Raw genomic sequence first — 72,089 nt, forward strand, 5'->3', positions numbered from 1 at the left:
GAAGTGTCCAGTAGCCAACCCTTATGTCTACTCCTGTCTGTGAGCAAATGGAATCTTTTGTGCCCCCCTTTCCCCCCAAGACTTACCAATTTGACCAAACTGGAGCAATTAGCTTGACCTGCAACTTCACCAGATTAAGTGTGAGCCCGGCTCTGATCTTGAACTTTTCGGCTCACAAATCTTTTTTTTAACTTTCTTAATATTTTGCTTATTTTTTGAGAGAGAGAGAGAGAAAGAGAGAGCGAGAGCACAGAAGGGGCAGAGAGAGAGAGGGAGACACAGAATCCAAAGCAGGCTCCAGGCTCTGAACTGTCAGCACAGAGCCCAAAACGCAGGGCTCAAACTCACGAGCTGCGAAACCAAGACCTGAACTGAAGTCAGACGCTTAACCTACTGAGCCACCCAGGTGCCCTCAGCTCACAAATCTTTTTTTTTTAAATTTTTTAATGCTTAATTTATTTTTGATACAGAGAGAGCCAGAGCATGAGAGGGGGAGGGGCAGAGAGAGGAGGAGACACAGAACTGGAAGCAGGCTCCAGGCTCTGAGCTAGCTGTCAGCACAGAGCCTGACGTGGGGCTTGAACCCACGAATGTGAGATCTGACCTGAGCCGAAGCCGGAGGCTTAACCGACTGAGCCACCCAGGCGCCCCTGGTCACAAACCTTTAATGGCATCTCCTTCTACCCTCCCTATCCACGATGGGCAGAGGTCTGACCTTCCACACCAATCTCTCCCTGTTATCGACCTTCTTCCTATCTCCAGCTTGCGTGCCCACACTTTCCTGCCTTTTGTTCTCGCTGTTTCCTGTGAATAATGATCTTCCTTTTAACAAAATCTAGTTAGGAAACATGTGCAATATCATTGAAGATATATTCATGTATTTAAGTAATTTCTAAGGGAATAAAGAACTTCATCCAGCATGGGTTTTATCCTAATGTCTTGGACAAATTCGATACTCGGTGAATATTTGTTGAAAACAATAGATTGAAGGTCCTTCACCTATCAGCTATTTGTCAAATAGACACATTCTAATTTAGAAGACATTTTCAATGATTAGCTGGTTTGTTAATTGTCCCCTGTAGTTTGTGACACTGCCACCTGCTACACTGTGTACCTGTGTTTGCCCTGCAGTGCAGTTTCTAACGGTTGCACTGACATAAACTATCTACTGACCACATGAGCCATTCCTGTGTGTTAGTTTCCTAGCCACACATGCATCTACATATTACATAGGTTACATCTCTAACACCTCCTGCAGTACTGTGGTCTGAACACCACAACCAAAGTTAAGTGTGAGGGCGAGTTCGAAAGGTAGTATACAGATGAGCACCGTTCTGCCTCCTGCATGCAGGGACCTAATCATTGGGCTCTTCTGAGTTCTCGTCTTGGCCCTGATCTATTCAATGACTGAAATAGACTCACTAACCAGTTACTAAGGTGAATGAACCCACAGAACTAATTCAGCTTATTTCCGTCTGGTTTTCCATGTGGCAAAGTGGATGCTTAGGCTGATTTGTGGTTATGAGGTACAGTAAATGCCAACATTCATTCTTTTCTGCCTTTTTTCTGCCTTATATCAGCAGCTAGCAGACGACTCCAGTCTCTCCCTATTTCAAAGCATGAACTTCCACTTGAATATCTTTCAAAATCCTTAAAGAATCCTCTATTTCTACATTTACTTGCAAACCCATGAGGTCTCCAAGCTCCATCCTTTTTCAGGTCTGTGTTAACATTGCCTCCCATCACAATTCTGCACCGCCTCCCATCTTCATCCCTGTACGATCCTGTCTCATTTCCCCTTGGCCCACGGGAGTTAATTTGGGGCCACAAAGCTGTAAGCTTACAGTGTTAAAATGACGTAGGTACAGCTAATAATAAGGGAACATCCCTTGTGTTCTACAAAGATGGCAATCTTCCCTCGAAATGTGGATACAGAGCATGTAAAAGCAGAAGACAGCACAAACATTTCTGAAAACAATATCTGAGGGTAGCCTCTTAGTTAACTTTCTTCTGCCTCTGTTCCTTTTCTGTAGGTAGAGAATTCTGTAGCTGCTGCCCTGAGAGGCACAGCGGAAGATGACAAAGGTGATTTTAGTTGAACCATCGAATCTTTCCCGTGTAGGGTGTACTCCATATTATTGGTATTAATCAGTTGTAGAACATGGTCTCTGAAGACTTCCAGGTCCTTCATGAACGTATTTCCTGTTATCCTTTCCCCAAATCCCACCTTCTTCCTATGGCTCAGCTTAATGTAATTACTTTAACTCAGAAATTAAATGACATAATGTCAGAACTACCACTAGCAGAAAAATCAAATAATGTTAGAGATTTCCCAATTAAGAGTTAACATAGGTATCTTTTATAATTAGAAGACACCTAAGAATTTTATGTTGCTGTTTTAATCCTGTTGTGTTAATGTCTTTCATTCCTAAGTCTTTGACTTTGACACGTAAGACTCTCCAGCACTTCTTTCTCTTAACAGCATTGAGTTCAATGCTACATAGAGGCCTAGTGCCCAGGAAAAACTGAGTCCCAATTAGCTGAATGAAGGAAAGAACAAACGAATAAAAGCAAAACCAAAAACGTCTGTGTATAATTTTTGTCATATGAATTCGAACATCAGGTCCCACAAAGGGTCATTTTTAAGTTCTATTTGATAATAATTTGAGGCCATGAAGCTTAGCGGGCAAAGCTTCCATAGTCAATATAGGAGTTAGGTCCAGTGCCCAGAAATGCTTTAAGCTCAAAATCAGAAAGCATAAGCACACTCTTAAAATTAGAATGCCCTTTTAATGCTCTTTGCATTTTCCATTTGAAGAAACTGAGAGCTGGTGAAATGACAAGTTTGCTCAGTGGCACACAGTCGGGCAAGGTCATGGACCCTGGGTTCTTGACTCCCCTGGCAGTCTTTAACCTGTAAAATTTCTCTCCACCTCCAGCCCATCTGCCGATTCTGGGCAAGGCATCTGTATTGGATCCAGCTTCTCAGAGCATATCAACTGTGAGCCAATTGGATGTAAGTACAAAGGGAACAGAAAACTCTCTTTTCCCAGGCAGCTGGAAAGTTTCACTTGGAACTTATTTTTAGCACCTTGTGTGTGCTCTGGAGGAACCGTAGCGACAAAGGCGTGTCAGTGAACCCGCTGGAGACGCTCACAGGACCAGGCGAACAGTCCCAGAGGGACACAGCTCCATCTCCATGGGGAATTGAGGACGAGCTGGACATGTCCCTGTCACTAGGAAAGCCATCACCAGAGACAAATGAACTCAGAATCAGCAGGACTTGCCTCCACGTAAGCTTTAAATGACTAATGAGATCATCTGTGTCAAACTGTCATCTCTTCTCTTTCCTCCCTTCCTGTCCAGCACATATAGTGTGTAAAAAAGAGCTGAGCAAGTGGCCTCCAACTTTGAGGTCTGATCGTGTGCCATGTTTTGTTAAGGACTCTAGTCCTTTGTGAAACTTCTAAACCACAGAGCCCTAGGAGAGGAAGTGAGCCCTTCAAGACCTGAGGCTGCCACGTGGTGACTGGCTTCCGACATAGCCATCCATCTTTACTTTGCCGTCTCAGCAAAGACAACCTGGAAAGCTCCTTCCTTGCTCGCAAGAAGCAGGTGTAAGGACACGTGAGGACATGAGGCCCAGGAGAAGTCACATTCGTAGGAGAATCGGCAGCACCTGATGAGAACTAGCACTCAAATTAACTTCACACAAGTCTCTTTTCCATGCCAAATTCTTGCATCTACTCATGGGAAAGAACCCGGAGCCAATTCAGGAAACGCTGCTGTTCCGAAATTTCTCTGTCTAGTTCTCGAACACTGACAGACCCAGGCTAGTGATTTATGCAAGGTCACAGCTGCATGTTTGGACAAGACTCTAGGGCTTTAACCTTCATAATGAAGATGTGCTCCCCCCTCCCCCATGCTATGCCTTCTCCAATATTTGGTGAAAATGCCATTCTCTACCGTACGTTTCCTGGAGAAATGAATCCAGTGTACTCAGTCTGTGAGATGGTTGACCCAGAGAAGTGAGAACTACTTCAGCTCAGTCTTGCTCATTTAGCATTTCTCTGCCTGCTGCCCTTTCATGATGACTTTAGTATAGCTTTAATGTTTCTAATTACATTCGGCACCTTTCCAAAGGATAGAAAGATATGTATTACATCGCATTTGTGTTTCAGTGTTATCTTGAAACATGATAGTAACTGATAAAATGTTGTTCACTGGCATATCTTCTACAATTTTAAATGCATTTCAATAAAATCCAAAGTTTCATGGTGATATCACCATGCTGAACTCCATACGTAATCCTCCGATTCAAACACATTCAAGACTGAGGACAGTATTGTTCACGAAGAGGTACTCAGTAAATAACAAACAGAGCAGGAAAAGAAAACCATCATTCCAGTCACATGACTGGAAAGACCTGCATCGATCGTGACTTCCCCACAAAACCACATAAATATATGATGGTGTTATTGAACCAGCTTCCTCCCAGCAAATGAATTCTGGCATTGCTCAAGTGGTGTACATGTTATTAAAAAACAAAATCCTAAAAATAAAATAGGAAGGCAGCTAACAGCAAAGTCTAAGCATTCAAAAGGGGTTCTATATCTGTAGGAATGATGCAAGATATGGTTTTATGAGAGAGATCTATTTTTAATTTAAAACAGTTGCAATATGTGTATTAGGAAGGAAAGCTGTGAATGGAAATAAAGTCCCTTATGTATTGCAGATTGGGAAATGACCACTACATTATCTCTCCAAAAGTGTGGTGAGACCGTATTTTCAGTTGTTCTGTGCTCTCCGCCAAAAATGAAACCCTCCTTTTTAACTGACTTTTCACCAAAGTAGATAATGGAAAGCTTAGAATTTCTACACAAAATAATTGTGGAGACCATTTAAAAACTGTTAGAGTATCTTCAAGTCAACTCTAAGTGAACAATTGGGACATGGTGACTTCTTCTCAACCATATGACATGCAGGCCACACTTTGCATCTCTATGTCACGTAGTAAGGCAAAATCTGGCTAAATTTTAGATGTGAAGAAAAACAAAGAAAAACAGCAGCACAAATTGAGATGGTAAAGACAGACTTCAGGAAGATATAGGCATGATGCATCTTGCTCTGGATCTTCTCCATAAGTAGAGACTACCATTTGTCCAGGAAAAGATTGTGCAGAAGAACAAACAGAAACAAAATAGAATATTCTCCAAAGCCCACATTCCATCAGCCACTTCCACTAAACCAGAGGCCTATCTACTTTCTTCTGCTGTCTAAATCCTTTCCTTGAATAGAGAAGCCCACGGTCTGTCCTGAAATATATCACAATTTATTTATGTTTTACAGGCACTTATAAATTTTTTTAATGTTTTATTTATTTTTGATACAGAGAGAGAGACAGAGCGTGAGAGGGGGAGGGGCAGAGAAAGAAGGAGATACAGAACCAGAAGCAGGCTCCAGGCTCTGAGCTGTTAACACAGAGCCTGACGCTGGGCTCGAACCCACGAACATGAGATCTGACCTGAGCTGAAGCCGGACGCTTAACCGACTGAGCCACCCAGGCCCCCCTTTACAGGCACTTATAGAAAGGGGAGGAGACATATATGTTTTTTCACATATTGCGGGCAACATGACACAGCTGAAAATACATGAGAACTGTAATCAGTAAACTTGGGCTCGAGACTGGATAACAAAGTTCATCTCTCTGAGGTTTCGTATTCACATCTGTAACCAGGGACTAATTATCCCTGCACAATGAAGACGCCTTGAGAGTGAAAAGTCCTAAAGTCTGTGCCAGAGAAAACCATCTTAGTCACCCCTATAAGGCTCAGCCAAATCACCCCTCAGTTCACATGGACTGAGTTCAGCAAGTTCAGGGAAGGATCGACAGTGGGAAGTCCTTGGTAATATTCCAAGTAGGTAATATCTGAGTCCCTCACACAGCCCGATTCTATTCCTTTCTCCTCATCTCAGTAGAGATGAAAAAGTTATCATATAATGAACGGCCTTTGTTCTCATGAAGTCTGTAGTGTCACTCCTTAACTATTTCTTTAAAAGGCAAAATCCTGCCAAAGTTTTAACTACTTTTTAAGAAGGTATTTATATATTTATTTTGAGAGAAAGAGAGCACATGTGTGCCAGTGGGGGAGGGGCAAAGAGAGAGGGAAAGAGAATACCAAGCAGGGGCTTGGGGCTCAGTCTCATGAACCATGAAATCACAACCTGAGTCAAAATGGAGAAGTCGGATGCTTAACTGCCTGAACCACCCAGGCACCCCAACTTTAACCATTATTTAAAATTATGCCTGTAGATATGTACTGTGCTGCTTCTGATCTCTACAGCTCATTTTCTCCTGGGCCTTGAGTTCTGTAACTATGAATTGTGGTCTCATCCTGACATAGTACTTCTTGGTTCCCACTTGCAATGCCCCTCAGTTTTCATACACTAACTGACAGAGCATCAGCTCTTTATCTGCTCTAACATCTCGATATTTTCCCACCTTTAATCTATGTCATTGTTTTGTCTTGTATTCATGTATTTTTCTCTCTGCTTGATGTAATTTTCTTAGTTTAAGTTGTCAGTTCACCAAACACATGCTACTTTCTTATATTTCTGTGGTCCAACGTTTCTGTCCTACCTTAGTGTTAACTGCCAAACTAATGAAGGCTGTCCTCATTCCATCAGCCAGGGGTTATGCAGTGTAGGGTCCAGAACCAATTCCCCGGAACAGCAGTCATTATGCAATTTTAAGTTGATATTGCTATTTAGAAAATATCCCTTTTATATATGAATTTTTCAAGGTGTGTATAGTCACATAATAGCTATGTAACTTAGCTCATGTAGTCTTAGTACTTTAGTATAGCATAGAGTCTAGAATAACAGTTTGAAAGAAACTAAGACACCTGTGACCTCCCCAGGTTCTCCCTGGCTGATTTCTGTCACAGAAGAGGACTTGATTGGCTTGACCAATTCTGTGCTTCATAAACCTGTGTAGGTAGCCAATCAGGACTTTGGTCTTCATCAAGGCCATTTAGAAATGAGTTTTTCTGGGATAGAAGTCAAATAGTTAATATTTACCAAACAGAGCAGATTCAATACCAGCTCTTAAGGACTTGGAACACTTTGCTTTGCGTTGATCCTTTGCTCCTTTTCAGAAAGAAAGGAGGATGACTTAGGCAGAAATAGGCATCTCCTGAGAACTGGCACCTTTGAGCAGTGGGCTGGTAACTGCAGTCCCCTGTGATGAGAGCAGGAGAAATGCTTCCTTTCTCCATTTTCTCTCCAAGCTCCAGCTACTACAATCTTGTTAACAGATGAAATAAACTTTGAGTTATTAATTTAGTGAAAGCCACATGCTCTGAATGAAATGGAGAAAAATGGCTCTAGTTAGCACAGGGGAAACATCTTGGATCAGCTGCTGGCTCAGTAAGTTGGTTTTCCACCGTGGTAGCTGATGCTTATTACAGACTTCCAAATGGACTTGACAATAACAGCAGAGGTAACAGTATAGCTCCTTTGGAAAGAACCACTTCGTAACATGAGATTTCCTACTCAGGCCTCAGTTCTCGGCCTCACACTTTGAAGAACACAAAAGGCATTAGAATCCCCACACTGAAGTCTATAGTCAACATCCAAGTCAAGATGTGGAAAAAATTGAGGCTGGGAAAGGGAGGTGTATAAAAGCCCCGCTTCCCCAAATTGTGGTGACTCTATGTCATTCATTTATCTTCTCCCCCAATAAAGCTTCTTGCAACCTACACTAGAGTCATCAATATATCCAGAGAGGCACTTTCCCCCATTATTACAAGTTATTTCCTCCAAGCTGACTCTTTTTCAAAAGGAACACACACACGAAAAAAATATCCCATTTTTCCTTCATATTCAACATTCATTCTAAGCACCAGAACATTCTATAGCTTTTAGACCAGAGCTTCTTACTGAAATGTACCAGGATTGTATTTCTCATACAATGCATTACATATACGAAGCGGTACTCAGTAAAGAAGCAATTTCTATAAAGTGATCTCTCACTGTGTCCCTCAGAGGTTCAGTGAGATAAATGTGATTCAGGGGACTGAAAAGAAGCATTCTCTTTTGTGAGTGAACACACTGAGACATGGAAAAGCGAAAAGTAACTTGTCTTAAATTCAACCTATTCAGTAACTAGTGAAGATTTAATATGTACTAAGTCATAGGGGGATTACAAAGAAACTATGTGATACATCTCCTGGGTTTGCGTTTATGTTGAAGGTGGCAAGTCTAGTGTACAGAGAATGAAAGTGATGTTAAACATAAGGAGAAGTTGGTTGTTACATCTGACGAAAGGATAGGGGAATTTAAGTGATGTCTCTGATTCTGTAATTCCAGAAAAGGAACAAGTCACGATAGGCCAGATCCTTTGGGTAGAGCCTGAGACAATGCTTAAGGATTCCTGGTCCTCGATTTAATGCCTTTCTGCCCATGCTATGGACCTCCGATTCTATGCAGCTAAGTCCATACTTAGTAACTGGACTTTAAAGAAAAAAAATTTTTTAATGTTAATGTATTTTTGAGAGAGACACAGACAGAATGCAAGCAGGGGAGGGGCAGAGAGAGAGGGAGACACAGAATCTGAAGCAGGCTCCACGCTCTGAGATGCCAGCACTGAGCCCGATGCGGGGCTTAAACTCACAAACTGTGAGATCATGACTTGAGCTGAAGTCGGATGCTTCACTGACTAGAGCCACCCAGGCGCCCCGTAACTGGACTTTAAGAAAGGAATTGTGGGGGGTCACCTGGGTAGCTCAGTCAGTGAAGTGTCTGACTTTAGCTAAGATTGTGATCTCATGGTTCGTGAGTTCGAACTGTGTGTCAAGCTCTGTGCTGATAGTTCAGAGCCTAGAACCTGCTTCGGATTCTGTGTCTCCCTTTCTCTCTGCCCTTCTCTCATTTATGCTCTCTCTCTCTCAATAATAAATAAACATTAAAATTATTTTTTTAAAAAAAAGGAATTATGGGAATCATCACCTCAGGTGTCAGAGAGGTCAGACTGTCTGGAGGAGGTAGTGTCTTCCTTCTTTCAGTTGAGGAAGACCAGGCTGCCTAATGCTACCAGAATTCTCCATTTTTCAAGAGAAGCTATAAGCAAAAACTTTGTGTGAAATCTTACGATTTTAAGTATTAACTACCATGTTGTGACTTTGTGACTTGAGCTCTGAGCCGCTCCATTATGTTATGGGGACATATATTAGAGGGGGATCCCGGGCAGTGAATATCTGTGGGGTAGCAAAGAAGGACACATCAGGCTGTAAGCGGTTATCCCCTGGACATTGTATCGATGTGAGCTTATGAGTAGGTGATTGTAAAGGGGTTCTTTATCTGACTCAGCCTGCCCTCGAGTATCCTGAGGGATTTCTGCAGTGCAGAAACTGTTGAGTCTAAGAATAGTCTAAATAATCAAACTGCTGCTTGGCCAACAACGATAATTCATTATAATGGATGGAGCCATCTACTATATAAATGACCTCAGGTGTAGAGATATTTACCTTCCTAAACGCAAGCATGACCCAATCACATTACATTCATAGTAATGGAGGTGTGGTTTCTATTCCCCTTCCAGAGTGTAAGATACTCAGACGAGAAATCTGAGCTTTGAAATAGTCTATGCAGAAGGAGCAAGGCACTTGGAGAACGTTATCCTCGGGCTGCAACACCACACACGCCTGATGGAGGTGTTTGATAAGGAATAGTCCTTTACCCTCACACCCACGTGTCTGCAGGTATCGTTGTACATGTGCTTGGAGAGATGATCCAGAACTGATACCAAAGGTGCTGAGCTACCTGTCCTGGGGAGCTACCTTCCCAGCACATGCACTAAATAAAAGCACATCTGACGTGAGGCTGGTGGACATAGCAAGCAGCGAGTTGACTGCAGAGGTCTGTTGTAAGTGGCAGTCTAGAAGTCTGCTCTCTTGCTGCTTGCTCTCATTTAGATCCAGAAGTTGACCTTCTATCGCTCATTGGAAATGCATATAGCATATGATTTATGTTATGGGGAGAGGGCTTGGGGGAAAGGTCCATTAAAGAAAAGAATAATGGAACCCAAGTGCTTTAAGATTGGGGGAGACGTCAATTATCTCATTTAGTTCCTTTCTTCTGGAAAGGCCTATTACTACCATGTAATTTATGGGCCTGGGGAGAGCCATAAAACCATGGAGAAGAGGAAACAGATGAATCCAGGCTATTAACAACATGAGGCAGGGTTTACAGATCTTTATCCTTCATTTTTGAAGGAGCTCACCAAAACCCAAGTACAGGGTACAAGAAAACAATGATGGTTAATTTCCAAGATTTTCTATCTCCTTTGTGTAATTTTTACTTATAAAAAATACACCTCCATCACCCAAACTTTTTTTAATTGAAATTTTTGTTCTTAATGTTTTTAGATCATTGATGATTAAATTATAACAGCTTAACGCATGTACTTTTTGATCGCAGGGTCCAGAAATAGGATATTAATTTCATAGGCCTGAAAAAAATAAGCAGACAATGAACTAATGTTAATTGTCCCATATCGAAGCTGGAGGGTTATTAAAAGGCTTTTGTTGACAATATCTCCACCTTCCAATCCATCTTTCCATGAAGCATGTGTGGATAGGAGGCAAAGCAGACATGGGCCACTAGCTGCAAACACAGGGCACGGAGACAGGAAACAAACACCAATCACATCCGAGAGAGGATGCCAACAGTCAGTGCTGGAGGAGTGCCCACAAATGAGGTTCAGAGAGGCGAGAGCCTCGATTGGTTGGCGGGGGCTAGGGCTAGAGTGCAGGGTCAACTGGTTGGACACAACACGGAGAACCAAGACGAAGACGAGTAGATTAAATCAGAGAATGGAGGAGATAGTTGAACAATGCTTGGGATGGCTCATTATTGCTCTTCGCAGCAAGTCATCCACGAGGTGAAGTCATGGAAAAGCAGTAAGATGGAAGAAGTACTGTGTTTGGAATGCTTTCCTTCTACTGGTCTTGGAGCACACTTGTCTTGGAGAAAGGCATTCTCTCCAGGAGCCCTCTCCTCACCAGCTCCCTTCCATGTAGCCCAACACAAAGCTTATCTGAGCAAATGTGAGTTAGTTACTGATATGCTTAGCACAAATGCTCTAGCTTTTTCCATGTCATCAGACCTTTATCCAATGATGAGCATTTGTAAAAAATTTACTCTTGGTATAAGCATAGTAAAATGACAATTAAATGGAAGCACAGTGGTTTTTTTCATTTGTTTGTTTCTAAAAAGTATTTCATTTCCTTCTCTGGTTTTACTTACTTCATGCTTTTAAAATGTATCATTGTTTTTCCAAATATCAGACTGTCTCCTGGAAGCTCAGTACTGAATTTCTTCTTCCCTTTTCCCTTCCACAGTTAAGGGAATATTTATGTTGCTCTAGTCTGCAGATTTGCTGTATGGGCCTAGATTAGTATATATATATAATGACTTTTCTTCAAGAGTCATTAAAGTGTAGTTTGTCCTTAAGAAAGATTCCAAGTAGCATGAAATTTCCTTTTCAATAAGCAAATATATATTTCTCTTCTTGATTATAAGCTCTCAGAGGACAATTAAAGGAACATTTCACACATTTTTTATTGACAGAATCTAATATAGTGAGATTCTAATCAGAAATATTGATTATTTAATTTTTTTAATGTTTAATCTTGTGAGAGAGAGAGAGAGAGAGAGAGAGAGAGAGAGAGAGAGAGCACGCATATGGGTAAGGGAGAGGCATGGAGACATCGTGACACAGGATCCAAAGAGAACTCTGTGCTGACAAAAAGAGCCCAATGTGAGGCTCAAACTCACAAACCGTGACTTCGTGACCTAAGAGGAAGTCAGATGCCCAGGTGTCCCACAAATATGGATTATTAAAAATGAATGAACAGGGACACCTGAGTGGCTCAGTCGGTTAAGCATCCGACTTTGACTCAGGTCACGGTCTTGTGTTCATGAGTTCAAGGCCCGGATTGGGCTCTGTGCTGACAGCTCAGAGCCTGGAACCTGCTTTGGATTCTGTATCTTCCTCTCTGCCCCTCACCTGCTTCTCTCTGTCTCTTTTGGTATCTCTCTCAAAAATTAATAAACATAAAAAATTTTAAATAAAAAATAAGTTAAAAATAAATGCACACTTATTGATGGCTTTATATCTCCACATGTTTTGGCCTCCCTTCCTTCTTCTGAATACCCTACACTCCAGCCAAATGGGATTACTCATTGTTACCCCTATAACCTCATTCCTTCACGATTTTATTCCTTGGTTCATTCATTCAACATTTCTCTTATTCAATCTATTATTTACTCAAGGAAATGACTGTATTTTCAAAGTGCTAAAAGAAAATATCCAGTGAAAAGGCCTCAAGAATTAAAGTAAGAATACATTTTCAGATAGACAAAACAGTGAGGAGCCAGTGTATCCATTATTAAATAAACATGAAAGGAAGCAATTCAGGGATGAGAGAAATGACTTCATGTGGCCGCTTAGAGATTCAGGAAGTGATGGGGAACAATACAAATGGTAAATACTGGATACATCTAAATGATTATTGATTACAAAAAACAACAATAATAATGTTTCATGTCATTTAAAACAGATGGAGAATTTGAAAACAATAGTATATGAGAAGAAATGGGGGAAAAGATAGTAAAGAATGGTAGGGTCCTTGCATTGTCCAGAAAGTGGGAAATGTATCAACTTTGATTTAACAAGTCAAGGAAGAAAGTTCCAATCCCTAGGCAACCACCACATGAGGAGTAGAATAATGAGATGGTGGGGAACAGATACAATAAAAATACTCAATCGATGCTAAAGTAGGTAAGAAGGAAGACAATAAGAACAGAAAAAAAGATGGGACAAATAAAAAACAAATAGTAATTGCATTAAGTTTAAATGGACTACCTGCTTCAAGAGGCGCCTGGGTGGCTCAGTCAGTTGAGCATTTGACTTCCGTTCAGGTCATGATCTCACAGTTTGTGGGTTCAAGCCCCATATCAGGCTCTGTGCTGACAGCTCAGAGCCTGGAGCCTGCTTCAGGTTCTGTGTCTCCCTTTCTCTCTGCTCCTTCCTCACTCATGCTCTGTCTTTCTCTGTCTCTTAAAAATAAATAAACATTAAAATTTTTTAAAAAAGATAAGTAACCATGATACCAAGAGTAATAAAAAAGTCCCAGCACCAATATCTTATGTGATACTAAAGTGTTAAAATCTTTCCCCCAGAGACCAAGAAGGAGGCCAAGAAGCCCACTATCAGCACTTTTATTCAGTCTGCTCCTGAATGTTCTCACCAGAAAAACAAGACAAGGAAGAGAGAAGACACAAGAACTGAAAAATAAAAAGCAAAACTCATTATTCACAGGTAAAAAGACTGTCATGTGGAAAATCCAAAAGGATCTACAGATAAGGTGTAGGAATCAATAAATGAACTTATCAAAGATCTTAATTAAATTCACCCCCAAAATTGTTTTTCATAAACCAACAGTAAGTAGAAAATGAGACATATAAAATGATACCATTTGTATTAGCATTAAAAACCACCAGATACTTAGTAATATAGAGAAGGACGTGCAAGGCTTCTACACAGAAACTTTACTGGGAGAAATTAAATAAGAGCTGAACAGATAAAGAAATATACTATGTGCCTAAGGCGTTTGGGGTCTTCTGAGGGCTTGGTGATGTTCTGTTTCCTGATGTGGGTGGTAGATACCCATGTGTATGAAATTATGATAATTCAAGTGATAAATGTATGGGGTTTTTTTTGTACTTTTCTGCTTGTATGTTGTACTTACAAAGTTTCCAAGGAGTGAATAGATAAGTATCAGTTTTTTGTTCTACATTTTTAATATAAGGTTGTAAAATCGTATATTTGTATTTTTTTCTTGACTCTTTATAACCAAGTTTGGTGTGTTTGTGTTAATAAATGTGCTTCTAAGAACAGAGCTACAGGGATAAGATTGCACATCTAGGATTTGAGCTTTGGCTTGTGACCCACCAACCAGAAGGAGAACACATCTTTCAATCTGGTTTGTGCCTTTAGATTTTATGGGAGGGGCATGAAGTATGATTTAGTCTAGACCTCCATACTACCAATTCAGCTGCCATATTGTGTGATTTGGGTTGGGCTGTATGATCAAGGACTAACATTGCCATGGTACATAGGACTGGACTGTTATCACTGCTTGGCTTGGGAAAGATGGGTGCTTTGATTCACAGTCCCAAGAGCAGTGAGAAGCCTTTGTCTAGGCTTTCCTCAGAATGGGGATCAATGAAATTTATGATGAACAAGCTGGGATATGTTGGGTAGGAAATATAAATGGTGGGGAGAGTCAGATCAATGATTTTGAAGCTTGTGGATCTAAACTCTTATCTTAATTTGACCCCCATGGTGCAATGTGTGAGTCTATCCAGGCCATTTCCCTGATATGGGTCGTGGCTGTCAAGCTTCTTTATGGTTGTGATACTGACAAGGTAAAGATGGTCAAGTGGCTTTTTACTTCTCTAGGAATCTCTTCAAATATCAGGAACATTTTTTTTGACTGAGCCAGGAAGCAATCGAGAAATGAGAAGCAGATGTTTATTGTGATTACCAGTTGGTTCCATTTTCCATCAGCTGGAATCCTTCATGCACTTTCACTTAGTCTATATTTACCCATAAACCCAATGCATTCAGTATTTTTTAAAAAGTGATGCAAATTAGATCAAAACATCTGGATATTTAGTAAATTGGCCAGATGTTTTGGTGGTTTATATATAAAAGCCAAAAAGAAAAAAAAGAGTAAAAAAAAAAAAACAGCAGGCAAGGACTAAAATCTAGCTGCCCACTCATCTCCTCCACCTCCTCAGAATCAGTGATGATGAAACAGTATGAATCATATTGAGAAGGTGGAATTAAAGGGATGATAAATGCTGAAATTTAGCCATGAACAAAGGAGTGACCTTTGTTGTATGAGAAGAAATGGAAAGTTGCCTTAGCCTTTTTTGCATCTAGAAATTATTTCTCAATTGCTCATAATTTACATGGATTCTCAGATCCAAGCCAAGATATCAGTCTTCTAAGAGAGTTAGATGCTTTGCCAAATTGAAAATAGATTTGTTTTCCATGTCAGAATTACTGATGAAAACTGCAGGCCTAAGTTTCCCCCCACTTCCCTTTCTCTTTTAAAGGTGAAACACATCTTGTTTTGTTCTCTTTATTTCTTTCTCAACACAAGATGCGTCATTGAATAATTCTCCAACAGTTTCAGGAAGAGCTCGTTTGGGAATAAGTTTGTGCTCAACTTCATGCCTTTGGCTTTTTAGCTTTGTAACTTTGGGCCACTTAACCTTTTTAGGGCTTTAATTCCTACCCTTATAAGATGGAAATAATAATCTCGTAAAGTTACTTTGAGGGAAAAGAAATGACTTCAGTGCAAAAGCCCTAGTACCCTTCCAAGTTGAACCTCTTTTCCATTGTTTGTAATTTGGAGATAGACTGGTCAGTTTGGGATAACTCCCTCTTAGCCCACACCTAAACACAACGTTTTTTAAAAGGCCAGCTGCTAAAAATTTCAGCAAAGAGAAGTGGGATCAGAGTAGAAAATTATCTGGTATATCTCTGTGCAAGTTAATATGACACACTGAAATAGAAATTATCCTACATATATTTTTATTTACTCATTGTACAACTATTTACTGAGAACCTATTATAGCCAGAAATGGTTCTAGGTGTTAACACTGATCTTAATTCTTGTTCTCTTAGAACTTGCATTCCCATGGAGAGATAGGTCAAAGCATAGAAAATAGGTAAACTCTACAAAAGTTGAATGATGATAAGCCTATAAAAATAGCACAGTTAGGGGATAGGGAGGGCTGGGTGAATGAATGAGTGTGAAGTATGTCAGTTACTGGCAAATATTCCTGAGCTTTATGAAAGATGTTGCACCCATCAGGAATTGGTAATAAGAATAATTATAATAATAATAATAAACATCTCAATGTGTAATCTTGCCAGGGTAGCCGAGGGTAGGCTGGGATTTTCACTTAGCTCTGCATTATTGAAACTGGTGGGTGAACTTCCAATTGGGCTAAGATATTATCCCTCTGCAAAAAAGAAACTGAAACACTGTAATATGGGAGTAAAATTGACAGAGGGATCCCCACCCAGAGCTATATGTCCAACACAATATTCTTTCCCAGAGTAACTGGTGTTGCAGGGGGCTTGCCCCAACAGTCTTGCATTTCCAGACATCATGTTCCGATTCTGAATTCTACGAGTTCTGGAATGATTGCCCCATAAAATGCTATAGAAAGAAAATTGATTTCTGATGATGGTTAAAGCTTTGTAGAAATATTGCCAGTTTCCAAGTCTTTCTTTGATATAAAGAAATAATTAGTTGGAAAAGAAATTAATACCACAGTGAAAGGGTCTATCAAAATACCAGAATTGGCTGCTTGAGAGGAGCCGTTGGTAAAGGACTTTGAAGTGTCTTCAGGGAAGGAACTATATAAATCAAAGTAAGTTTTTTATGACCAGGCAAGAATTCCAGTATTGACCCCTCTCTCACTTTGTGCAGAAGATAAAAGAAGAACAAGGCCATGAAATACTTAAGTTCCCACCTCCCAAGTCCCTTCCTCCAAAATGTGAGCATGTTCCCGAGAATGTATCCACATTTGCCATTCACCCCCATTCTTACATTTTCTCTTCCTTTCTGAAGTGAATAGCTTCCCCAGGGCTCTGAACACTGTGCCTTTCAAACCTTCAGGAATGTCCTCATCTAATCTTTTGTCTTTCTCTATCTCCTCTTCTGTTTCCTCTCTTTTCTCTTGCTCCAACTTTTTGCTCGGTATTACTCTCTCCTTTCTGGCACACACACTCAAGTCTCTTCCACCTTGTAAACAAACAAAAAACACCACCACCACCTCTCACAGTTCAAGATCTCCCTCCAGGCCCCGCCTTCTTCCCTTCTTCCCACACCGAGGTCTTTGGAGCTGTCTCCACTACTTTACCTCCTGGTCCGTTCTCAGCATGATCTGGCTTCTGGCTGTTCCTCTTTTGTTAATGAAACTTTTTTTTTTTTTTAAATCAGGTCAAATCTTGGCTATAAAATGCTAAGGATGCTTTTGAGTCCTTCCATCACCTGCCCTTTGATAATGTTGGACAAGTGACTACATCAGGCAGCTGGGGTGCTTATTCTGTCAGCGCCCTTGAAGAACCAGGATGTATAAGAAGGTTCATGTGGTTTGTATTTTAAAGTTTGTCTTTTCTTGGCTTCTGAGATACTATTTTCCACTCATTCTCTTTCTACCTTGTTGCTCTCCCCAGATCAATGTCCGCTGACTTTGCGTTTTCCTTCCCTTTAAAGGTTGGTTTTCCCTGGAATTCTGTAACTAAAGCTTATGCTCACCCTCTCTCCCTCCTGCAAGCACTTCATGGACACATGACCTGGGCAGTTGCAAACGTCCAGTGTTTCACTGGGCCCTGAGCTCAGATCAATGCTCTATTGTCCCGGAACCTCAAAATTCCTCATTTTTGAAAAGATGCCCCTGCCTCCTCATTTTGCACTCGATCCCCCAAATTATATAGAGGGATATATATATATATATATATATATCCCACTCCAGGTGATCTCATCCACAACCAAGAATGCCAGTACCACCTCGTGACTGATGAACTTTCTAGGTCTCCTACCTAGGACAGAATCCTAACCTCTTGCTCTGAGAAATGCATCATCAAATTCTAATTTCTCCAAACTTCTCATCAACCATTGTGTACCTGATCCCTTCTGGCCTTCTGATTTTCTGCCCCAAATGCCTTTAGTCTTTCTTCCTGCAGGTAAAGCCACAGTTTTCCTCAGGAAGCAGTCTTGGGTCTGTTCCAGCAAATGAATAAGAGTTGATTGTGTCCCTGAGGTGCTACAGCATAGAGCTGGCCTCGGGTGACATTGGCTTGGAAAACGTTCGAATGGGTTTTACTAATCTATCCCTACCAGAACTGTGGGAAAATCTTTAAAATGTTTCTGTGAAATGTATGCTGAGTAAAATGACTTCCTTGTGGATACATCAGCTTGGATTAGCTGCAAAATGTGGCACCAGGTGACTGAACAAATAAAACCGTCAGGAAGTTATTTTATTAAAACTCACAGAATTCTCAAACTCTCTCCTGAATAACGATCTTTTAAAAGGTCAGTTAGGGGCACCTGGGTGGCTCAGTTGGTTAAGTGTCCAGCTTTGGCTCAGGTCATGATCTCACGGTTCGTGGGTTCGAGTCCTACATCAGGCTCTGTGCTGACAGCTCAGAGCCTGGAGCCTGCTTCAGATTCTATATCTCTCTCTCTTACCCTCCCCTGCTCGTGCTATCTCTCTCTGTCTCTCAAAAATAAATAAAAAAACATTTAAAAAAACATTTCACATTATTAAAAAGGAAGCCAAATAGACGGGAGTGGAACATCATTCCCTGCTTCAGCCACTGTGTTTCCTCTAATAAAAGTATAGCCCTTCATTAAAATCACAACAGAATTTTAACTAAACACTAATTTGGTCAGTTAGTTCCAAGTCATCTTGATGACAACGTTACTTACCAGAATTGGATGTCTTCTTGAAATTACTTTTGGTTAACTTTGACCATATAGGAACATATTGCTTCTATGTCTCTATGGCAGTGAGTGTGTGTCTAGCTCATCTGAGCGTGATTTCACATTATTAAAAAGGAAGCCAAATAGACGGGAGTGGAACATAGCCTTGTTTTATGCCACTGATGAATGTTACCTGAAATCAGAAGGCTGTTCTTGCCAATTCTGGCTTTTGCAATGGCATTAAAATTCAGGATTTGTATTCACACACACATACACACACACACACACACACACACACACACACACGCACAAATGATACCCACCCCTTTCCTGGTATCAGAGCCAAAGGGTGAGGAAAAGCCACTACAGATGGCATGACCTTGTACTGCTCTTTCCATATTTCTCTAAATATTGATAGAAAACGTAATGAAGGCCGAAGGTAAGATAGTTATTCTTGAAACCTTCTTGTCCCTCCAATTGAACATGATAAGCCTAAACCTATCGGTTTTTGTTGTTGTTTGTTTTGGTTTGTTTTGGTTTTTTTGCGAAGCAAGTTAGCATACTAATTTGAAGGAAAGTAATGGGCTGTTAGTGTTGAAGGAATTGTACATTAGTGAATCTCAGTAGCTCTTCCTGTTCTCTTTGTCCCTGGAATGTTATCCCCCAAAACAGCCTCTTCCTCTCCATCTCAAATGCCCTTTTCTGTTCTAAGCAGTCTGAAATTGTGATAATATTAAAGAAAAAAGAATAACTTCCAGATCCCTTCTTCAAAGCCTGCGTCTCCCTATGTACCTATCGTCACTTTCCTATACCCACCCTTGCTCCAAAGACCTTTCTTGTACTAGGACCAACCTCCCTTCTGCTCAGGGGTCCTGACCTCTGTTGTCCTGGGGAGAACTTAAAAGAGACTTAGAAGAATCATAGGTTTTGGTTTCAGGTAGGGCCACATAATAACGAAAGAGCAGACGTTGCAACAGCTCAGCCCACGTGAAGAAGGGAACGTTGACACAGATCTGACGTGTGATGTCCTCGCCCACATTCGAATAGTACTTGCAGTTCTCCCCCTGTCCAGGTCCTTCCTCAACAGCACGTCTCAAACCCGGTCACAGAATCGGGGCCACTCTCAAGAGGCAAAAGATGGGGACTTGCGTATTCATTTTAGGGGCTCCCCTCTGGTGTTTTCACTCTCTTCTCTTGGGCCACTGGCATCTAGAGATCCAGAACAAACACCTGTCAGGACTAAAGGCGCTAATATTGCTAGGCACTTCCTGACTCTGAGCCTCTGAGCATGTGCTTCAAGTTCATGCCCATCCTTCATGCATGTGAGGTATCCAAGCAACAAAATACAAAGAGTGCGTCAGGTCACCTAAATCCCATATAGCAGATGTGGAAAAGGAGCCGCCATCTCTCTCTGTGCCCTAATCATGTGCAATATCAATGCCAAGTGCATCTGAGAGCTCTCTGTCTAGATAAGGAAAACTCAGGATGTGAGAGACTCTATCTTCCGTCAAGAAAGCTTTTTCTTACATCTTTTATGAATAAACGTGACATAGCAAAGGATTTACTTATCATCAAGGCTTATACTCAGAGACGGTAAGGGGAAGAGAAGACCCCGCTGATGCTGGTTTTTAAACCATCTACAGCCCAACTGGCATGCCTCCGGGCCGCTCCTCGTGACTGTGCTTTGTATCTGGTCTTGCCCACCCTTGACTCCTCACATCTGTGATGCCATCTGGTTAGGACGCCCCCCTCCCCCTGGTCAAATCCTATGCCTTGGAAGGAGTCCGCTCCCGCACGCCAGCTGGGACACCCAAGATTGAAATGGATGTCCCATTCCTTCTCAGAAATGCCTTTATTTAGCAAGTGGCAGCCTCTGTCAGCTCTTACTGGCAGGCCACTGTCCCTGAGCCTTCACTGGCCTTGAGTCTGGCAAATGGGAGGCATTGAAAGAATGGAAGGAGAAAGAACAAGGAGGAAGGGAGGAAAGAAAGGAGGGGAGGAAAGGAAGTCAGGAAAGAAAATGTAAATAAAAGGAGCAGAAAAGAAAGAAAGGCTTCCGGAACATAGACTCGTGGTCTCTGAACAGGTTTCATTTTGAAGCCCCGTGCTTAGGACACCCAGAGTTTCACCCAGGTGGCCAGCCAGTGTGAATGGGTGCATCCATCCAGCAAATCTGTGTTCTACGTGGGCACTTTATCCAGATGATCATCCCCTGCTTCAGCCACTGTGTTTCCTCTAATAAAAGTATAGCCCTTCATTAAAATCACAACAGAATTTTAACTAAACACTAGTTTGCCACCTTTGTTTATCTAACAGCCTGTAAAGAAGTATACAATTTACAATTAGTTTGGAGCAAAGTAATACGTATTGTTTTGATTCCCAAGGCGCCAAGGGGCAGGACATTTAGTCTGGATGCGAACACCCCCGCCCTTCGACTGCTCTGGAGCTAAACAGCTCTGCTCATAAGATGGAAGGCCTCTGTCCCCCAGGCCTCCCTGCTCCTCACCGGTCCTGACCAGGGCATCACAAGTTAGTGGAGCCCCTGAACTGTGGCCACATGGGTGTCATCTAACTTGCATCTTTGCCCACACTTCTGACTGGTTGACTGCCTGTTTTGGATCAGCGTCCCCATACATGTGAAATCACACTGACCCATGTAACCTGTTTGGTTGAGACTCTGCTAGTTTGCCTGACTCTTCCAGCCTGCTTTCTCAGGAGGCTTAACCCTGTCTCCTGAACCCACGGCCATTGACCATGGTCCTCACTCAGAACCCGAAGAATGTTCTGTGCCTGAGATGGAACACCACCCTACTCCCATTTGCGATGCTTTGATCCATCCACTAACTTGAACTTCCTGAAATTCAAGTGCCAGCTCAAAGCAAGCCCTGACTCCCCATGTCCCACCAGGAACTACAGATCAGACCGGCCACCTCAGAGGCTGAAATGACCATGCGGTCAAGGTGGTAACCTAGTCCTTCCTCGCTCAGTGTCTCGACCTCAAAGGCCTTTGAGATATAATCCTGAAGCATCGCTGAGCTTGCCCAAGCTATGAAAACATCTTAGAAATGGCGCAATGAGTTCGTAGGCAATGGCCTGTCAACATTTGTAAAATAGTGTGTTTGTGTCATAGCACTATCCTACCACTGCTCCAGAAATACGACCCAAAGGAGCAAGGAGTTACGAAGGTCTCTCTCTGCTTGGTTAGAAAATGAAATAGAATGAAATTGAAAGAGGGGTGCCTCAGTAGCTCAATCAGCTGAGCGCCAGACTTCGGTTCAGGTCCTGATCTCACAGTCATGGGTTTGGGCCCTGCATCTGGCTCTGTGCTGACAGCTCAGAGCCTGGAGCCTGCTTCGGGTTCTGTGTCTCCCTCTCTCTCTGTCCCTCCCCAACTTGCACTCTGTCTCTTTCTCAAAAATAATCATTTTAGGGGCTCCTGGGGGGTTCAGTCCATTAAGCTTGCGACTTTGGCTCTGGTCATGATCTCATGGTTCATGAGTTCGAGCCCCGTGTTGGGCTCTGTGCTGACAGCTAGCTCAGAGCCTGGATTCTGTTTCAGATTCTGTGTCTCCCTCTCTCTCTGCCCCTCCCCTGCTCATGCTGTGTCTCTCTCTCTCAAAAGTAAATTTAAAAAAATAATTTAAAACTTAAAAAAAAAGAATGCTGTCAAGAGCTAGAACTTAGTAAAATATTAGGTCATCCATAACCTCCTCTCATTATGTGTATATCACATATATCTCACATAGATATCACATACACATATACACATATGAGATATATATATATGGTTTGTTTCTCAGAATGGTTAGCATGGAAATGCTTAATATGGTATATATTAAAAAATCAGTTTATATAGTACCTCGTGCTGGGAGAGAAGCTGCAAATGCCCAAAAGTGCCCGGATGCCCCGCTAAGACTTGAATCCACCCCTGCACACTGGGGAACTCTTGGTTCACATCCTGTCCAGAGCAGAGCAGAGCTCTTTCCTTTCTCCCCAGCATCCTCGGAAGGTGGGGTCACCCACCAGCTCCTGAGACTGACACGGTGGGTCAGTGGGAGACTCGGTGACACCGGTAAGCCTGGAAGTCCCCCTGCCACTCTTTTTCCCTCCTTTATCTGCCCTTCATGAACACTGGTGAAGCCCTGCGGGGCCTGGACCGTTCAGTTTTCTGTTAACACAGGTGGTTTTAGAAGGACAAGCCCTTTCCTCCGGACACCGTCAAATACATTTGGACAAACAGAACAGTTTTTAAACAAAGTTAGAGCAAGGTCTCTTCACACCTTGGAAAAGCTGTCGGGCCTCTGGGTGAGTCATTTCGCCCACTGTGCGGTGGGCGGTTCCAGTAAACAGCACCTGCGTCCAGAGGCCCCTGGGAGGGAGCCTTTGCCGGCTGCCAGGTTGTTTTTGTCACCACAGCCTGTGTGTGCCTTGTGCTTCCCTACAGAGCAGATCCTCAAATCTGAGTCACCAGGACGCGGGGGAGAAAAATATATGCAAACCCTGTCTTCCTAGCTTGGCAATTAACTAATTAATTGAGAGCCAGGGTAAACAGTTGAGTCTAATGTCTAAACTGCATTAATTACTGTTTATAGAGCTCCAGGAAGAGCCTATGGGGAAAGGTAGAGCCCAGGCGGAGGGCGGGTGATTACGGTTGTGGTCCTGACTGTCACTGTTGGGGAGGGCAGACTGGGGAGGGCTCAGCATGCTCAGGTGGGGCTCCTGGTGGCCTGGGTTCCTGGCTCTGCCAGGCACCTGCGTTGATATTTTAAAGGAAGTCACTTCATTTGCGAATTGAATTCAACAAGCAAAATCATTAAAACACTTAAGATTCTTTGAAATAAGCATGGGGTAACTAGAAGTGCATTAATTAGTCAGCACTCATGGTGTACAGATGAGGAGATGAGGATTTTTTTTAATGTTTATTTTTCAGAGAGAGAGAGTGAGCGTGGACGAGTGGGGGAGGGGCAGAGAGAGAGGGAGACAGTACCTAAAGCAGGCTTTGCACAGACAACAGAGAGCCCGATGTGAGGCTTGAACTCGTGAATGGTGGGATCATGACCTGAGCTGAAGTCAGAGGATTAACCAACTAAGCCACCCAGGTGCCCCCAGTGGGGGTGGCTTTAAAGAGACATCACATGAATTAATGTTCGCCCAAGGGTTGTCCTTTAAAGGAGGCTCTCTGGAAGGCATTGTGGTTATTCTGTTCACTGCAATAAATATTTATTGGATACGAACTGTGCTAGGCACTTCAGGGAATAAAAAGATGAAAAACAGACTCCTTTGCAGGGAAGCTGTAATCTAGCTATGGAGAGGAAACGTGAATAAAAACAGCTAAGACCCTAAGACAAGCACTATAAAGTGCTAGAATCAAAGGCTCAGAAGAGACACTAAGATTGCCAAGCAAGAAGGATTGTAACAAGTTTGGCCAGGACATCAGAGAAGGTGTAGTGCAAGACTCGTCCTTTGGTAGACAGTTTGAACGCTGGTCATGTTGTTTTGGGAGGAGGAGTGGGGTGGGGGCTGAGGATGTAAAACATGCTCAAAGCAGAGGAAACAGTAGATACCAAGAAGGCCCATCAGGGACCCCTGGAAAGTTTCCCCTACTTTTCCTCCCCTCTTCCCTTCCCTTCTCATCTAAATCTTATCCATCTTGAGGTGATGACTAAATCCCACCACCTCCTTTGTTTGAAAAGTGTATGGTTATCCAGGGTGTAGACAGCAATCTACAGGCAATCTGCAGTCTGCAAGGCAAGGTGAATCAACTGATTCAGAACTGGAAGTACTAATATGTAGGTGGGTTGGCAGAAGCTACTAGTATCATCAGGTAAAGGGTCAAGCCTATATAACTAATTCATCCCCTATGTTTTATTTCAACATCCATGTATTTAGTATTGACTATGTTTTTAGCATTGTGCTAGCTCTTGGGGGGTATACAAAAAAGTTATGAATGGTCTCTACCGCAAGGACCCTATAGATAAGCAGAAGCAGACAAACATATACAAGAGCATGACAGCAGTTGAGGTAGGAATGACTAGGTCACAGAAGGGACATAAGGGTGGGAGGGGAGAGGTTCATGGACAGGCAAGTCTACAGGCTTTAAGTAGGTGACAGAATGGCATGGTGGGACCAAGTTGAGCTCTGCAGCCCTGTCAGAGGTGGTGTTTCCAACGGGCATGTGCGAGCAGTCTTGGCCCCTGGCTGTGGATACGGGATGTGGGCGTGCTGAGACTCCAGTCAGGACATGTGGTTTTGGAGACTGATATTCTGAAAATTTATGTGCAGCATTCATTAATGAGAAGCAGGAAGAAACTTATTTTCCCTCAGTAAGACTTCTGTTATAGAAACATGTTTATTTACAAACTAACACCCTGAGTGACTAAAACAGAATCGACAATCTCAAAACAGTTGGCAAGACTTTCCGCATATTCCTAAAAATCGATCCGCAGACTTATTTTGATCTCAGTTCTTCTTAGTAGGCTCATTGAATAATTGAGCATATACACATGATTCCCAGTGGCAGTACTAAGGACCCACCAGTGTTTCAGCATCTAGATAAGAAGCTGTGAAAGATAACCTGACTTAGTAAGCACCATCATCTAAATTTATCTCAGTACTATTCTATGCCTTTGGAAAGTGGTCCAACTGGCCCTGCCTAAGAACAATTCCCATCTCTGAAGAAAGCAGAAACAGATGTGTGAGAGTTATCTATCCCTTCACGCTGTGCAAGGACAGTTTAACACTTAGAGCACCATGAGCTCATTGAATCTTCTCTTTCAAAGTTTTATATTTATTTTGAGAGGGGCATGCAGCGAGAGAGAGATTGAGAGAGAGAGAGGGAGAGGAAGGAAGGAAGGAAGAGAGAGAGAGAGAGAGAGAGAGAGAGAGAGAGAATCCCAAGCAGGCTCTGTATCATCATCACAGAGCCTGATGTGGGGCTCAAACTTGTGGAACCAAGAGATCATGACCTGAGCTAAAGTCAGATGCTTAACTGGCTGAGCCATGCAGGTGCCCCTAAATCTTCAATGCGTGTGTCTAGTTCACATCTTCCCTATGGAATGGGTTTGACAGGGAAAGGTAGAGGAAAGCCTGAGCACCCTGGGGTCCCACAGAGAGAGCAGAAAAAACAGGATGGGGGTTGGGAGGAGAGCAAGAGCTTTGGCCACCCTCCCAAAGATAATAAGGACCTTAGGTCTGAGGACCTCTTTCTATTCAGACAAACACACCAAAAACTTCCATACCAGATAAATTCTGGGTCTTTTGAAAGAGATACCTTAAGTAGATCTCCAGTTAATTACAACATGCTGGCCTTTTCAAAAACTTAATTTGAAACTCCTCATGTGGCATGGACATTCAAACCCATGTCACCTGCTTTTGACCATTCATAATAAAGGTAGACACTGACCTTAGGTTAAAGATGTGCAAAGTAATGTAGGTGGTGAACATGGGCCCTGGTCCCAATCTAGCATGGGACACCTGAGTTATAACATGAGGAGCTGAGATGCTGGGGTCAACGCCAGAATGTGTACTAATCAAAGGTTAAAAAAATACTAAGATGGCATAGCAGGAAGTTGACAATCCATTCTGCCTGGAGTCATCTGAGTTTTTAGGAGTTTAAAGCATTGAAAAACACTTTGAATGTTAGCAATGATTTTCTTTTTCTTTGAGGGAGTGGCTTTTGCAAAGCATAAATGGGATCCTTGGGCACCTGGGGATGGGAAGAAAATAGGGAGAAAATCAAGGAGGGTCAATGTCTTTTCCCTTTACTTTCAGTGATGAGAATAAATTTACCAAAGAATAGCAGGTGGCTGTCTCAACACCATGATGAATATTATTTCTGCGGTTCTAAGGACATGTTTCAATGCCAAAGACACCCACAAAATTGAGCCTCAATGTGGATAGGAGGCTGCTGTCTTAGTGGAGATGAGTTCAATCAAAATTTTATAAAGCAATTTAATTCATTACTCAAGTTTCTTGTCAATATTAGAGGAAATTCCATGTGTTTTACTCAGAAAAATACCTAACAATCTGTATTCCCATACAGTCCATCCCCGCCTCCCAGAGCCTTCCTTCCTTCTATTTTATTCTTATTTTCCAGCTCTGCTCTTGAAGAACTAACCTCAGTGCTACACTTGGGGATCAAGGACTGGGCTAAGAGGAGTTGCTCTTTCTCCTGCTGTAGCAAGTCACACAGGTCACAGGCACCAGTGACTTCTGTCTAGCATACTATTTTCCATAGAAGACTTGAGTGTTCAGCTAGCCTGGTGGGTCTTGGCATCTGTGGGCTGCCTGGAAGTGGTGTTTGGGGAACATACAACCTGTACACCCTGCATTTGCAAGGAAAAACATCTTTTTCCTACTTCTTTGAAACTGAGCGTGAGACTCAGGCTTTGCCAATAAGACCCACTTGCCCAAGACTTTATTTGGACACTAGAGAAGGAATGCAGACTAGGTCCATCTTGTTAGTACATACAGAGGCAGAGGCATCCAGCTTTTGAAGGTGGGATTGCCTGTGAGGTCATGACCCCTGGGCAGGAGTGGTATCAGTGAATCAATGTAATTCATTAATGAAGTTTCTCACCAAATATCGAAGGGGATTTCATTCATTTAACTAAGAAAAACACCTGATAATCTCTTTCTGCCATTTCTCTTTCTCCATCTCACACAGATTGTAGTGCCAACTGAAAAGGTCTCTTCCCTCTCACATAGTTCTGCCCCAAATTCTCTTTCCATCCAGCCAGTTAGCACTAACTTTTCTACTTATACCCACCACACTCCATGAGACTCTTCCATTTTCTTCCACCATAACTCAGCCATTTTCAGTGTGAGTCAAGTCAAGCCAGCCTGGAGTTCCTTTCCATTCTCCCCTCCTTTAGTAACTCAATTCTCTGATAAAAATGTACAGGAAAAGGATCCTATATAATTTTATTTTACTTTATTTATTTATTTATTTATTTATTTATTTATTTATGTTTTTATTTTATTTTTGCAAGAGAGAGACAGAGATTGAGCTGGGGAGGGGCAGAGAGAGAGAGAGGGAGACACAGAATCTGAAGCAGGCTCCAGACTCCGAGCTGTCAGCACACAGCCCAACGTGAGACTTGACCCCACGGACTGTGAGATCATGACCTGAGCCGAAGTCAGATGCTTAACTGACTGAGCCACTCAGGTGCCCCAAGCATCCTAAATAATTTTAGAGAGATCGTGAACCCAAATTAAGAAGGTCTAATCTAATCCAACAGAAGAGCATAGAGCCTGCTTGAGATTCTCTCTCTTCCTCCCTCTCTCTCTCTCTCTCTCTCTCTGTCTCTCCCCCACCTAAAAATAAAGGAATAAATAATTTTTGAAATTCAGAAAGAACAGAAGATAAGTTCCATGTTTTTCTCATAGACATTGCCCATGTATCTAAAACAGGACTGGGCATATAGGAGATGTTTAATAAATATTTATTGTAGAATTAAATATGGGCAGGGCTGGTTGTGTAAAAGGAATTATTGAATGGCTGTAACAACTGGACGCTGTGTGGAAATATACAGATTAGGTATTCAGTTCTACATGCATATGTCTGGTTGGCTGAACCTTGGAGGTGATAAACTTTACTTTGGAAGCCTTAATCATTTCTTTTTTAAGGCCCAGAGAAGTCAAAAGGCAATATGTACTTATTCATTCATCCATCCATCCATTCATTCATTCAATTTATTCAACACTGGGTATAGAAATGGTACTAAATTTTATGCATCTCCATCTGAGAAAAAAACCAGGTCAAACCTTGTATTTGGTGCAGAGAAAGCCACTCGAATGTCTTTAAAATAATTGTCAAAAGTAGCTTTTGGAACACACATACCTCTTTAGACTGCATACCAAATTCAGGGGCTTCAGTGAATGGAAGCCAAGACCCAGGGGTGAATGTCATATCCCAGACATCCAGTAAGTCCCGACATCAGATATGGTCAAATTAATAACATCCAAAATTTTCAAAGTTTTTACCTAAAGCTCTATCTTATTTGCCTTTGAGAGATAGAAATTCATGTAAAATGTTATTAGTTCAGCTATTCATTCAGGAATATTTATCAAATGTCTGTTATGGGCTGGCATCTGGAGAAAAAGATGACTAAGGCACAGCCCTTGTTCTTAAGAGGCTCCCTGGGGTGGGAACGGTGTATGAGCAGATCTTCTTCAGAGAGTGTGCAAATCAGTGAGGGGGATGGAATGCTCTCAGAATCAGAGTTGGGACACAGTTTTCTTCCACGAATTAAGTAAGACTTGCATCTAATCAGGAAAACTGGATAACCACATGCAAAAGAATGAAATTGGACCTTACCTTACACCACACACAAATATCAACTCAATATGGAATAAAAAAACTTAAATGTAAGACCTGCTGGAGCACCTGAATGGCTCATTTGGTTGAGCGTCCTACTTTGGCTCAGGTCATGATCTCTCAGTCCATGAGTTTGAGCCCCATGTTAGGCTCTGTGCTGACAGCTCAGAGCCTGGAGCCTGCTTTGAATTCTGTGTCTCCTTCTTGCTCTGCCCCTCCCCTGCTCACACTCTGTGTGTCTCTCAAACATAAATAAACACCAAAAATATCTTTCTTAAAAAATATAATACCTGCAACTATAAAGTTTCTAGAGGAAAACAGGGAAAAATCTTTAGGATGTTGGCCTTGGCAATGATTTCTTGGGTATGACACCAAAACCACAGGCAACAAAAACAAAAACAAACAAGTGAGACTATATCAAACTAAAAAGCTTCTGTACAGACAAGGGAATAGTCACAGAGTGAAAAGGCAACCTATGAGTGGGTGAAAATATTTGCAAACTGTGCATCTGATAAGGAGTTAATAATCAAAATATATAAAGAAGTCCTACAACTCAATAGTAAAAAACTAATAAGCTGATTTAAAAAATGAGCTAAGGACTTGAATAGACATTTCTCCAAAGAAGACACACAAATGGCCAACAGGTATAAAAAACAAAAACAAAAACAAGCAAACAAAAAAGCACCTGGGTGGCTCAGTCGGTTGAGCATCCGACTTCGGCTTGGGTCATGATCTCACGGTTCGTGGGTTCAAGCCCCATGTCAGGATCTGTGCTGACAGCTAGCTCAGAGCCTGGAACCTGCTTCAGATTCTGTGTCTCCTTCTCTCTCTGACCCTCTCCTATTCGCTCTGTCTCTCATAAATAAATAAAAAACATTAAAAAAAAATTTTTTTAAAGCTCAACATCACTTATCATTAGGGAAATGCAAATCAAGTCAAAACCACAACAAGATATTATCTCCCATTTATCAGGGTGGTTACTATCAACAAGAGACAGGATGATAAGTACTGGGGAGGAAGTGAAGAAATTAGAACCCTCATGCACTGTTGGTGGGAAAGCAAAATGGTGAAGCCACTACGGAAAATGATGAGCCTAACATGGAGTTCAATGATTTTAGACACAGAACGACCATATGATCTAGCAATGTCACCTCTGGATGCTTATCCAAAAGAATTGAAATCGGGAGCTCAAAGAGGTATTAGCACTCCAATGTTCATTGCAGTATTATTCACAGTAGCCAACATGTGGAAACAACCTGAATGTTCATCGAAAGATGAATGGATAGAGAAAATGTGGTAAATACATACAATGGAATATCATTTAGCCATGAAAGAGAGGGTAATTCTGCCACAAGTAACAATGGGAGGCTTGAGGACAGGATGCTAAGTAAAATAAGCCAATCTCAGAAAGACAAATACTGCATGATTCCACTTACATGATGTATTTCAATAGTCAACTTCACAGAATATAAGAATGGAATGGTGATTGCCAGGAGCTGGAAGGAAGGAAAAATGAGGGCATAAAGTTTTGAACTCTAGAGCCAATACTAATGTGCTCTTAAAATTTGTTAGGAAGGTAGATCTCATGCTCTTATCACAATAAAAAAAATTTTTTAATTAGTTAATTCTTTTAAAGTCACTCATCATCAGGGAAATACAAATCAAAACCACACTGAGATGTCACCTCATGCTGGCCAGAGTGACTAAAATGAACAAATTAGGAGACTATAGATGCTGGCAAGGGTGTGGAGAGACGGGCACCCTCCTATACTGTTGGTGGGAATGTAAACTGGTGCAGCCACTCTGGAAAACAGTGTGGAGAATCCTCAAAAAACTATCCATAGAACTCCCCTATGACCCAGCAATAGCACTGCTGGGGACCTACCCAAGGGATACAGAAGTGCTGATGCATAGGGGCACATGCACCCCAATATTCATAGCGGTACTTTCAACAATAGCCAAATCATGGAAAGAGCCTAAATGTCCATCGACTGATGAATGGATCAAGAAGATGCAGCTTCTGTACAATGGAATACTACATGGCAATGAAAAAGAGTGAAATCTGGCCATTTGTAGAAACATGGATGGACCTCAAGGGTGTCATGCTAAGTGAAATAAGTCAGGCAGAGAAGGACAGATACCATATGTTTTCACTCATAGGTCTAATGGGGTAAACTTAGCAGAGGACCATGGGGAGGGGAAGGGGGGGGAAAGAGTTGGGGAAAGGAGGGAGGCAAATCATGAGGGACTCTTGAATACTGAAAACAAACTGAGGGCTTAAGGGGGAGGGGGAAAGTTGAAGAAGGTGATGGTCATGGAGGGGGCACTTGTGGGGATGAGCACTGGGTGTTGTACAGAAACCAACTTGACAATAAACTATAAAAAAGGGGGGGCCCCTGGGTGGTTCAGTTGGTTAAGTTTCCAACTCTTGATTTTGGCTCAGGTTGTGATCTCACAGTTTGTGGGATCACAGGGCTGAATGCCTGCTTGAGATTCTCTCTCTCTCTCTCTACCTGCTCCCTCTCCTAGCATCCAAACAAATAACCAAATATTTTAAAAAATTAAAAGAAAATCCAACTCTTCTTTCCTATTTTTCTCTTGGCTTCCAGGAAGTTCAGCGTCAAGGTCTACCCTTGTTGCTTCCTTTTAGCTCTAGATTTCTGGGATTCCCATTCTCCCCACTCCGTTACTCAGAGCTGAACCCACACATGTCACTTAAATGGTTTTCTTGTACTTGTGCTTGTAATGTTTTTGGAAATGGGCAGGGCATAAATGGAAAATAAATGACTTCTTCCCAGAAGCATAACAGCGAGGGTGGCATTAGAGCCCAGGCTCCCTGTTTATCAAATCTGTGGCTCTGCAGGAAACTGAATTGTTCAGGACTTTGATCCAGAGCTTCCAAGGAAGACTTCCGGTGGTAGCTGCATCATGAGCCGGAAGTGGGCGTGGAGTCCGCGGGCGGAAAATGCCAGGGCCCTCTCTATTGGGCCTCTGGGGTTGATAGGGAGTGTGAAGAGAGGAATCACAGAGAGGACCTTGCTTCTCTGTGCAGTTGGCCTGTGCTGCCGTAGCCCCCCCGCCCCCAGAACCCTGGAAATGTCTTGAGGACCAGGACATGGCCTTTGCACCTGTGATCCCAGCACCCAGCACCGTCTCTGACTTAGGTAGGCATATACGATAAATGAGCAGACTTGAAACATTTCTTCTGAGCTTTGGTCCCAGGCCACTGACAGAAAGGCAACGGCGTAAATTAAAAGAGAGACTCTGGGAAAGAATAGACGGAAGGAAAATGGAAAATTTAGTTTACGAAGTGTTGAGTGTGAGAGGAGGCCATCCAGGGAGAGATGTCTACCAACGTGTAGAAATTGCATATGAGCTCTATGTGCCTTGGTGTTCTCATCCATAAAATGGGATCCTAATAGGACCTCTCTCATGGGGTTATTGAGAAGGCCAGATAAGACAATGAAAGTAAAGTGTTTGTCACAGTGCTTGGTTCATCGGAGGTACTAAGCCTACGCTAACAGAAATCACTGCAGGGCTAAAGTGGATCCCTTTCCCCCGTATATTTCCTACTCAGAGTCTTGTTAATTTTCCCCTAATATATCTTGCTGAATCTCTTTCTCCCTTTCCACTCATCTCTCCCTTACTCAGACCCTCTTTTCCAACTTCAGAAAATGTGTCTCAGTCCCTCCGCCTGCCCCAGACCCAGGGCTACCAGATGCCCTTCCCAGAGCACAGCAGCTACCACACCTCTCCACTGACACTCGTGACCTTCAGTAGTTTACACTGGTCACTGTAGAAAGTCAGTACCTTGTAGAAAGTAGTGCCTTGGTACTCAAGGCCTAGCCTTATGTGCTTTTGCAGGCTGATAGTCGAATGCCCATGATTTCTACCCTCACCTGGGCCAGGCCCTGCAGGCAGGTAGAGCAGATAGTCTATTGTTCACCCATAACTCATTCATTTACTCATTCATTCATTCATGGTATGTTGAAGACACCCTGAGTTCTGAACCCTCACAGGTTCTGCTATTTCTTAGCTACTCAGGCTCCCAAGCATCAGTTTTCTTATCTTTCAAGATGAGGGAAGTAAGACCTTATGAGCGTTTTGATGTGAAAATTAATAAGCTACATGAAGGAGCTTACTAAAAAAGTCTTTCCTAAGTTGCTTGCTCACCACATGTCCTGTCACGCGCCTGCTGGGGACCCACGAGCCTTCCCCTCCATCCCGCACAAAGGAGAGGGCAGCGGTGCATCCCAACAACTGAGGTGATGCGCCGCTCTGGTCCCAGTATTCCTAAGGGGGCTGGCATTTCTTCTGAGGGGTGACAGGGCCCTGCCTTGACAACGGCCTCCCCAAGGAGCATGGGTGGGTGTGACGCGATCAGAGGGTCGGAAATTGACAACCTTGTCAAGTCCCCCCAGTTTGCAAAAGGAAAGAGCAGGTAGTTTATCCTGGTCATGCCGTGAACAAAGAGGCGTACTTCTCATGTTCCAAATCCAGCCCTCATCTACATCGTCAGCTACCTTTCTCCCGATAAAGGGTTTGCCCATGCGAACTGTTTCAAGAGAGACTATGCTCTAGTGATGTTTGAGTCCCTCCCACACAGAACAGTGGGTGATATACAGTAGGTGCTAGATACATGTGTGATGAGTGAAGAAATGAAGGAATTGGACACCTGTGCCAGTGGACTGAGCCCTCCAGGGGTTCCCAAAGGCCCCTTCTGAGGAATTTCCTGTTGTGCCAGTAACAGAGTGCTCGGTGGGCCTCTATCAGTTCCATGAACTGGGATGAACGGGCCACTGAAGCGTCTTATCAGACCCTCATGAGAGGTCATCAGAGTCCCACTGAAGCCCGCCCCTGGGTCTGCAAGCCGGTTACCCCCAAACCGGACACTCTTCTCATGGTGCCTGACGGGCAGCCTACTTGGAAAAGGGCTCCTGATGGGAGATGTTCAACAAGGGAAAGCCTTTCCAGGGCAGAGACCTGACTGTAATCCCGGGGAACGCCTAGTCACTGTTGGCCACCTCTTCCAGGACCCCATGGTGGCAGCCAGATGTCCCAGCCATATGCTAATCTTCCTGGCTTTCTTTAATCTCAGAGGAACCAAGTGCTCAGGTGGCCTTGTGGCAAGACTTCTCAATGATAATTTCTCTTCCCTGGGACAGGACTGAAACATACTTCTAAATAGGATGCAAGCCATCAGGAAAAGCTGACTCCAGAGACACGTATCATTTCTTTTGGCTGGCCAAGTCCAGCGCAGGCTCTGGGAGCCCGTGTCCTGCTCTGATCCTGACTTCCTTCCTTAGGAAGCCTGATGCTGCCACCTGATAACTTGTCCCAGGGCGCATCATAGAACCTGGGCTCACTGATGATGTCCCGTTCTCCCTGAACACACACACACTCCATCAATGTCACCTCCACTGATGCAGAACAGAGAGGAAACCGCAGCTCGGCTTCCCTGGGGGCCACTGTCCCTGAGTCAGCGCTGGCTGGAAGGTCTGCTGTGACGCGGGTCCTCGTCACCCCAGCGTGACTCAGCTCAGTAGCAGCAGCAGTGACTCAAAGGCAACTGAGCCTGTGTCCAGAGCCCTGTGTACTCGGCACCAATATGCTGAGTGCTACCGGGGGCCAGCATCTGTCCCAGAGCTGGGGCTGCATATGTGCTGTATTTTGAGGGGCAATGGGAAGGTCTTTCATCCCTGTCAGACATCATACGCCCAAAAGTCCTTTAGTACAACTTCCTCCTTCAATTCTCCTCTGTCCTTTTGTCAGACTAAATATCAAGGGAGGTATTTCAGGCGGAGTCCATTGTTCCTGTCATTTCTACACGGCCGACTGGGTGGTTCTTCCAGACCTTGCACACTTAATCTCCCTCAGGGAGCCTACTTAATTTCCCTCAGGACCAGCCCTTCGTATCTTTAAAAATAACACTCCATTTTTTAAATGATTCAGAATCCATGGGTGAAGGTCATTCACTGCACAACAGAGACAGCTTCTTCTCGAGGCTTGGGAGAAGGCATTTGGGGTTGCCTGGCTCACAGGGGAGGCTTGACCTCTAAGAGGGACGTCCCCTCAGCGGAGGCTGGGCTCTGCCCTGTTCTTTCACTATTTTCTCTCAGCGGCACACTCAGATCCTCCCTAGAGCAGAGGAGGACCAAGCCCCATGAGTTCAGCTCATCAGTCCCTGAATACACGGGCTTTGTCGAGGCCTTTGGCATTTTCTCCCCTCGGTGCCTCTGCCCACTTCCCCATGGCACCTTTAAGGTGCTGTAGAGGCTGGGAGGAATGTGCCAGATCCTTAAAGTCTAGACCAAACCATGAACTCCAAGCAATCCACCAAAATCATGCCAGGCCGCCTTCTCTCCTTGTCCGCTCAGTTTTTCCACATGCTTGTCTCCTGAGCCTCATTGGTCCTGAGCAGTTTGTAGTTGAGATCCAGTTCCAGGACTTCAAGTCTGTTACCGCCCTCTCTAGCTCTCTTATTTCCATATCAATGCCTGAGGACTGTCACTGGAACCCCCCTCCCCCAGGTCTGTTAGGCTGGTTTGGTCAGTCAAGAGTGACGTCCTGCTTCCAACCCCAGGCCTACCCTAGAGGCCAGTAAAGCAATACCTTCACCTTTCATATCTTAAAATTCCACCCAACATTTTTTTGAAAACTATTTAAAAAATTTTTTAACATTTATTTATTTTTGAGAGACAGAGACAGACAGAGAGTTGTGGGGGAGGGGCAGAGAGAGAGAGACACACAGAATCTGAAGCAGGCTCCAGGCTCTGTGCTGACAGCTCGATGCAGGGCTCAAACCCACCAACTGTGAGATTATGACCTGAGCCCAAGTTAGACGCTTGACCAACTGAGCCACCCAGGCGCCACCCACCCAACTTTCAAAGACAAACTCAGCTTCCACATGTGAAGTAATCTCTTTGTTCCCCATACCAGTAATTTATTTGTATTTATCTTGTGTTATCTACCCCCGTCCCCAACACAAGTATGAGTGTCTCCATATACTTTATTTCTAGATTTGGTTCTCTTCGAGAATGAACTTTTATTTATTGATTTTTTCTCTCCAGGAGCCTTTACTATACATGGGCTTGAGAGGCTGCCTAGTAAAATGACCATTGAGTTGCAGCAAAGTAGTCCCATGAGCAGGAAATTAAGAGACATACTCTGATTTTGTTACTTTAGGTACGTTTCTAACTTGTGGGGATGTGACTATACATGAAAAAGCACTACTTTCAGCGAAATGAGAATCAGAAGTACCAATCTTAGTACCCCAGCTCTTGCTATTCCAATGCAAGCATATTTGGGTTTTGCTTTTCTCATCTTCAACACAGCCTGGAGCGGTATGTACGTGCAGACGCATTACTTGTGTTCACTGTTTTGCAATATATACTGGTGATTTAAAGGTCTCTGACTCTTCAGGCCATAACACCCAAATGCACATCATCTTGAAGACTTTTTAAAAATTTTTTTGTTAAAATCTTTTGTTAAAATTTTAAAAATATTTTTTAAATATATTATTTATTTTTGAGAGAGAGAGGAGAGAGAGAGCATAAGTGGGGGAGAGGCAGAGAGAGAGGGAGACACAGAATCCAAAGTAGACTCCGGGCTCTGAGCTGTCAGCACAGAGTCCGACACAGGGCTCGAACTCATGCAGTGCAAGATCATGACCTGAGCTGAAGTCAGACACTTAACTGACTGAGCCACCCAGGTGCCCCAGTGGAGGCTTCTAGTCTTCAATCAGGAATCTGTATCACCCTGTAGTTCTCCTTTGGATGGAAATGAATGTTAATTAAGGTAAGAGAAATTATTACCTTTTGAATTTCAGGCTCTCATGTGTCTCCATGGGCTGAGATCTTCTACAGGGAAAAACTATTGCCCAGGTGACAATGGCTGGTCCTACGCACCCCATTCATAGACCAAAACCAAAAAGAGTTGTTTTTATGTTATTTCTATATCTTCTAGAAGAAACCATGCAGGTTTTATGTTCTATTGGCTCCAAGAAGTGGTGGTTAGTTTTGCTAGAATTACCAATGGGCTTTTGTCTCCCAAAGAGTTGAAGGCAAAAGACTCTAGAAAGCTAGCAAATTTATTATTAAGTAGCTCACTATGCATTAACCACTGACTGATTTGTAAATTCTGTGCAAAATTTCCCAACTTGTGAAAAGACTCTGTGGACAAGTAAGTTCAGGAAATACTAAATAGTGATTCTCACCCTTGGAAAATCACAATAATGGAAGATTAAATATGTATGTTAAGTTTAAAGACTGAAAATTCCCAAGGAAAAGAAACTGAATTTATTTCGTTTAATCTGATATTTTTCCAGGCTTGTTTAGCACAGATAATGCATGATGATCTCAGGGAACTAGTCCCTCTTAGTACATATGTTGGATATGTTGCCCTAGTGAATATCCTCTTGGTAGTTTCCAGAACTCCATACCTCTCTCTTCAGTAGGCAAGGCGTGTTTATTACTACAGTATAAGATAATAGTTCATGACAGAGAAGCCTCCTAAGAGCAGACAAATTGATTGGTTCATATTTGGGGTTTTTCTCAACTTCAAAAGGCCCAACTCATAAGCAATACTTACTCAATCTGCTTCCAATTTGCACATTCTAAACACAATCTAGCTTTCAGGTAAAGGGATGATTTAAAAAAAATCTTTTTTTTCCATAGAAATCTGCCTTTTATAAATGTCTTCAATTTTCTGGCTCCAGATAAATCAAAATATCCCAAGAATAACTGTCTTTCAAGAAGTGTGGGTTTTTCATTACAGTCTCTAAGAAAACATCCTAAGATTTGACTCCCAAGTTGACAGAGATTCAAGTTGGTTTCATTCCATCTATTCAGTCCTAATTCCAACACGGAAAAAGAGAATTAGGGAGAATGGAGCTATTCTGAATAACATCTGGGTAGCAGAGAAAGAAGGAAAAGGGTCAGATTTCACTGTGCTGTCGAGGAATTGATGTCATAGACCTAGCAAGAGTAAATCATCCCTGTTGGTCAAGTCCACTGATGGTCAGGACAGGATTGGAGAATGGCTCAAGGCCGGCTGGGTCTGGCCCCGAGGCACCATGGTGGAGTGGGAGGAGCTTATTTGCAGCCCGCCTTCTCTTCTGACGACCTTTGACATCTGGTAACTTCCAATTCCTCCCAAGATATCACCCCCATCCAATTGTCCTCATCCTCTTTCATTTCTTTCTTTTTTTAATCAAGACCAGCTCTCAGGAAAAGTACTTTCAAACTACGGTTCACATGCCCACTGAAATTGAGGACTTTATCCTTCCCAGGAGTCTTTGTGAAATGGTAGAAAGTGCCTCCTAAGACTTCCTGGCTGGCCCAGAGTAGCCCCACCTCAGCTCATTTACAATGAGTGTCCCAAGCACCTTCAGATGACCTGTCTCCCCTTCAATAATAGCTCTTCCTAAGATTTATCGTGTCTTACTTTTTGTCTCCAAGGCTGGTCCTGTATTGAGCGTTTCCTGTTTTTGAATTCCACCAATAATCTATGAGGTCAAGCAGTAGGTCCATTTTAAGCATGAGTGGGACAGTCTGAGAGTGGTTAATTCCCAACTTCTGGAGGGCAGGGCCAGCATCTGCACTGAGAGGGGTTCTGTCAAACTCCAAAGCATGTGCCTTTGATGACTCCGTAGACCCTCTGCCAGGAGCCTGCCCCACAGGCTCTGAGTGCCACTCATTCAGCAACTGGAACAGATTGTGAGTGAGTACTGGGGCTCACCAAACTGACCATGCCACCCACATAGGTCAGCCTCTCAGACCCTCTTCCTCCAGGGCCCTCCAAGTACATGGGATCACTGTCATCTCCTGCCGCTGGATCTCTGGAATTTGGGATGAGGGCTCATAGCTTTGTACTCCACTTGGAAATCCCTTCCTTCCTGGTCTCCTCTCGCAGGATGGGACCTTGGCTTTCGAGCACCCATTTCCTGACACTATTAGCCCTTCTTTTCTTTCTGAGCCCTTCTTTTCCTCACGCTCACCCTTGGTTAGTGGGAGGTAATAGGAAAATCTGGTTTTAATAGAGGTTGTCTCAGTATTTCCTCAAATCACATTATACATGTGTACATGAGTGAAGGTATATATGTACATACGTTTATATACACACATATAAGTCTCTCTATGTGAATATTCATGCATATGTGCACATTCACATACACACGTACAAAATCTATAGGCCACTCAATGATTGAGGAACAGAATGTCCTTGCCATTCTATTATCCTGAACAGTGTTCAAGTGATACTTCCTGGAGATTGAAGAGATGTTGGCTGACATTAACACAGAGATAGTCACATTATTCTTTTTCATAAATAGTGTGCAACAGACTTCTTAAATTTTTGTAAATATTTATTTTTGAGAGAGAGAGAGACAGAGAGACAGAGAGAAAGTGTGTGAGTGAGGGAAGGCAGACAGAAAGGAAAATACAGAATCTGAGCTGTCAGCACAGAGCCTGATGTGAACTCACAGACCTTGAGATCATGACCTGAGCCGAAGTCAGACATTTAATCAACTGAGCCACCCAGGTGTCCCAACAATGTGCAACAGACTTCTGAATGGCTAAGAAACTGGATGAAAACTATTACTATCTTGCTACAGTCAAAGTGAAGAAAGTGGATTTCACCACTGCAGCATTCAACAAATTGAGCAACCGGTAGATACTTCTAGAACACCTAGCACATAACAGGTGCCAGGTCAGGCACTGGGGATGCTAAGTTGAAGACATCATTTCTAGCTTCAGCAAGCTGACCTCCATAAGAGGAGAGAGGAGCAAAACATTGCAATGTAATCAGAATATCACTCCCATGTCTGAGGGTTCCAATGAGGGCACTGGGCACAGAGGAGAGTATTCATTTGCTCATGAGTTGAAATTGGGGTTGTTTTGTCTTTTTATAGTTTGGAAACTAGATTTGAAGCCCTGGAAGAGAAAGGAAATGCAGACTTCTGTGCTCTCATGCTCTCCGTGTTAGCATTAACGTAGTCACCTACCTACAGCCGAGTGCGAAGTCCTAAGGCAGGTTACCTCTGTGTTGCATAAGGAACAATATTGAGTCGCCTCCCAAAGGTGTTCTAAGGACAAGCCAGTAGAAATGAGGCCAAAGTGTTTTGTCAGTAAAAGTTTAAGAGAGCTGCAGAAATACTTCGCCACACACCAATGGAGGAAAAAAGGGCAAGGTTTCTAGAACAGCTTTCAGATCAGTGATGCTCTTGGGTTTGAGCAAGACATCCTGCCCTTGGCTAGGGAAGGCTGGGGAAGGCTAAGGAAGGCTGGGGAAGGCTGGGGAAACACTGGTTCCCACTGCAGGCATTCTGGAGAACTAATCGAGGGGCCAGGATGCCTGGATAGAGCTTTGCTCACAGCACCATTAGGTGGGGAGGGGAGTTTTTGTCCAGCCAGCACTAACCTGGCTCCCAAAAGGCAAATGTAGACTAAAGATATGACCGTCCAAGGTGGTTTGGGGGTTGTGGCCAATTCTGCTTGGCACTCACCTTCCCCAAATTAAGGTTCCACTTCTAATCACCACACAAGCCTACAGCATGTTCCAGAACCCTGATTGAAGCTGTCTGCCTTGGGCGGGTTGTTGAATAGTGTTGAATAACAGAGAGCTGACGTCACCGGTATAAAACAGACCACAGCTCTGAACTTTGAAAACTTAGTTTTGCATCTGCTTTTAAAGCACTGTTTAATTGTCTTCATGAATATCTTAATGAATGTATAAGTAATCACCCATGAAAAGTAGAGGCCTATAAGTCATATTTTGTGAAAGGGTATCATTTAATCTCATGGATTCTACAAATGGTGCTCAGAATTCTTTAAATTATACAACAAAAGTGTTGTGTCATTTCCTGTGACTCAGAATTGCTGTCCTTTCTTTGAGTGCCCATCATTTGCTTTTAACCTCGCTATCTTATAATTTTCTATTCCGCTGCATTTATCTTCCACAAGATTACATTTCTTCGAGGCAGAAAATGTCTCTTGTTCAGAACCTTGTTCCCAACAAGTAGGTGCTAAGGTTTTTGACTGACTGGATGGGTACATGGCTAGTCTGCTTACACGATAGGGGTGGGTCTTGGACTTGAAATAAGGTTCTCAGCCAAGCCAAGATGGCTTTTGGTTGTAATTGTTTTTCACGCGAGGGAGTTCTTACTCTCCTAAGTTGTGCTCACGGTCACAGACCCATGAAGGTCCCCGTGAACAGAAATGCTCCAATGCATGGCTTCTCTTTGTATTCTGGACAATGAATTGGTGAACTGATGTACATTCCAGTCTTCTCATCTCATTCAAAAGGATACTTGTGGAATGAGAGAAGAGCAAAATGTTTCCTCTCCGCCCTGAACCATCAATTTTGGACTAAGTCCAGTGCCACCTAGCTGGGTCCTAAGCTCTTTCCTCTGGAAACTCGGCTGAGGAGGCCTGGGGCTCACATAAAGATTCTAAGAGTTCTGCACATGTGCTGCCCTATCTGCAGTTAGGTCCTGGCTCTCCAGGCTGGCACACGAACAAATAGAGTTCCGGTTCTTTATGGCACAAGAGGCTTTGGAGAGTAGAAAGCCAGGCATGTAAATGATGAGCCTTGTATGCATGAGTGCCGTGGACCTTCGGGAGTAGAATGCCAATGATTTTGTGTGTGCATTTCTGGTTTTCCAGAGGCTCTCCTTCCCTCTTTTCTGAGTGGATAGACTCCCAAAAGCCCTCCCTATGTTCACATTATCCCCTTTGGAAAGTCTTAGAGAAACCACTCCCATGGGAATGGATTTCCTCTAACCTAACCATCCTCCTCCAAAATGAAGGAAATCACTTTTCAGTCTCAAAATATCTGTGTCAAGTGAGGGTGACATAGGAATGGCATGAACGAGGTCGAGAGGCATGTTTTCAGACACAGCTACCTGCTAATAACTATGGTACCTTAGAGGGATCAGAAGTTAAGAATAGTCAGCTTTACAGGCTCATTACACCACTAAATCTGGGCTGGGAAACAAAAGAACTAGTAACATTAGAAATTGTGCCCAAGAGGTTTTTTTTCCAGACATTTTTCAGTTGGTGGTGGTGTGGTTAGGGGAGAAATTTGGAGCTACAGAAGGAAGGGAAGAACGCCTTTGATGATTCAGCACCTTTGTCATATTTATTACTTAGAACCTGTATTATTCAGGTGAGGATTGTGCATGCTGCTAAAATGGCTAATCCCCAAATCTCGGGGGTTTAAAGCCACAGAAGTCTATTTCTGCTTCTACCATATGTCCAGCACCGACTAGCAGGGGCTTCTCCTCTTTGTAACTGCTAAAGACCCCAGCCTGATGGGGCTCCATCATGACCACCAGCTTCACACAGTTTCAGAGTTGGCTGGGGCCAGGTCACTTCTGCTCATATGCCTTCAGACACAATGAGTCACACGGCCATACCCAGCTTCAAAGGAGGTGGGGCTAGGCACCTAGAGGTGAGCCCTGGATGGGACTCAATCCCCAAATCCTGTCTCAGGCATCCTTTTCTATCCTGAGACAAATTTAAAATAGTCACGTGGCACAGAAGGAGATGAAACCAAGTGTAACCTTTTTAAAATCTGGTCAGGAATTGAATAACCATATATACAACAGAGAGTTAAAAATGTCTCTAAAAGGACTCAGGTATCCGAGGAAAGAATATGTTTGGGAAGAATCTATTGACACAATGCCTCCAATCAGTCAGGAAGATACTCTATGATAAAGCACATTGGTGATAGCTCAGCTTACAGGACTGGTAAAAATGAAAACAACCCAGCTTGAGTTGTCTCTATAAGATGTGCGGACAAGATTCGTGGCGCAGGAGGCAGAGTTTCTGAAAAAGATTTTTGCTGTGTTAAACTCGTGTTAGGTTTACTTTGTTAACCTTAGTTTGTAAGACTGCTACTTGCACACACGTTGGTGGCGTACAGATCACCAGCGACCCCCTTGAAAACGTCATGCTGTTGCGCTCACTGGGGCAGCATGTCATCTTTGAAAATGATAACAGAGAAAGTTAGCGTGGCCCTCTGAGCAAAAGTGACACGCCAACCCCAGGAGCTTTTGTTCAGGTGGGGGAAGATGAAAAACATTCTGCAGGCTGGATGGTTGTGTTGGTTGCACGACAATGGGAATGTACTTGATGCTATCGCTAATAATAGTTAAAATGGTATATTTTATATATATAACACAATAAAAATATCGCGTTACACCAGAATATTTTGGATATATTAAGTTAAATAAAATATACTATTAGCACTTAGAAAAATTAGGGGGTTCATCAAACACAGCTGGGGCAGACATCTGTACTATAAAAGTCCATTAATAACTGGCCATTAATTATAACACTTTATTTCGAGCATCTAATGCATGACAAGCACAGATCTAATCACTGCAGATAGAGTAGCTCCCTTATGCCTTACAAGGACACGGATGGGGTTACTATTCTTTCCAGTTTACAGATGAAGAAACAAACCCTTAAGGAAGTTGACTGGTCCAAGGTCATGTGGCTGATAGAGACAGAGCCAGGATCAAACCCAGGCAGGCTGGCTCTAAGGCTCTTTGCTGTCACTCAGTCCCCAGTAGGGAAGGTTGAGGTTTCCCAAGGAAGCAGCAAGTTGAGGCTGCCGTGAACCCAAGGCCATAGCCCCGGGCTAGCACTGTGGGCGGTGTCCTAAGCCCTGCATTCCCCTGAGCCCTGCTTGGTGACCGGGACAGGCATCCCAGCCACATTCTCAGGAATGGAGGAGAGACAATGCTCAAGCCCAAGCCAAAAAAATTTGTTCATTGTTCGCTTACTTCTTTGTGGGAGGAATCAGACTGTCCATCGCTACACGTCAGTGAGCGCATGCACACTTCTGCAGGTGAGTTCCTGGTACACCCACATGTGGGGGCTTTGGGACTCACTCCTCACACCCAGAGGCCAAGTTGGCAAGCAGACTGTGGGGCCCAGAGTCCCAGGCAGGACAGCCCACCATGGGCTAGAGAGAGAGTCTAGCCACTGTACAAGAGCCACTGGATTGCTCAGTTGGGTGATGCCCACAAGCTATACTTTGACCCTAAGCTGACAGTGATGGTGGAAATGAAGGCTTGGGTTAGCCCAAGTCCCATCAGGAGGGTTGGGGCTGAGAACACTCACATCCACCCTCACCTCCCTGTGACTGCCTACACCCCCTCCCTTACCCAAGCCCTCTCTCCCTATCCCCACCCCAACCCCTCCATCACTTAGGCCCTCCTCCCCATGCACACCCACACCCCCTCCCTCACCAAGCCCTTCCCTCCTATGCCCACCCAGACCCCTTCCCTCATCCAGACCTATCCTCCTGCTGCCCACCCCCTCTCCCTTTCCCACCATGCCCCTTCCTCCTGTGCCCACCCACACTCCTGCCCTCTCCAACCTTCTCCCTTTCCATGCCCACCTGCACTCTCCAAGTCCTTGAGTTTGGAGTTCTGAGCCAGCTCAGCTGGGCAATTGGATGCCATCCGAGGAACACTCACCCCTCCTTGGACAATCAGTCACCTCTGCTGCTGCCCCTCCCCCACCTGCCCACATGCAGACCCTGCCCTCCTACGTCTTCACTTTGTCCTCACAGAAGTGTGGCGGCATAGGAGCCGTGACACACCTCTGCGAGTGTGAAGATGAGGTCGCTAACCTTTTGACTTTGAGCTGTAGCAAGCATGGGAGAGAGAGAATGGGTTTATGTACAAATACTATTCCTTTTCATGGCACAGATGTGCTTGTTACTGTTATCGCTTTTAATTTAAATGTGCTCAAGGAGCTTCAGGAAGGCCACAGACTGTAAAGAAGAGCTAGGCTGGGTTTATTTTCCTTTGGAAATCATCTGTCCTCTTCTCTACCAGCCTAGCTGACTCTAAGCTCCATGAGGACCAAAGCAGTGGCTTTCATCTTTGATTGTCATTCCTGGTCCTTGAGTTACCAAAGCATACCCCTCTATGAGCAGTTCCCCAGGTCACTCATTGCTTTTAGAATTTGGCTTTTCAAGGATGCCTTCCCCAACCACTGAGGCCACATTTGCTTCCCTACCCCCAACTTCCATCCCTATTGGCTCTTTTTTCTGACACACATTTTAATCATGTGTTTGTTTGTTGTCCTTCTTTTTCTGCTAGAACATTAACACTTTGAGGGCACGGATTTTTGTTTTATTCACTGCTATAATCCCAGTGCCTAGAATGGGACTGTTAAATGAATGAGTGAATAAATGAATAAAGGAAGGGAGAATGAATGAATGAGTGGTTATATGAATTATCTATCCCCCAAACAATCCATGTACTTAGACATTTTCATTCCTAATTTCTCCACTGAACTTCAACAGTAGATTCACCTGCCAACCTGATATATCACCTCACTTGGCTGTCTAAGAAAGATGACCAAAGAACATGGCCCCATAAACTGACTGCCATTGCAGTGTCTCTCCCCACAGATCTAACTCAGTAAAAGGTACCATCATGCACCCAGATACTTAACCAAAAATCTGGGCATAATCCTTAATTATATTCCCTCCCCTACACTCACATCCAATCCATTGGCACAACTTGTTAGCTTTACCTCCAACGTTAATCTCTGCTGGGCTAACTTCTTTACATCTCTTTGTACTTTCTAGTCCAACCAAAGTACCAGAATGTCTCAGTTATATTAGATGCAGGCTTCTAACTAGTCTCTCTACACTCATGTCCTTCTATAACCCCTGCCTTCTAAGCCAGACTGAATGATCTTTGAAAGATGCAGATCAAATAATGTCACTTCCCTGCAGAAAATTCCCCCATGGCATGATCTACCACAGCCTGTAGACCAGGATCCAGGCTCCTTACCACGGCCACCAACATCGCACGTTATAGGCTCTGCCTCTCACCTCACCTGCTATCATGTTCCTGTTGAATACCTTCCCTTCTGTCCATACATTCCACCCAGGTCTTCCTCAAGCAATGCAAGCTCATTCCTGTCTATGGACCCTTGCTGCCTCTCTGCCTCTAGGTCTTCCCAAAGCTGGCTTCCTTCCACAGTGTCGCACTATAAATGCTGTCTCCTTGGTGGTACCCAACCTGACCTCCCTCTTCCCCATCTAAACCACAATATCCCCATTCCAGTTACTCTCTCTCAAATCATCCTCTTCTACATTTCTTTGTTTCCTAACACTTAGCGCTGTCTGAAAATTACCCCCATGTAAATTGGTTTGCTTGTTTATTTTCTGTCTCCTGTACCCCACCATCCTGCCCTAGATAATGCATAAATTCACCTCTATGTCAGTATGCACCTTGTCCGTCTAGTGTATAGTTTACCACTGTATTCCTAGTGCCTAGAACAATGCCAGGCTCGGAGAAGATAGTCAAGAATGTGAATATGCAACCAAGAATGAGAGAGAGAACTGGAGTTCATGGGAGAGAAACCCAGGAGCAGGGAGACCATGGTACCAGACAGCAGCAGAATACCTTCACTTGGGAAGATTGAGTAGAAATGAGGAGACATCATGAAGGAGCTGGGGTTTAGAGGTCCCCAGACACATACCAGGCTAGAGCTTCAGAGACCTAGTAACAAGACAGGAAAACCAGACATCGAGGGAGTGGGGAACCAAAGTAGAGGTAAGATTAGCCAGAAATCTAACTGACTAATTGCCAGGAAAGCCCACCCCCATTCCAGGAATCCTTACATACAACCTGACCCAGGCCCAGTGGCTGCAGAGATGATGACAAGTAAGCATCAAGTAGAGTGGCCCCAGAAAAGCATCCAGTAGAGTGGCCACCAGTCGGAAGGATGAAGATGTGGAAATTCTTCACATTCTAGAAAGACAGGCGAACGCCTTGTATCTCCCCGGCTGGCTTTATGGTTCTCATGTTCTTCTCCTGCATTGAAAGATGCCCTGCTCTCATCCTCCTGGGCCATTTGTGCTCAGCTAAATTCCCAATCCTGTGTCTTCTATTGCCACTCATGTCTTGACATGACACACAGAAGAGCCACTATGTGCTAATGTAGCCTTATGAGGAGATAGTTTGCTCCTTAAAGGACCCAACGAAATCAGAACTAAATAGTACCATCTATAGGCTTAGTGAGTGAGTGTGACTACATAATCTCTTGTGGGAGAGAGAGAGAGAGAGAGAGAGAGAGAGAGAGAGAGAAAGAGAGAGAGAGATTGATTTAAAGGAGTCTTGTTTGACCTGTCCATGGTGACCAACCATTTCTTGGGTGTAAACACTCCTGTTACTGGGTTGAAGTCTCCAAAATAGTCAGCAGGCAAAAGGTTCTTGTGTGTCTAATAACAGTCCTGGATCTGTCAGTCCCGCTGCCAACTGCAATTGGTAAGTTCTCTTCTGTAAAGATTGCACAATTGTACTTGTTTTCTGAAGACCGTGGGCTGGCTAATGGCTCTTAAATGATCAGCTGCCAGTGACTCAGCACTGCTCTAACCTTTAACAGAGCAGATTCCTTCCTCTCTGAATCTGCTGGAGGAAAATGCTAACTTTCTTTGTCAGTTTGCCCCTTTGGGCCCCTGCTGAGAACCCCGCAAGAGAATGCATTAAATGTAGCACCCCATCTTCAAAGGACCCACTCCTGCTTTTTGAAACAATTCAGTTGGACCTTGAGGGCATTATGCTAAGTGAAGTAAGTCTGGAAGAAAAAGACAAATAGTGTATGATCTCACTTATATTCAGATCTAGATCTAGATCTAGTGGAATCTAGAAAAGTCATAGCAATACAGAGTAGGATGGTGGCTGCCAAAGGTTTGGGGTGTAGGGGGAGTGGGGAGATGTTGATCCAATGGTACACACTTCTAGCTAGAAAATAAACAAATTCTGGGAATCTAACGCATAACATAGTGATTATAATTCACAATACAGGGGTCACGTGGGTGGCTCTGTCTGTTAAGAAGCTGACTTCGGCTCAGGTCATGATCTCCCTCCTAGTCTTTGATTTCAAGGCCCATGTGGGGCTCTGTACTGACAGCTCAGAGCCTGGAGCCTGCTTCAGATTCTGTGTCGCCCTCTCTCTCCCCTCCCCTGCTCACGCTCTCTCTCTGTCTCTCAGAAATAAACAAACATTAAAAAAATTTTTTAAAACACAATTCTGTATTATGTACTTGAAAGTTGTCAAGAGAGTAGGTCTTAAATGTTCTCACCACACACACAAAATGATAATTATGTCAGAAGATGGAGATGTTAATTAACATTATTGTGGTAATCATCTTGCAATATCTATGCATGTATCAAAATCATCAAGTCTACTTTAAACTTATATATTTTAGGGGCACCTGGGTGGCTCAGTCAGTTGAGCACCCAGCTTTGGCTCAGGTCATGATCTCACAGATTGTGGGTTCGAGCCCTGTATCGGGCTCTGTGCTGACAGCTAGCTCAGAGCCTGGAGCCTGCTTCAGATTCTCTGTCTCCTTCTTTCTCTGACCCTCCCCTGCTCGCACTGTCTCTGCCTCTCAAAAACAAATAAAGAAAAAAAATTTTTTTAATTTAAACTTCTATATCTTATATGTGTATATCTACTACACTCCACTTTGTCAACTATTTGAGATCAGGAGGAATAGTAAAAGTTTTATGTATGAGTGTGCGTTTTTAAATTTTTCCTCACTTTAGAATGTTCATACTTGGATTTTGCCTGGCGAACTTGAAAGTCTCCTCTTTCTTCTGTGTAAAATGTGCTATTGTTTATCGGTTCCACAGGTAAGAGGCAGACAAGCTGGCAGGCATGGGTGAGTCAGAGCTGAGGGTTTACCATAACAGTAAGCCCTGGCAATTAACAGAAAAATCAGGAACAACTAACAAATCAGCTGGCCCTGTGGAACCTTCCCGATGTAATGGCCTCTTGGCAAGACCCATGTGTTCCTCTCAGAGAGAACTCAGTATTGCAAGTATGACTATAGATTGGCAAAAGGTTTCTTACACGGGCTTTCCTATCACTAATAAAAGGTCTCTGAAACAACACCAACCATCCTTTGAAGGGTGATTCACCTCCTTCACAGCAAGGGCCTCCTGTTTCTTCCTCCTTCTCCATGGCCCCCTTTTTTAAATGTGGCTCAATATTCTGAATACAGGCCCCATATTTATTTTACAAAGGCAAGTGTGTGTCTTTAAACTTTCTACCTTCATAGATACAGTCCAGACCTGGTTGTATTAATACTTTTTTATTAAGGGGAACTTTGAAATATTGAACCCTAGCGTTAGGTTCTAGGATCCAAATCTCGCCATTTTCTCTCCTCCCTTTGGGACGACGCTGTTATTCAGGTGACCGCCTCTCAACGAGGGTACATATGCCTTCCCAGTTATCCCGGCACTAACCACCACCCCATCCCTTTTCTTCCCACTCAAGAAATACCAGAACAAGTGATTTCTAATGAAATATGAGTATTTCAAACCTTCACACTTTCCCATTGGTAACAGATTCCTTGTATTACATTCTGATGTGTTTCTACACCACTGAGAATGGTGTAAATCTGGAGACCACAGACTCTGAAAAGCCATCTCCCTGTCTCACTCTTCACGTTGCTGATTTCCTCCTGAACCCCCTCTCCCTCTTCCTGTGTTTGCAACTTTGATCATCATCTTCCCTAGCCCTGAAGGTTCTCTTCACCCGTCTTCATTGACTTCAAGGCTTAGTGCACACCTGCTGCTCTCCAAAGCCTTTCCCCACTTCCCCGGCCCCAGAGGACCTCCCTCACCTCCACCCTGACGGCCTGCCATCGCTCCGACTTGTCAGAGCTTTAACACTGTCCCTGGTGCTGTTATATGTCTTGCAAAGTATGTCTGCGTCCTCTCATTATGATATACAGCACTTGTAAGCGGAAATTGAGCCTTAAACGGCAGATTAATTAATTGCACTTATTTTATTAATTATTTCTTAAATAATTTATTGCTCCCAATCTAAAAAAGATTTGATATAGCTCACAAAAATGAATATCATCGAAGAAGATAAAATTAGCAGTTTAAGTAGTTCAAGGGAGGGAGGAAACCACAAGAAGGGGGGCGTTTCCCACCCCTCCCACCCCACACAGTATGGAACCCTGGACACGCACATGCACTCTGTTGCTGCTAAGGATCCAAGAAAGACAAGGCCTTATGAAACTATTGGTCTGTTCTATTTACATAGCATTTTATAATTTTTTAAGGTGCCCCCATTTATTACATCATTGGAGTTAATGCATTCTCAGGAATATATTTTTGAACTTTGTTTAATGGACAAGGACATCACGACTCAGAGATGTGAAGTGACTTGGCCAGCTTCACCAGTTGGCAAGTGGCAAGCTGGCTCTTAAAACCAAATTTGCTTGATTCAAAATTCAGTCCTTCATCTGCTGGAAGAGCAAACCTTATCTATAGAGGATGTGATGTCGAGAATGATAGCATTACTGGAAACTGAAGTGGGGGGTACCGGCAAGTCAGGAAGGAAGGGAGGGAAGGAGGAAGGAAACAAAGAAGGGGGGAAGAGGAGAAGCAACAAAGGAAGGAAACGAGGAAGGGGAGATGAGAGGGAGGGAGACAGAGAAGACTCAGTTACAGGCAAGGGACTAAGGGAGATATCTTACATCCTCCCAGAGTCAAGTGTTTACATAAGAATGTAATGACCCTTAAGGGGATGGATTTATGGGACACAATCACAGAGAAACTGACTTAGGGTGAGATTGGGGAGCTGTTTGGTGCTATCTGGCAAGCTCTGGATTCACAGATTCAGAACATTTATTATCACAAGTCTGTCACCATTGTGACTATTGGTGTTTGCCTTCGATCAGAATGTGATCTGACCTCCCTAGAGTAGAAGAAAGTCAAGGAACGTCTGTTGACCCAATTCCTTACACATCTTCTCTGAATGATAGAAGTGGAAACTAGAGTAAATAAACCAGATTGATGATCCATCAACATGACGTCCTACTGAAAGAACTATTGGTAGTGCCATAAAAGAGGGGAAGAGGTTTCCTTCAGTTTCTAAAAGGAGATATAACTGCCAATATTGGGGACAAGAGTTTTCATGGTTTGATTGAAATTTTATCTTTTTCTGGGCATTCTCTCCCCTAGAGTCCTATCAGCTGAAGGGAGGCATCTACTATCCAGAGCTGCTGGTGCCTGTACCCTGGGAACCAGTGGTGGGGCTGCTGATCATGCACTTTGAACCTCAGACCAGTGCTGAGCTCCCCAACATTCCCAAGTCTTGTCTGCCCAGAGAGAAATGGACCCCACCTGCTTTCCACGAGACTACAGTGATCATTCTGAAATATAGCTCCTCAAAGAATTCCACCAGCATCTTGAAAATTAGGATAAACATTAAAAAAATAGTCGATATATTTGATATTAGAGTTAGAATGAAATTCATTTAAATTTAGAGTAGTATAGTAATTAGAATAATAATAACAAATCAAATATGGCAACATGGCTGTACACAATTTTGTTCAGTATTGAGCTAGGTCCTACAGTAAGTACTGATGTCCAACACAGAGGCGGGGGGGGGGGGTCCTCACCTTTGAGGGGATTAGAGCTTCACTGGACAGTCACTTATTCCCAGCCTGCTCCTTCTTGGGGTTTGGACCAGCGAAAGCGCTGTCTAGACAAGGGTATCTAACTTAGGTCCTCAGACTCTGCCCTCATTGACCTCCTGTGGGAAGAATGCATTAACCAAAGTAAAACAAGAGAGAAAAGCCAAAGACAGCAGAGCAATAGAAGCTGCATTGGGTGGCATGGGACACACGTGCTCCGGGAAATGAGAGAACCGAGGGCTGATGCAGACTGAGAAAGGCGACTGGAAGAAGTAGGGGCGGAAGCAACAGGCAGGTGCCACCACTCCAGCCGCCCCACCTCCCTCTGCCCCTCCTCCCTGCTGTCTGTGTGACCTTGGAAACATTGCTTGACCGCTTATGACAGTTTCTTCATTAAATACAAATCAAGGTTTCACGGCAACTTCTCAAGAGATGACAGAGGGCAGCATATATTTAGAAAATGTTACTGGGCAGGAAATTAACCAGATGGGAATTTGCTGCTAGTGACAACTCGGTGCTGGGGAAAGCATTTATTTTTAGACGTTCTAAACCTTTATAGTTTACGTCGGAGGATTCAGGGACAGAGTATGGCTTTTCCCGGCAGGCTGAAGAGAGCTCCAAAGTGTGAGTCATCACTTGACCTCTGTGATCTACCTTAGTTGGTTGTTGGGTGGAATGTTCCACAGGGCATTTCCCTAACTTTCTGGCCAAATTAACAGCTGGAGGGGTGAGAGAAAGATCAGAGACCTCTTCCGAGAAGACTGTTGAGTAACCGTGATCAGGGGCATCCCAGGGGAACAGCTATCCAGGCTGCTGCATGGGGGTGGGGGGATGGGGGGGTTGGAAAACAGGGGCTTCCAGGCAGGTAGGGCTGGGGGCTGGGGTTGGGGCTGGGGAGCAGTTGAGGGAGCCTGCAACCCCCCCCCCCCCCGCGCTCCCTGGAGGCAGCACACGGTGCACATTGGGAAACTGAGGAATGATTTCTCTATTCTCAGCTCGTCAGAGACGGTTACTCCAGGCTCTTCATGGAAGTTCCTGCACCCCCAGCCTAACTGTGTGCCTGATTTCTGGGGCTCTGGAGCTGAAATGGAATCCACTGGTGCAGATATTCCTAATATCCCATTCTGTGCTCACTCAGCTGGTTCGACAGAGGAGCCCAGAGAGCTGAGCAGATGCTCGTGAACCCATCAGGGCTTTAAATGTAGTAATAAAATGGTGGTTTAGACCAGATTAATAGCAGCCTAATGCAATCCGTAACAGGGACTAAGTCCCTATTAGTACAATATGAATTTTTTATTGCCTCAAATGACCACATATTTCTGTTCCTAGATTATGTATACCACAGAGAGAAGCCAAAGCACTGCAACAGAAGGAGAAAACACAGTAACACAAACCACTTTCCCAGTATGGACTGTCTCACTTAGATCACTGATGCTTTCTTTTTCCTTATTGAAATGTTCACTGGTTTTCAAATTAATTTCTCTCTATGTATATAGATGTTAATGGTATAGATATAGATTCCCTCTTTATATTACATTTTTTAACTTGAAGTATCACAGACACACCGTGTTATATGAGTTTCAGGTGTGCACCATAGTGATTGGATAAGTCTACATATTATATAGATTCACAAGTATGACAACCAACGGTCACCACACAAAGTTGTTACGATACCATTGACTATGTTGCCTGTGCTGTGTGCCTGAGACTTTACCATTCCAGATGTGGAGCCCTGTACCACTCTCTCCCCTTCACCCATTTTGTCCATCCCCCCACCCCCTCCCCTCTGGCAACCATAAGTTTGTTCTCTGTATTTATAGATCTGATTCTACTCTTGGTTTATTATTTGTTTTCTTTTTCAGATTCCACACATAAATGAAATCATATGCCATTTGCCTTTCTCTGTCTGACTTATTGCACTGAGCGTAGTGCCCTCTAGATCCATCCATGTTGTCACAAATGGCAGGATCTTATCCTTTCTTGGCTGTGTAATATTCCATTGTGTATATACACCATATCTTCTTTACCATTCATCTGCCCATGGACAGCTGGACTGCTTCCATATCTTGGCTATTGTAAATGATGCTGTCATAAAGATAATACATCTTTTTGAATACATGATTTTGTTTTCTCCGGGTAAATATTCAGTAGTGGATTTAGAGGATCTCATGGTATTTCTGTTTTATTATTTTTAGGAAACTCCATACTGTTTTCCACCATGGTTGCATCAATGCACATTCCTACCAGCACTGCATAAGGGCTCCTTTTTCCCTGCATCCTCACTAACACTGGTTATTTCTTGTCTTTTTGATGCTAGCCACTTCTAATTCATTTCTGAATTGTTGCCTCTCTATCAACTGATGGCTACTGTGGCCATGACCTTCAATAATAGCTCTGTAATTTCAATTATCCTCAAGAGGCATAGGACAGTGGTGCTTGGATTTTTGAAGCTATCTGCATTCCTTTCTTCAAGTTTCCAGATACGCTGCTTTTATTATTTGTTGTTTGGTAGAGTCCTTAGCTAAGGAATTGTCAGATACCTTTTATCTAATCTAGTATCTAGCTGTGAAATGTGCTGGTATTTTCAGCAAATCTGACATCCCGGAGCCTGTTCTGCCACCTTCCTCTGAGTCCTTCTGTTTGCAAGACCATCTCTTTCACCCCCAAACCAGAACAGCTCTTGGGGAAACAAATATTTTTCCAGGTTCCCCAGTCCTTCCAATATTGCTTCCTTTCCACCCTGTTATGGGGTTACGTTTTCTTCCTTTTTGAAATTTGACATCTAGACTTACCAATTGTTAATCTTTTCCCTTTTGTATCCTCAGTTTTTTACCATTTTAATGGTCTTCTCTGAAAGCCACATTTAACTTTTTATTTAAGTAAAAAGCAGTGAAAATATTTTTTTCCTGGGGTGCCTAGGTGGCTCAGTGCGTTATGCATCTCACTCTTGATTCAGGCTCAGGTCATGATCTCACAGTTCCTGGGATCAAGCCCCAGGTAAGGCTCTGTGCTGACAGTGTGGAGCCTACTTGGAATTCTCTCTCTTCCTCTCTCGCTTACCTCACCCCTGGTTGTGGGCATATGTTCTCTCTCCCTTTCCCTCAAAATAAATAAATAAATAAATAAATAAATAAATAAATATTAAAAAAAGAAAATATTTTTTCCAAATACAACTCAAATATTAATTAAAATCCAGATAAAACTCTCTATTGTAACAAAAATCCAGAAATGACATCAAAATGACAAGCACCCACTTACAGCCTATTTCCTTCAAGCAAAAACCAGTACATGAAAATGTTAAGGTGTGGATGGCAGCGATCTAGAGGGACTTAGTAGGGTCACATGGCCTGGTGACACTTAGTGGGAGTGAACATTAACCTCCACAAACAAGGCAACCAAACCCCCCTTCAGCCACTTCCTGAAACTGGTTCTGTGACTTGGTTTAGCAGCCTAAGGTCCCTGTGTTCTTATGCTTATTCAAGTTCTCTCTCTCTCAACTCCTTGTTTTTAGGCGTTGGCTTTCTCTCTCCTTTGTTCAATGCAAACATAGTTCTGGAAAAGACCAGTTTGATTTCACAGAACATTCATTCTTTCTCATGTAGATTTCCCTTGAAATCTACAACAAAGTTAGGGAGCTAAATAGGATTGCTGTGTGGACATCCTCCCAATTCTAAACGTATGAGAATATCCATCAAGTCAGCTTGCTCCTGAGACCATGCCTAAATGATGGACAGACTGTGACATCCTATTTAATGGCGCTCCTAGTAGATGGTTCATTTCTTGAGTCAGCAACCTATTCCTCTTCATAAGTACCTCCCCACCCAGAGTCTAGCCCATGCTTTAAAGTTAGATACTCATTATGTCTTCATTGAATAAAATATATCCCATTTAGCTACAACAATGTCCTTCAAATCCAAGTGGAAACTTTCCAGTCACAGACCTTTATTCTATATACTCTTTAGGCCGTAGACTTGGCCAATGATCTCCTTATAAAACAGTGATAAGTCAATGTTTTTCCTGCCAGTGTTTCATTGGAAAACAGGATGTTCACAATGACTGATTAGTGCCCTGTGTGGGTGTGGAACACTGTAGAATTGCCTGGCTGTCCTTATTTCAAACCCACTTCATCACTCTCCTGGAATATATCCTATATTACTTCACTGTTAAGGCTTCTTTTATTTTCTTCATTCTAAATGTTGGAATCATTTAGGATAGATTTAAGGTTGTAACTATGATTCATTACAGCAATCTCACAATTTCATCTCATTGTAATTAAATTTTAATTTTTTATCAAAGTAATCCAGAAGCTGTCAAACAGTGTTCTAAGGCTTATCATAAAAGAATGGTCCCCACATCATTCTTTTCTTTACTAATTTTCACTTCCCGAAGTGGAATGACTTTTAACTCTCTCAGCTGTTTTTTTTGGTTTATAACTTGCTATTTTAAAATAGCATCTCACTGGGGTACCTGGGTAGCTCAGTCACTTGAGTGTCTAACTCTTGACTTTGGCTCTGGTCCTGATCTCGTTATTCAAGAGATCAAAACCCATGTATCTGACAGCACAGAGCCTGCTTAGCATTCTCTCTCTCCCTCTCTCCCTCCCAAAATAAATATTTATTAAAATATAATAAATAAAATAACATCCCATAAAATGCTTTTCATTTTTCATATTCAGACTATGTCTATTACCTTTCTATTATAAGAGATGAAATTTCATTATCCCTCATGCCTCCAACATGCACGTACGCACACACCTGCAGCACCCCCACACACACCCACATACACACACACACACACACACCCTACTGTTCCTGCATCCAATGACATTGTTATTTTATTCAGATCAATATTAGAGGTTTTCATCTGATCATGTCATTATTATTTATAGCTCATTTATGTAAAGCACTGTTATTTCATTTACTGTCTTTAATAAAATGAACCAAATTGGTTTTTTTTTTTTTTTGCTTACTTTTCTATATTATATGACACCCTGGGGCTTTTCTTAACAACCATCCTGTGGATTCCCTTTGCCCCTCTCCTATGTTGGATCTTTGATTCCTAAATGATAAATCTTCCTCATTCTTTGTCTACTCTCTCAGTTTAGTGGAACTAAGTTTTAGCTTCTTGAGCAATATGGAAGCAAAGGGAGATAACTTTTTTGAAAGCTTGAAAGTTGGGAAATATTTTTATTCTATTTACTTGACTGATGGTTTGATTGGCTACAGGATTATTGATTGGGAAGTACTTTCCCTTGGAATTTTGGAGACATTATTTGTCTTTAAGTCTCCTGGATTCTTTTTAAGAAATCCGTGCTGTTCTGATTCTTCATATTATAGGTGACCAAAGTTTGATGTTTTCTTTTGTTTTTGGAAGATTTTAAGATATCTTTTATCTCTAAATTCTACAGTGGTATGTTAGGGAGTGACCCTTTGAAATTCTATTCATTATCCCATATCATCACCTTTTGATCTAGAAACTCACATGCCTCTATGAGAACTTGTATTATTTCTACAGTACTTCCGTCTGCACTTTCCATGTTTTCTCCTGTTGGAATGTCTGCTAGTCAGATAGTAGATCACTTGGATGAAGCCTCTATTTTACTTCTCTTCTCATTTATTTTTATGTTGCAGAGAGAAGAACTAAAAGGCTAAAGCAAGCTCTGTGTGCATAGGAAAGGTCTGTTGACAAGAGAGTTTTACTCTCAGATGATAAAGGAGAAAGCCAAGGTTTTCACTGGAAAACATCAAAATGTCCATGGATGTTGGTTGTTTCCTAGTTGGCCACTCTTTCTTTGTTCCTTAATTCTTTCTTGCCTTCTTTTGGATCAATGGAGTGTATTTGATCATTATCCATTACCCATTATGATCAATCCACTGTTGGTTCATTAAATCTAACTTTTATTTTACTTTCTTTAAGTTGATTTGGGTTTTTCAATTTCATCTTTATTATAGTTTATTTTCAAATACTATTAAACTTCTTCCCAAGCATAAACAGAACTTAATTCTGTTCTGTTCTGTTCTTTAATATTATTATTACTATTATTTTCATTTCCTTGTTCTAGTATTCTTCTTTTAAACTCCTGAGTTGAAAGCTGGGTTCCCTTGCTTTTATTATTTCTTTTTTTTCTGATAAATATATTAAAATTATAAAATTTTACCTAGGTATGCTTTTATTATGCCCCCTTAGATTTGACATATAGATAACTCATCTTTCAATTTCTAGGTATTACAACATTCCTTTATTTTTTCTTAGGGACTGTGGAAGTGAGTGAGGGGCATAGAGAAAGGGAGAGAGAGCCTGATTCTGGGCTTGAACTGAAGAGCCATGTTATCATGACCTGAGCTAAAGTCAGATGCTTAATTGACTGAGCCACCCAGGGACCCCTATTATTTATTGTTGTCAATAAAAATTCAATACCTATTATTTGCTAGACACTGTTTTAGGCATAAGATACAGTAATAAGTGAAACAAAAGTCTTGCCTTCCATGGGTCTTATATTCTGGTGGGGCTGATAATAAATAACTATAACATATTGCATGTTGCACACGTACACATATAATAGTGATAAATGTTTCAGAGAAAAGAAATCAGATTAAGGGTGGTAGCAAATTTAGAGCATCTGTGACAAGAGTTGATTCCTAAAAGATGGGTCAGGAAGGCCTCTCTGAGAAAGTGGTATTTAAACATATCTTAATATGATTTATTTTTCTTCTTTTGATCTATTAGTTTGAAATGGGCATGTGGAGGGGCGCCAGGGGGCTCAGTTGGTTAAGCATCCAAGTTTAGTTCAGGTCATGATCTCACAGTTTGCGGGTTCGAGCCCCCTGTCAGGCTCTGCGCTGATAGCTCAGAGCCTGGAGCCTGTTCCCAATTCTGTGTCTCTCTCTCTTTCTACCCCTCCACTGCTCATGCTCGGTTTCTCTCTGTCTCTCAAAAAATAAATAAAAGTTAAAAAAAAATGGGCATGTTGAAAACCACCAAATACAATGATTTTTCTTTTCACCAGTCTCTGATGCGTGGTTTTGGCCATATTTTTTTGTCTTGAATTCTGTTTTGTCAGATGTTGACATTTGAACACCTACTTTCTTTCCATTCATGTTTGTATGTCTTTCTCAATGTGGGTTCTACCAGTGGGTTTCAAATCCCAGCTGTGACACTAGATGTTTGAACTTAGATTGATGACTTGACCTCTATCTTTCAATTAATTATTTAATTATCCATTAAATGGGGCTACCAATAGTCATTGCCTCATAATGTTCTTATAAGGATTAAATGGGTTAATCATTGTGAACTGCTTAGAACAGCGCCTGGCACATGGTAAGTCATATAGAAATAAGAAGCTACAGAAAAAAATACCAAAACCTTTGCTTCAAATATTTCGTTTGCTTTTAGTTCAAGAGTTTATCTGTGGCTAACAACACAGTGATATCTATATGTTCACATTTAAAAAAAAATGTTTTTCTTTATTATTGAGACAGAGAAACAGAGCATGAGTCAGGGAGGGCAGAGAGAGACAGAGGGAGACACAGAATCTGAAGCTTCTGTCAGGCTTCGAGCTGTCAGCACAGAGCCCTATGTGGGGCTCAAACTCACAAACCGTGAGATCATGACCTGAGCCGAAGTCGGACACTTAACCAACTGAGACACCAAGGTGACCCTATGTTCACATTTTAAAAAATCCAGCCAGTCTTTTTGGGTGTTTTAAATTCATTTACAATCACCCTAGTGCTTTAATCATATTAAACATGTTTCTTCCATCTCATTTAATATTTTTCCATTTACTATACTGTTTAAGTTTCCCCCTTCATTTTCTACTTTACACTGGATATATGGCATTTTCTCCCCAGGAACACTATCGACAATTAATTGCATCTGCCTTTTTAAGAAAACATGCCCTTCCCTTCCCCAATATTTCTACTGCTTCTCATTCATTCTCTTTTATACATATTTTGTTATCGCTTATAAGTGGTTATGTACATTTTAATTTCCATTATGCAGTTTTCATATAGCACATCTCTCTGTTTTTAAGTTTATTTATTTATTTTGAGAGAGAGAGTGCAGAGAAGGGGCAGAGAGAGAGAGAAAAACTCAAGCAGGCTCTGTACTGTCAGCTCAGAGCCCAACATGGGTTTAGAACCGACAAACCTTGAGATCATGACCTGAGCCAAAATCAAGAGACAGACTCTTAACCCATTGAGTCACCCAGGTGCCCCGTAACACACCTCTTTTTTTGTCTTCCTGTATCACCTACACTTCTACATGGTGTTTTGGTTTTTTGTTTTTGTTTGTTTGTTTGTTTACTTTTGAGAGACAGAGAGACAGCATGAGCAAGGGAGGGTCAGAGAGAGAGGGAGACAGAGAATCTAAAGCAGACTCCAGGCTCAGAGCTAGCTGTCAGCACAGAGCCTGATGTGGGGCTTGAACCCACGTACTGTGAGATCATGACCTGAGCCAAAGCCAGACGCTCAACTGACTGAGCCACCCAGGCGCCCCTCTACATGGTGTTTTTATGCACCCATGGCTTCCACCTCCCTCTGTATGCTGACAACTTCCACATCTATGTCTCTGGCTCTCATCTCTGTTCCGATAGCAAAACTGTACATTCAACGGACATGCCTTCAGGCATTTCAAACTCAACATTTCCAAAACTGAACGCATTTCTTTGTGTTCCTTCCTGCAGGAACAGCAGCCCCACCTTCACAGTTGTCCAAGCCGTTACTCTGATGCCCCTCCTTCTGCCACAACTTCCGTATGTCTTATCAATTCTTATTTCTAAATGTGACTTGGATATTGATACTGCTTCCTCTCCATCAATCATGTCTAGATTGTTGTATGACATGTCTATATCTGGGCTCCTCCTCCCCTGCCCACACCCCAACGCTGTCTTCTACCCAAAAACCCAAGAAGTCTTCATAAAGTGAAATTCTGGTGATATCACTACCTACTCAAAACTCTTTGACAGCATCTTATTGCACTTTGGATGAAGTGTTAACGCCTTAAGATGGTTTATGAGTCCAAGTGTAATCTAGTTTCTGTCAACTCTTAGCTTCTCTCCTCGCAAACTCTCTGGAGGACTTTCTTCTAGCTCCTCAAACACAGACTTTCTTTTACCTTCATAGTTTTTCACAAGTTGTTCCTTTGCCCTAGAACACATTTTCCTTCCTCTTGGTCTAGAGAAATTGTATTCAACATTCAGACCTCAGATCAGATGTCATTTCCTTTAAGATGCTTACCTTGTTCAGGATGTTCAAACCCTCTCACAGCTCCCTGTATCTCCTCCTCAGTCCCCTCCTCAATGATTTATGAATGTTTGGTTTTTTATCTTCTATTTCAACATGTTCAGCAGAGACAGGGGGCTCTCCTTGTATCCTGAGTCAAGGACATGCCCAACACATGGTAAGTCCTCAGTGAAATGTCTCAACTTGAAATGTATGTCCATGCCATACATTAGGTTCCTGGCATTCTTTTAATTCTAGAAATTTCTTTCAAATTCATCATTCATTGTCTTCTTAGAGACAACCTAAGTATCCCTAACTTTTAAGGTTTTATTACTGGCATCTTACATGAAAATAATCTTATATTGCTTACAAGGTAATTTTCCATGAACTTCTCTAACTCTCTCAGTGTTCCTGGGATGCAAGGGATAAACTGGTCTTCCCATTATGCAGCAAGACAATTGCACTTCTAAAAAGTTAGTGATCTGTGCAGTAAGACCAGAGTCAGGATATCTACTAGGTCTTTTGATCCAATTTTTCATTGTAACCATTTTTAAGCGTACAGTTCAGTTGTGTTAAGCACACACTGTTGTTGTGCAACAGAACTCTGTTCACCTTGCAAAACTGAAACTCTCCCAATTATACTCCTCCTCACTGCCTTCTTCCTCCTGTCCCTGACCACCATCACTCTGTTTTCTATCTCTGTGACTTCAGTTACTCTGGGCACCTCATGTGAGTGGACTCATAAAGTACATTCCTTCATGTGACTGGCTTAACGTCTTCAAAGAACCATGTTGTAGCATGTGTCAGAATGTTATACCCTTTTAAGGCTGAACACTATTCAATCGTATGTATATACTGCATATTGTTTATCCATTCATCTGCCAGTAGACACTTGGATGGTGTCTACCTTTTGGTTATTGTGAAAAATGATGCTATGAAGTTGGATGTACCTATTTCTCCTTGAGCCTCATGAACTGTGAGATCATGACTTCAGCCCAGATCAAGAGTCAGATGCTTAACTCTTAATTTTGGTGCCCCCAAAGTCTAGCCTTTTAATAAAAGGAACCTTGGACCTCAGGCAAGATATTGCCAATGTGATTGAGGTTTGGACTTACTATTTGTACATGAGAAAGAAGGCAAGAATTACACTTATCCATATCAGATTCTCAGCAGAGGATTGCTATCTTTAAGATGAAGGTTAAAGCCATCTGAAGCAGGTTAGAAATAAAACCCAGGTTGCCAATGAGCCAGAACTGGCAGATAAAAGTTGGTTTAAAGGAGGGAGACTTTAGGGGAGGGTTGGTTTGTTACCCGAAGACAGGAGCTGCCATTTTCCCACCTGGTTGTATTTAAAAGAATCTGTCTCCCAGAGGGACCAGACAGCCATATGTAGCATTGCCTGTATATTCCCTTTAGCAATATAGATTAATATAGAATCCTCTCTCTTTATGAGTTTTCAACCAATACATTTCTACAGACATAGGAAAGCTTTCTTCCAGAACAAATTATTTCAGATCCCACCTGCCACCTACAGATGACATTAGAGGTCTGCATACTCATGTTATCTTATTCTAATTTTTAGTTTGCTTAAAATTTTTCTTTTATTGAAGTATAATTGACATACACTATCCTATTCTTTTCCGGTATACATTACAGCAATTCTGCGGGCTCAGCCATGACACTCTTTACTAGCCTGCGTTTATGATAATAACAACATTATTAGATCCATACTATTTGAAAAGAACCACAGAGAAAATATTGCAAGTGTTCCTACCAAAGACTCACAATTACGAGAAGAGAGGAAGTGACTCTTACAAATGGAAAGTGCGAAGAGAACGGCATATGTGCACATGCCCCGGAGATAAATCATTCCGACAGTAAGAATTATCCTCCTGGATAAAACGTGAACCAGCAGCAAATGAGAAGGTCCAGGCCTACACCATATTCAGTGACAGGAACATGAAGAGAGAGATTTATGTGGTTGAAAGATCAACCTTAGTATCAGGTGTGATTTGTCTGCTTGGTAGCCTCTTTAGACCTTAGTATATTAAAAGAAGCTGTCTAAAGTGAGAAGTTAGAAAATGTTAAGAGGAAGCAAGGTAACGTTTCTGCCAAGAAAACTTCTATCACTAGCCATGAATGGTTGAATGAGTTGACAATCCTTTGACTCTGCCCAAGATCAAAGTGAGAAGGGGCAGATGTATGAGAGGCTGCATGGCATCTAAGGAGTTAACAGAAGCACTTTCAAAGACCCCGAGGGGCTGGGAAGGGAATTAACTGACTCTCCAACTTCAAATGCCAGCCACACAAGTATCAGCCAGGAAAATATATACCTCATTTTCATGCTTCAAAGTCATGACCCATGCCCATTTTGGTGGGAATGTATCCAGGGATTTTAAACTTAAAACAGCCTCCCTACATTAGATTTATGAGCAAATGGCTTTCAAAATGCTTTTTAGAACTGAATTGGTACATAGGAAGAGGAACTTCTATAAATCTATTGGATTTGTTTTCCATTTTGTTTCTCTGTCAGCTGCAAACTTGATCACAATGCTTCCTCTGCCTTCACAGATATCATTGTTACACTATTTGAGACATGACCAAGGACAGTGCCTAAGGACATGCAACTCGAAGAGCATTTCCCAGAGTACGCTCCAGGGGTTCTGTAGAGGGAAAAGAAATGTTTCTGTGCTCTGATAGGTTCAGAAAATGCTAATAAAAAAAAAACAAAACCACTCAGTTAATATTTTTTGAAGGAGTTGCATGAAAACGATTGTCATTAGAACATACTTAGTTGGCCCCCAACTAGAGAAAGCATAATTGACCATAAGCGCTGACCACTTGCCTCCAAAATCCATCATCACATCTGCAGTGAGGCCAGGTTTCCCAGAGTCTGTTCCCAGGCACGGGGGCGGGAGAACAGGGTGCCCAGGTAGGCCCACTATTGGAAGACACAGGACTCCTCTGACGGACAACTTTGGCTCAAGGGTTCCTGGAGGTTTGCTGAACTTGCTGAAATTTTCACTAGACGTCAGGGCAGACGAGGTCACTTCAATTCAACTTTGTTTCCCTCTCTCCTTTCCTCGAGGTCTGGTGTGTCTTCCAGCCCTCCCCAGCTCCCTCCGCATTTCCCCCCACAGCCCTCTCCTCTGATATAATGCGGCCCTATTTAATTCTAGCTGGGTGCCTGATGCTCAGACAGCCCAGACAAAACAGAATGACTCATAAACCCCTGTGCATACAAAAAAATAGCAGTTAAATACATGAAGTAAAACCTATTAGAGGAATTGTATCAAAAGGTAATATTAGTGGGAGATTGTAATACAAACCTTTCAGAATCAGTCATATGTAACAGACAGAAATTGAAAACCTAAAGGAATCTATGAACCCATAACCCCTCATATAGATAATAAAAATTATTCCTTAAGTTGATGGAACAAAGAAAGGGGAAATGTCCATATTTCTATCATCCTGTAGAATTAGATGAAATATAGAAGGTGATAAAATTAAGACTTGGAAGTTAAGACATACAACCTTAGACAAACTTGGGAACAAAGAGGCAATCAAAACTGAAAGTGTAAATTGTACTCAGAGGAAAATTTAGAAACTTACATGTTTTTATGTAAAGAGAAAAGATTGAAAATAATGAAACTCAGTTGGTATCATAGAAAATAACAATAAAATAAACCAAAAGAAAATATGAATATGCAATTAACAAAAATAAAAGAGAAAATAGTGATAAGAAAGAAACAGCAACAAAAAGTAGAAGAAAAGATAAACACATCTTAGGGCCAATTTTGTAAGAATACCATTATACTAAACTAATCCTTTATGAGTTCAATGATGATTTAAAAACCCCATTAAAAGGCAAGTTGAAACAAAAAAGAATGAAAAATACATATGCTTGGGAATAGGGCAAGAAACATAACCATAGATATGGAAGATCTCATAGACATGAAGAAGTGTAAAAGAACTAGAATATAATACCTTCTACAACGTCTTGGTAATAAACATGAAGATTTAGAGAAAATGTATAACATTCTAACAAAACATAAATTGGCAAACTTGACCAAAGCTGAAGTTGAGAACATACAAAAAGTAATTACCACAGAAGGCTCAGAAAGGTATGTAAAGAGCTTTTAATATAAAAGTTTCCATGTCTAGATGGTTTCACACATGAACTTCATCTAATCTTTAAGATCCAGATTTCATTGTTCTTTAAAAAATCTTTTTTAATGTCTCATTTATTTTTGATACAGAGAGACAGAGCATAAGAAGGGGAGGGGCAGAGAAAGAAGGAGACACAGAACCGGAAGCAGGCTCCAGGCCCTGAGCTAGCTGTCAGCACAGAGCCTGATGCAGGGCTCGAACTCGCGAACGTGAGATCTGACCTGAGCTGAAGTCGGAGGTTTAACCGACTGAGCCACCCAGGTGCCCCTCATTGTTCTTTAAACTGTCTACTCTAGGGGCACCTGAGTGGCGTCTGACTTCGGCTCAGGTCATGATTTCCCAGTTTGTGGGTTCGAGTCCCGTATCAGGCTCTGTGCTGACAGCTTCAAGCCTGGCACCTGCTTCAGATTCTGTGTCTTCCTCTCTGCCCCTCCCCTGCTTGCACTCTGTCTCTCAAAAATAATAAATGTTGAAAAAATTAAAAAAGAAAAATCTTAAACTGTCAACTCTAAACCATATTAAAAGGTAGAAAGGCCCCCATGACTACAGTTATGAAGCTAGAATACTTTTGATACCAAATGATTAAAGGATTATTAAATCATTTAACTGATTATTTTAAAGACATCAACCAGTATTTTAAAACATCTCAACCAACATTATGTATGGTTAAAATCATAACTAAAATATAAAAATATAACTCAATAGTTTGGGCATTTCCCAAGATTGATATCCTATGGGCAATTTGGATTTGCTTGTCTATTTTAAAGATGCTTCAATACTACAAAATCTACCAACCTAATTTATAACATCAGGAAATCAAGAGGAAAAATGTGAAATGCAGAGGTTCTAAATAAATTATAGAAATCATATTGAAGGAGATAAAAGAAATGCTGATCAATGAGAAGACATGAAATTTTTGGATTAGAAAATTTAATTTCATAACATGTGTATCTTTCCAATTTCATACTACATGGTCAATGCAATTCCAACTAGAATCCTATGGTAGAGAATGTTTTCACCTCCAGTGTCCATTCGTCTTTTCTTCATGAGAATGTTGCTATTTGTAATCAAACCGTATTTGCCAGTCTCTTAGCAAAACTTACAGGTGTCTTGGGTCATTCTCCTTTTTCTTTCATACAGGATACTTCACTTCTGTCACCTGTGGTCACCAAATGGGTGAGGTTTTCCCCACACCAAGCAATTCTGTGCCACCAGCTGGCTGCTTTATTGTGTGACTCAATTCTGACATTATCCACCTTCAGATGCCAATTGCAAATAGTAGTTACCAGAATTACCCACAACTTCTGTGCAGCTTGGCTACAAACTGGAGGTCCCTTGATCTTCTCCTCCCTGGATCCAATTATTTACTAGAACAGCTCACAGAACTCAGGGGAAGCCTTGCTTCCATTCACCAGCGTATTAAAGGATACAGATGAAGAGATACATAGGGAAAAGTCTGGGAGGGTCCTAAGTGTGGGAGTTTGGTCCCTGTGGAGTTGGGGGTGCATCCATGGGGTGCATCACCAGCCCAGTACGTGGATGTGTTCACCAACCTGGAAACTTGCCAAATCCCATACTGTTGGGATTTATGGATACTTCCTCAAGTAGGTATGAAAACTGCTTAACTCCATTTCCAGCCCCTCTTTTCTCTCTAGAGAAGTGGAGGTTGGGGCTGAAAATTCCAAGCTTCTCATTAAGGCTTGTTCTTTCTGGTGACCAATCCCCAATCAAGAGCCATCCAGGAACCCACCCAGAATGGCCTCAATAGAACAAAAGTTGCTCTGATCACTTAGGAATTTATAAGGATTTTAGGAGCCTGTGTCAAGGACTGCGGACCAAGACAAAATACATAGTTCGTATTATAAATCACAAAATCACAGCCACCTTCCCTTGTGTCCCTTACAACTAGGGGGCTGTGTCACATGATCAAACTCAGGCCAACGAGGTGCAGACAGAAGTTGTATGTGCAACTGCCACTCTTAAAGGGGGCAGAGGCAAGTTTGACCTTTCCTTGTTCATTTCCCCTTCTCCACCCTACCCCCTGAGTGCAGATAGCAGTGGACCATTGAGGCAGATGGCAAAACAAAAGGTGGAAAGAACCTGGCTCTGTTACCATGAAATGGACACATGGGTCCCGGACTGATTACATTTGGCATTTTTTGATAAGTAAAACACAAACAAAATCAAAACTCCTCTCTGTTTAAGTCACTATCACTTTGGCTCCTTATTACAGCATCCAAACTATATCCTAAACTATGCAAATCCTAGCAGTGTTTTTTTTTTAATTATGATCTAAAATACATTTAAACGTTTAAATGGGAAAATAAATACCAACAGACACGTAGAAAGGTTTTGTCGTTGTTTTTGTTTTTTAGGGAGGGGAAGGAATTGCAGAACTATGTAACTGATCAAGTAAATATGGCAGTTTCTGGGATAGAAACATAGATCTGTGAGACAACATGGCTAAGCTAGAAAGATAGCCAAGGATCTATAAAAATGTAAGATACAACAAGCGTGATTTTTTTTTAACATTGTGGGGAAATGGTTTGGTTCATTAGTTTGGGGTCACAAATACCTATCTGTCTGAAAAAAAAGCAAAAAAAAGTGCCTTGTTTCAAATCCTATGAAAGTCTAAATTCCACACAGACCAAAGATTGGATCATAAACATATAAACATAAAAACCTTGGGAAAAAATCCAGGGGGCCTGGGCCACTCAGTCTGTTGAGCCTCCGACTTTAGCTCATGTTGTGATCTCACACTCATGAATGAGTTTGAGCCTGCATCAGGCTCCCTGCTGTCAACGTGAGCCAACTTCAGATCCTCTGTCCCCCTTTCTCTCTGCCCCTCCCTAACTTGTGCTCTTTCTCAAAAATAAACATCAAAAAAATTTAAAAATTAAACCTTGAGGAAAAGTCTAAAAGATCACATGCAAAACTGAGAGACCTTCTTAACCAAGGCAGGAAATCTAGAATCTGTTACGGAAAAATAGGTATATTTACATAAAATTTTAAGTTTAAAACTTTTATGTAGGAAAAGATAGGATATAGGTAAACAGAAATGATATTTGAAAGCTGGCGAAATAAAAATTATACCATACAAAAAACTCTTATAAATTGACGAGAAAAAGACCCACAATAAAATAGTAAAGTGGACCAGGGTATAAACAAGTAATTTATAGGAAAACAACTCCATATACTTGGTATATATACATGAAAGGACATTCAAGTTCACTAGTAGCGGGGAAATTGGGAGTTAAATTAACAGTGATACATGACTTACATTCATAATGCCAGGTTTAAGGAAGAGCCTTTTGTTGGTAGGCAAAAAGAGAGGAGCTTACTGCCCCATTTGCTGGTGGAAATGTGAGCATATTTATAGCTTTTGGGGGAAAGCAGTCTGGCAAAGTAAAATAAATTGAAATCCCACTCATGGGAATATCTGCCATAGAAATAAAGTATCAACATTATAAGGCCAGATGTATAAAATGTTTATTTAAGATGTTGGTTTTGCCTGTAGAGTTAAAAATTGTAAACATGGTATAAAGTATGAATAGAGAAATTGGTGAATTATTTATGACATATTCACTCCATGGAGTTTTAGAGAGCTATCCCAGAGAATAAATTAGTGCTATTGCTGAGCAAGAAAAAGAGATGCAAAGGAATTGTCATAATATGATCCCTTTTTTGTAAAACAATGCAGAAGACTGCATGTGTGTGTATGTGTGTATGTGTGTATGTGTGTGTTTATATTTTACAAACCTGGAGGAAAGTAAGGAAGAATTCATATCACTTTCGTAAGAAAACTAAATTTGGGGCTAGTGGCTGAGTCAGCAGTTTGACAGGCAAAGGAGGAAGAAGAGAAAAGATAAAAGAAAAGTAAGCTAGAAAAGACCCCCAATATGTGGGATTTTGTCCCTTTAGTGTAAGATTATATGTGAGTATGAAAGCAATTAGAAATAAATGATGACTATACAGCTATATAGGAAATTTTTACATTATTCTACTATAACATCAAATACAAAATAGTTACAAAGTCAAACACAACCTATGGTCATCTCTGAATATAAGATGCAGAGGTGTAGACAAAGGTGGGTATGTGTTACTGTGAAAATTGTAGAGCATGTTAGGTGGGATTCGGGGTCATTTCCCATTTTATTTTCTAAATTTATTTGATATTACTATCTTATTTTTTAATGTTTATTTATTTATTTTGAGAAAGACACTGAGAGCGTGAGTGGGGGAGGGGCTTAGAGAGGGGAGAGAGAGAATCTCAAGCAGACTCGGCACTGTCAGTGCGAAACCCAATGCGGGGCTCGATCCCACCAACTTTGAGATCATGACCTGAGCTGAAATCAGGAGTCAGATATTCAACCACTGAGCCACCCAGGTGCCCTTAATTTTAAAATATTTAAAAAGTAAATAAAAATAATGATTAGAGATCAGAGACCATATGTCACATTTATTGGAATTTGTACTGACTCTACCTATAAAGGCTTCCAAGTATTATATGAACTAGACAAGCATAAGTGAGGTAAAGGGAGTCAATTCTGGGATTCTCCTTTTTCTCTGCAAGTCAGATCTGCAAGATAAACGTTTTTTAATGCTTAAAATAAATGTATGTTTTCACTGACATCCTCTTAAGAGATCAAAGAGAACTTTGGAAGATTCCTGATGAAATTAACAATTCCGTAGTTTTCATCCCTCCCTTTTCTCCCATGCAGGCTGCCTTGTTCACAGCTGACTGGGTATGAGAAGGGGTTAGAGAAATCAGGTCTTGGGCAAGGGTCACAGGGCCTGGGTGACAGCATCCAGGAAATGAAGAAAGACCCCAGAGCAGAGTGGGGAGGAAGCTAATTATATGATCGTCTAGGCAGCCAAACGGGAGGGCAGCCTGGATAACCAAGCACACACTGGTGCCTGCAAGATTCCCATCATGTGACCTCTCCTAAAGTCATCCGTCTTTTGAGGCAGATTATCAAAATATTTGTGACAAGTGTGCTTTGCTCTCCTGAGTGGAGTTTTCCCATCTGAATGGCTTAGGGTGGCTCACTGTGGAACTAGTATTTGGAAGGCCTGCAGAGAACAACCTGGTCTCTACCTCCCTCTGACCTCCGGTGTTGGGTTTCTCGAATTTCAAAATGGCAGGACTATAAAAAGCTGGTGGGGGGAGGGGGATGTGTGTGCAAGAAGGGAGCCCTGTCAAAGCGCAGGCTAACTGCTTCCACAGGATTCTGTGGCCACTCACGTTGCCTCATTTGGCCACATACTGCCCAGCACCTGGCTCAATGCCTTGTTCCTGGTGGACTCTCCAAGTTGGTCTCTTGAATGTGTTCATGAAACAGTGAGCTTTACACAAGCCTTGAGGAAAAACCAACGTCAAAGGTATTGTCTGGGGAGACTTAAAAAATTCTCTATTTTCTCTCCTTCATGGAGAACACGGCGATTCTAGGTTCTAGGGAAGGTTGTTCAGTCTCTTATTGTGCCTGATTTCCCAGGCAGCCGAAAGGAAGGCTGTCACCAGCTCTCAGACCGTGATCCCAGATCAACAGATGACCAGAGTGGTGTTTTCTCAGGCTCCCCTACTCAATTGGTCACGCCTCTAAAAGTCTCCAGTCCTTAAGGTGACTCATAAATCCTCCATGGCCAAATTCCTCATAGTGAGGCAGTGTTCTACCTGGAGGCATTCCCATTCAAGAGATGCTTGAGAACGGACATCTCGTGTGTCTTATTGCAAGTCACCTGGGGAAGCTATCACCTTGCAATTTGCAGGTGTGTGTTTCATTATTGCTCCCTGGGCGGTTCTAAATGACAAAGCACATGTGTTGGCCGCACCCTCCACTTCTCCCCAGCTCCTCCGGGCCCCCGGTGAGCACATTCCACTGCTGTGCTCACAGGAACTACCACGTTCAAGAGTTACAGACCTGGCCTGGGTTCTGAGCAAGGGCTCAACAGAGCTGTAAAATAAAACACTGCTTGGTGTTTCCATCCGAAACCTCTTTTTCCCCATCCGCTGTAACAGTCCCAAGCAGTGCCTGTTGTACCTCTGCTTTCATGCTCACTCCATCTTGCTATCTTTCCTGTCTCCAAAGCCTTTAGACAGATCCCTCAAGTAAGGTCTCCCTAAATTTCCTGAACCAAAGGGGGAAAGGCTGCTTTCAGTATGTATTTAACCTAAAGGACTTGGCACAAGAAAGATGCTTCAGGTTCATTTCACTAATGAAACACAGTTAACAAAGATCTCCCTGCATCAGGGTTATTCATGGAGGTGAGGCTCGGTGATAGCTACGCACCCTTACTGTAGATGCCAAGCAAAATCCGGCTTGACGTTGCCTAGGGAAGTGAAATGCAGAATCTCATTTCCACCTGGGTCTGGGCTTCCCTTTTCTCGTTTATTAAAGTATGAACCATGTAAGAAAATTAACTAGCTCTCTTGGAGAATAGAAATTATCCTGTTCTGCATTTTATGCCTATGTAATCTCTCCTAAGGGAAAGTGAGCACATCTATGCAACTTTGCAGAAATCCAGGTAAGGTGTGCTGTAGTTCTGTGCAGTCCTTGAAGGACTGAGAAACTACAAAGAATATCCACAATGTTTCTAAATAACTCGAGCCTTTCTAGAATGTCCTTTCCTTGGGAATGCATTGGAAAAGTTGTGAGTAGGTTTAGCTGGTAGGTCAGTCGGAGAGTTTGTAATGGCTCAACCACCAAAGACCACTCTTACCTCATTGGTACAGTCTGTGAAAGACTTTCAGAAAGTCTTTGAAAGAATTCACTTTCCTGTCATTGGCATAAGATCACAGATTTGCTGGCATCTCTTGGTGAGAAGGAAATAAAATTCTGGCCGTTGGTCAGATAAAGCAGGCTTGGGGAGCCCCATGACCCTGTCTTACAGCATCACCATGGAACCCCTATTGTTCTGCATTGCATCCTCCTTCACCTGGACTTGTAGTTTATATCTTGGTTCATCCCTTGATGCTCAGGGCTATCCTTCTGATTGCCGAGCCCAGCACATGATCATTGGCAGGAAACCACTGACACTGGTTTCAGCCTCGCTCTGGACACGGCCAGCAACATTTCCTAGGCTTTTGCTGCCTCTGTGCCAGGGAGTCCTGGCAAGTACATCACTTAGGACAAATTGTTGTCAGATTGAAAGAGATCCTATTGGGAGCAAGAGAATTCACTCAAAGCCAAAGCCTGAGTCTCTACCAAACAGGTGTCGGCTGATGCCCAGGTCCTCTGTAAGTGCCAGGGAGCTCACCTGCTCTGTTCTCTCTTCCTTCATGCTCCTAAGGACCTTAAAGTTTTTAGTAAAGAAAATGAGGATTAAGTTTGCTTC

The sequence above is a fragment of the Suricata suricatta genome, chromosome 2 (genome assembly GCF_006229205.1).
Source record: "Suricata suricatta isolate VVHF042 chromosome 2, meerkat_22Aug2017_6uvM2_HiC, whole genome shotgun sequence".
NCBI classification, from domain to species: Eukaryota; Metazoa; Chordata; class Mammalia; order Carnivora; family Herpestidae; genus Suricata; species Suricata suricatta.